The sequence below is a fragment of the Bubalus kerabau genome, chromosome 8, assembly GCF_029407905.1.
Source record: "Bubalus kerabau isolate K-KA32 ecotype Philippines breed swamp buffalo chromosome 8, PCC_UOA_SB_1v2, whole genome shotgun sequence".
Lineage (NCBI taxonomy): Eukaryota > Metazoa > Chordata > Mammalia > Artiodactyla > Bovidae > Bubalus > Bubalus kerabau.
The window spans coordinates 51,942,935-52,003,882 of record NC_073631.1 but is presented as its reverse complement, the minus strand read 5'-3'; the positions used below and the strand labels follow the sequence as shown (position 1 = coordinate 52,003,882).

General features: G+C 40.6%; 1 protein-coding gene across 1 annotated transcript; it reads right to left on the bottom strand.

Annotated features, from left to right (window-relative positions):
- Positions 1 to 495: 495 nt before the first annotated feature.
- On the bottom strand, positions 496 to 28,828 carry DLD (dihydrolipoamide dehydrogenase). Its single transcript, XM_055590270.1, has 14 exons — positions 28,670 to 28,828; positions 26,854 to 26,932; positions 19,210 to 19,289; positions 18,398 to 18,466; positions 17,750 to 17,819; positions 16,280 to 16,380; positions 15,830 to 15,973; positions 15,309 to 15,410; positions 6,013 to 6,203; positions 5,202 to 5,372; positions 4,724 to 4,913; positions 4,154 to 4,291; positions 3,059 to 3,148; positions 496 to 2,971 (listed from the first exon to the last, which is right to left on the bottom strand). The coding sequence occupies exons 1-14, from the start codon at positions 28,706 to 28,708 to the stop codon at positions 2,906 to 2,908; spliced, it is 1,530 nt and encodes a 509-aa protein (XP_055446245.1). The 5' UTR covers positions 28,709 to 28,828; the 3' UTR covers positions 496 to 2,905.
- Positions 28,829 to 60,948: the final 32,120 nt, after the last annotated feature.

The window sequence follows — 60,948 nt, the reverse complement described above, 5'->3', positions numbered from 1 at the left end:
TAACTGAGTCACTTTGCTGTACAGAAGAAATTAGTACAAATTGTAAATCAACTAGACTCCAATAAAATTGTTAAAAACCAGAGGGCTGTCACCTACAACAGGGCTAGGGTTGCTGAGGGGAATGTTTAAACTGAGCCAACATTTAGGGACACTGCTTATGCCAAGTGGGCAGGTCTACAAAAGTACAGAAGGATGCTGTCATTTCTCAGATCTTACATTGTATTTTATTTAATTTCACAATCCGGTAACAATCACTTATTCCACAGGACAAAGAAGATACATGGACCACAACTGTCAAGCCTTTGTCAACTTCATAGCTGAGTTAGCTGGAAACAGGCCAGGCCCTAGTGACTTTTTCACACCTTCTCCTTAGAGCAAGGCTATTCTGTGTTCCACTTAACAACCACCCACACATCTAACACAGCTGCATTTGAAGCTGGGCCCAAACAAAAGTTACGGTTATGTAAACAGCTGTAAATTCAACAATAAGGCAACTTTCTTCTGGTTCCAGGCATTTATTTGTCACTCTTATTTAGGTAGAAATCCTAATAACTAACAAAGTGGTTGTGCCTCCTCATCTACTAGAGCATCTAAATCTTTTTCCCCCTTGATTATAAGTATTTTACTTACAATTAAGTAGAAGTAGAAACCTTCACTACTCCTCATTCCTTTTCAGCCAAACAACTAAAAATCTCACTTTGAAATTACTCTTTTTCATTGAAATTACTAATTTTAATCAGCTCAATGAACTGGACAACTAACAGCCCCATCATCACAAGTCAAGAGAATACTTAGAACTTAGTACATAACAAGTAAACACTTAAAATTTGTTTTATACAGGACTTCATTCCCAGATATATTTTCACTCTCATATTGAATGAGAACCTTTAAAGTTGCATTTAACTATTATTTTGTGTCTCTACTGCTAGTAGTCCATATTAAATTATATTTCACTATTCCTTAATCAGATCTTTCTACCTAGAGTAGAGGATACATTTGAAGTTTAAATAAATTAGCACTTCACAGGATATTGGGATTTCAGATTTTAAAAAGATTCAGTTTATTACCAATAACAGGGAATAGCACATTCAGACCAACACTCCTATAGATTAACTGAAAACACTGAATTTTAAAAAAGTAAAGTTACTGGACAACAATCAGAAGTAGGTGGGGGTGGGATGGGGGAGTACCACTCAAACAACAGCACTGGGTGGAATTCTCATTTTTAATAGCTTTTCACTTGAAGGCAAATCCCAGGAAGTGGCAACTTGAGCAGAAGCCAAGTTTTACTGGTTAAGGAATCAGAGTTTGGGGAAAACAGCAGCAAGTGAAATGAGGGGAAGAACCCCAGAAAAGACAGGTCTAATAAATTCTGCACATTCCTTGTCCGGTCTCTGACTTACCTGTGCACTACACGTGCATGGTACAAACTTCAGCCCAAGTGAAGCTAAAACAGTTGAGTAGAGATTTCAGCTGCATTCCCCTCCATCCCACACACATAAAGACAACAAGAGTTTGGCGTTCAATCAAGTTAACTGCTCACTAAAAAATTCAATATTTTCCAGAGGTAACAGAATCCAGTCTTCAGAATGTATTGATTTATAAGGACTGTAATACAATTCAAGACCACTGGACATGTGAAAAAAAAGGAAAATGTGACCTATATGTAAATAAATTAAAACCTGAAGGTTACTAAACATTTTCCTTTAATCTCTGATCAACTGATATCTTATTCTGCATAGCCTTCTGCTTATAAACTATATTCTCCAAACTTTCCTTAATATATGTTCCTTTAAATTGCCATCAAGTGCACTGCAATTTGACGAATAAATGTGAATGACTTATGCAAAAGTCTCTTTAGTATTTAACACTTATTTGTTTTAAGAAACAGTCATTTTAAATATTTATCAATAAATATTACTCTTTAAAGAAAAAGTCAATTTTACCCAGACAGGATAAACTGGAAATCCACTTAGGAAAAGAAAGACGATTAAAGATTCCCTTAGGTTGCTTCTCCAAAAATAAATGCTAAACGTTTAGTAGGTATTGCTAAAACAGATCAAAGGATGATGACCTTTTAAATACCTTAGTATTGTCCTACAATGTGGAAAGAAAAGATACATCCTGGTCTATAAAAGCAATAATAAAGAGTAACAAAAATATACACTAGAGGTAGTCAAAAAAAACTAGGACCATCTTGACATCCACTCAGAATAACCAGTAAATGAATATTTAAGACATATTTATTTCTGTGTCTTCATTTTCCACTGTAATACATTGCTTCTCCATCTGATACTTGATTTTTGTATATACACTGCCTTACTTTGGTTAACTGTATAACTATACTTTAGACCTCAACAGAACCTTAAAAATCTAAACAAAAATTTTACCTCTAACCACCAAGACATTGGGGATTAAAATATCTGAGATCATCATTTTTTTTTACATCAGTTTATACATGTTTCCAACTTCTTCTAATGACTGTTTCCAATGTGAAAACCAAGTTTCAAATAACCTGATCACCTTGGTTCAAACAGAGCTATTCACATACCATACTCTAGCTGCATCCATGTAAGTAAATCCTGTATCAGAGATAAAAGCTACTTCACATAAATTCAGTGACACTGAACCCTTCATAAACAGCATGAAAATATGGGTGAAGAAAATTTTCCAGGAAGCTACTATAAGTAGCTTTTTTCCTGCAGATATTAATGCAGTGAAACAATATTATATTTATTTAAAATATAGATAAGAGATTATTCAATTCTGTCCAAACCTATTAAATACCTTCCAAAAGTTTCATAATTCAGTCCTAGAAATTTTTGCAGCTGTGAGCATTTCCTGTTCAGAAATGTGCCCTCTACAAAAGTCCCCAGGAAATTGCAGAAAAATATAATCTTCTAATTTAAAAGTTGATTGATTTGCCAAATGATGCAGCCAAGTTTGCTTCTCTAAAAGCTTCTGATAAGGTCTGAAAGGGAAGAAATTTAGAATTAAAAACCAAGTATTTGTGGGTCAGAAGAAAACTTAGGTAGCCATTAATTGTGTGTGTTGTTACCGGATGTGCATGACAGACTCGAGCTATGTCTTCACAGGACGCGCCATATTCCAGTGCAAGTGCAGCTTCATTTACCATTTCACCAGCACCCTTTAAAACAGTAAATCAAGAAGTAATTCTGTTTCTATGGCAAAACAACTACTATCTCATAGGACAGATTAGAATAGTTCTAAACTGCCCCCAGTTGGAAAAATCCTAACAGAAAACAGTAGCACAGAAGAGCTTGGGCTCTGAAGAGAAATGGCCTGCATTCCAATCTTACCACTTACTACCTCAATTACTCACTGACTGTGCTTCATTCCATTTTACTCACCTTAAAAATGGGATGAACAACACCTACTGCACAGAGCCCTGAAAACCCAAGTTAATGCATGTATTTAGGAAAAACTGTTACAGAGTAAGCACTCAAATGTTCTATTATCATCACTGATACATCAGATACCTAGGGGAGGGCATACTTCAAATGCAGTGGTAGGAAAGGCTTCTCTTAGAAGGTAACATTTGAACCAAGCTAAATAAGCCAGTCATACAAAGATCTGGAGAGACAGGATTCTAAACAAACGGTCTATAAGCACAAAGGTTTTAAAATGGGACAAGTTTTGGCCTATTAAGAAATTGTGAGAAGGTGCTCTCACTTTCTGAGATGGCCCATACTCTGTGGAGTATGTTTCTCTCTAAATAAACCAACTTCTTACCTATCAAAAAAATACAAAGAAAAAAAACAGAGAAGGCCCATGAGACAGGGAATTAATGAGCAAAGAGAATGATTGGAAAGAGATGATGTCAGATAGTCAGGACCAAAATTCAGTGGAGCCCTGGGTGTAAGTCTGAAGTGGAAAGGACCACCAGAGAGTTTTAAGCAGGCAAATGGCCTGGTGTGTGTTTTAAAGGGAAAACTTAGTTGCGGCATGGAAAACAGAGGATATGATAGGCAAGACTGTCAGTGCTAGAAACAACGCACAAAGAGGCTATGTTCAAACTTCTGCTAGTAAATAATAACCTCAGAATGTAACCACTAGGTGGTTTTAAATTAATGTACTAAATAGCAATGTTTTCCAGAAATCCTAATGGGATTTCTGGCTTTACAATACTCACTGGTCCTAGAATATGTGCTCCCAATACTCTGTCTGTTGACTTCTGCCCGAGAATCTTCACCATGCCATCTGTGTCAGCGTTTGTCTTAGCTCTGCTGTTAGCAGCAAATGGGAATTTCCCAACTTTGTATTCAATACCCTGTGAGAGACAGAAATTGAGAGCTTACATAAATTCTCAAAAAATTCATTTCCATTTGCTGAAATCATCTACCATTTATCAGAACTAAATCCCAAGAAGGCAGTTCTTCACGAAGCATATAGAAGGAAAGACCAAAAGGTTTATCACAGAAAAATATTTTGGAAACAAACATCAAGTAAATTCAAGTGTCAGCCCACCTGGAAATACTTCAAAGTCAAATGTAAGACCTCTAGAATTACTAATTTTTAAATACAGGCAAGCAAATACTCTCTCCTTTATGATACTAATAAAATAAAAAATTATTCAAACTTACCTATAATGTTCTACATAGTTATTAAAATGCATTAATGCAATAATGACAGGGTTCTTAACCACCATTGTCATTAGGTCAAATCACACGTTAAGAATAAAACCACCCTCATTCAGAATTACCTCTTCTTTCAACTGCTCTTCTGATTTCCCAACCCAAGCAACTTCAGGGTGTGTGTAAATCACCGATGGTACACAGTTGTAGTCAATGTGTACAGCGCCACCAGCCATCCCTTCAACACAGATAATGCCTTCATCCTCTGCTTTGTGAGCCAGCATTGGACCAGCAACCACATCACCAATTGCATAGATACTGCCACAGAGATCAACACAAACAGTGAACTTCTGAAATCACAGACACTCATCTTCTGTTATGCCAGAGTCAAAAACTATGAGTTTCCAGTTAGTAAATGACCAAAAAATAAATCAAATACAGCTCTTCCAAGTTCAAGTTCTACACTTTGCATAATCAAAAATTCAATTAATTATTTTTCTTTTACAGGTTATAATTTTACTATTCTTCCCCAAAGCCAATGCATTTTTAAGGCATGACAAGTGTTTATTTAAAATTATTGAAAATGCAGGTAGGTATGCAACTTACTTTGGAATTTTAGTTTGGAATCTGGTATTCACTGGAATTCTACCTCTAGGATCCAGCTCAATCCCAAGCTCTTCTAGTCCCAAATTCTGAGTAAAGGGTCGTCGGCCGATGCAAACCAGCAGTACATCACAAGTGATAACTTCAGCTTTACCACCAGAAGCAGCCTCAATACTAGGTAGTAAGCAGCATATAATTGTAAAACACATCCACATGAATAGCTGACAGATATTGGAAACTTAAGACCAGACATTACTCAAGTATTAATGACACTTCTGACAGTCTATTTTAATCATAAATAAAACATAAATCAGGGTCAGGCAATGAAAAATGTACATATCCTCTACAGGTCTATCATTTGAACCTCACAACAAAAGGCTGTAATTAACATGGTTTAAGAACATAGATCCAAGCTCAAGTAGTGCTTCTGCCCCCACCAGCTATGAGACATTAGGCAAGTTACTTCAGTGTTGAGTAAGTAGAATACCAGGCACATAGTAAGCAATCTAATCAATAATCTTACTGATTTCCCCATGCATCTGTCTAAAAATAATGATTTTACTGAATGTTGAGAGTTTAAATTGTTCTGAATGTATACTATGAAAAAGTACATAACAAATGAGAACACTGGGTTAGTTTTTCTATCATCAATGCAATCATGAATTTCAGAGGGCTGACTGGATAAGCAATACTGAGCTACACTATACAATAAAGTGGTACTAAGTTATAAAAAATCTGATTCTTAACGCTAAATGTTTTTCTTAAAGAAACACACAGAAGGATACCATATCAAAAACAAACGTAGCATACTTACGAAACATCAATTTTTCCATCTGATTTCTTAGTAGCACCAGTAACTTTTGTGTTTAATTTAAATTTAAATCCTTGTTTTTGAAGGATACGTTGAAAGTTTTTAGATATTTCCATATCAATTCCAACACCACCAACATGACCCAAAAACTCAACTGCTGTCACGTCTGCACCAAGCCTTTGCCAAACTGAGCCCTGCAAACAATAATCATGAAAATAAAGGCTTTGATAGCAAATGTTTAAAAAATCATCTTAAACAGTTTATTGTAAGGTATTTTCCTAGGTTACTATGTTCCTATTAGAAACTCTGAGGTTTAAAATTAACACTGTGACAAACGTGTATAACTTCATACATTTATTCATTCAGCATTTACTGAACACCTACTATACGCTAGGCACCATTTAGATGGTAGGTATACATCAGTGAACAAAACCCTGCCTTCAGAGACCTTAAATTCTGATAGAGAAGACAAATAAGTTGAATTTATGCAGAGGACAGTAAAGTGTAATGAGAAAAATAAAGCTGAAGTACAACCAGGACTACTGCAATGAGAAGGACTGCAATTTTAAATATGTGGTCAAGGGGAAGCCCTCGTGGGGAGCGACAACTGCACAAAGACTTGGAGAAGGAATGAAATATACTGGTAACTGCTTCAGAAACAGGCAAGACTGTGAAAAGGAAGGCTTTGAGGGGAAAGAAGTAACCTCTTTTTGCTAATGACTGATGCTTGCAAAGTATTAATCTAGCTTCATATTTTATCTTCTCAAGATGAACGTTTACTTTTTTCATTCAAATTATAATTTAAACTAAATGCTGGCATTTTATTTTAACATTTTAACAATTATAACTTGTGAATACTTGTATGTCAAATTGGCAATATGAAGATAATTTTACAGCATTAAATAAGCTATGAAAAGCTATGAATATATCCTTTGCAAGAACTTACATTAAAATCACCTAATAATTTAAAATTCATTGTAAGACTTTAGCAACTGAATTAAGTTCATGTATTTATTTTTTATATTTCATGAATTTTTGGGGTGAGAGCTGAGTTAACTAGAGGCAATACAGTGACACTAAAAATTCAATAGCAAACATACACACAAAATAACTCGAAATTATGGACCTAAATGTAAAATCCAAGACTGTAAAACTTTTAGAAGAAAACAGGAGAGAATCATTGTGACACTGAGGAACGCAAAGACTTCTTAGCTATAACACCAAAGTACAATCAATAAGAGAAAAAAAGTAAATTAGACTTCATCAAAATTAAAAACTTCTCTTCACAAGACAGCATTATGAACACAAAAAAGAGAAACCACAGGCTAGGAAGAAATGTTTGCAAAACAACTATTTGATGAATGTTTCCAAAACAACTACTTAATAAAAAAAATATTTGCAAAACTATTTGATAAAGAAATGTTTACAAAAAAACTATTTGATAAAGATTCTATGCAGAACTCTCAAAACTCAGTAACAAAACAAATGGACCCAAGAAAAAAACATACAAAACATTTAAACAAGTACTTCAAGGACATAGAGATGGCAAAAAGCACATAAAAATATGCTTAACACTGCAACACTAGAGAAATGCAAATTAAAACCACAATAAGATACTACTGCACACCCACCAGAAAAGCTCAAATCAAAAAAACCAACAATACCAGCTACTGGTGAGCAAATGGAACTGAAACTTACAGAGCTTGGGGAGGGAGTTATAAAATGATGCAGCCCTTTTGGAGAACAGAGTTCCTTGAAAGGTTAAACACAGAATTACTCCTAGGTATATTACTCAAGAGAAATGAAAACAGACGTCCAAACAAAAACTTGTACAAAAATGTTCATAGTAGCATTATTCATGTTAGTCCTGAAGTGAAAACAACCCAAATGTTCATAACTAAAGAATGGATACAGCACATTTTTAAAATTCACTGAATGGAAAATTATTTGGCCATAAAGTGAAATAAGGTATACCTAAATATTGAGAACATTATGCTAACTGAAATAAGCCAGACACAAAATGCCACATATTGCACGAATTCCATTTATATGAAATGTTCAGAATAGGCAATAGACATAAGAAGCAGATTAGTGTTTTCCAAGGACTGGGAAAATGGAGAAATATAGAATGACTGGCAGCTCAGACGGTAAAGAATCTGTCTGCAGTAAGGGAGACCCAGGTTCAATCCCTGGGTGGGAAGATCCCCTGGAGAAGGGAATGGCAACCCACTCCAGTATACTTGCCTGGAGAATTCCATGGACAGAGAAGCCTGGCAGACTACAGTCCATGGGATCATGGTAAGTCGGAAATGACTAAGCAACTTTCACCTCTTTCTGGAGTGATGAAAATGTTCTGGAATTGAGATACTGATGACAGATGCATAGCTCTGTAAATACACTAAAAATCACTGAACTGTACACTACAGTCATTACATGATATGTAAGGTATAGCTCACTACAAAAAAAGGAATCACTCCTCTGAATCTAAATCAGAATAGTAAGAAACAGTTAAGAGTAGAAATGATAAGCAGCAGCACCATCTTGAGAGAACAGTAAGCAAAGCTAGACAAGTGCCATATTCTTTAGGAAAGCTGATTTCAAAATCCTTAGATAGGAAAACTCCAGTAATATCTACCATTTATTCAGAGCTTATTAAATGCAAGGCACTACGGTGCCTTAAAGGTAATTATTCTTATCCTCGTTTTTATAATGGATCAATTAGTTCAGAGAGGGTAATGAATTTAACAAAGACATAAAGTCATTAAGAGACAAAGCTAAGATTCCATTTTAAATCTGTCTGATTCGAAAGCACTACATTAAACTGTAATGGAAGAAAGAAAATGAACTGTAAAAAATAAGTCATATGAATAATCTTCATGAGAAAATAAAGAGATACGTATGTCGACACAGTAAGTTCTCCATAAACCTAAATTTTTAAAATGACATGTAAAAATTATTTTAATATAGTAACAGACACCAAAAACATTGTGTCAAGATGTTTAAATGACTTGAAGCTTGCAAAAAATCTAATGCAAAAGTGCAGAGATGGAAGAAACAGAGTCATTGCCTTGGGCTATTATTATGCTCATTAAAAGGAAGTAAAGCTATATGATTCCTTTATGTTTGTTTGTTTTATCCATTGGTGACAACAATTTTCAATGTGGCGTGAAGAGAAGAAATAGCATTAAAATAGAAGTGAAGCCCCAAATAAAAACTAATTGTTTTGGATGAATTAATTCCCAAATCAAATAAATTAGACCACAGAGTTTGGGTAACAGTCAGTGAACTTTGGGAACTTAATTAGCTTAAGAGCACTGTCAGAGGTGGGAAAGAATAGATTCTAAAAAAGAACATTCCTGGAGATTAGCTCAAGATGGTGGAGTAGGATATGAGTTCACTCCTTACAAAAACACATCTAACTGCTGAACAACCACTGACAGAAAAAAACAAACTCTGGAACCTTCCAAAATGACACCCTACATCCAAAGATAAAAAAGAAGCCACAAAGAACAGTAGGAGAGGCACAACTGTGATAAAATTAAATCACAAACCAGTTGGGTGGGCCACTCACAAATCTGAGAACAATTATACCATGGAAGTTATCCCACAGGATAACTTCTGAGATACTTCTGAGCCCCATGTAGGCCTTTCCAGCCTGGGGGATGGGAATGGGGAGGAGTTCCCAGAGAATCTGGCTTTGAAGGCCAGTGGGGTTTGATTACGTTACCAGAGTGGAAGGGTGGGCAAGAGGGATAGTTATGAAGTTTGGGACTGATATATACACACTACTGTATTTATAATGGATAGCCAGTGAATAAGTCAGAAAGAGAAAGACCAATACTGTATATGAATGCATACATATGGAATTTAGAAAGACAGTGCCGATGATCCTACATGCAGGGCAGCATAGGAGACACAGATATAAAGAACAGACTTTTTGAACTCAGTGAGAGGTGTCAGTCAGTCAGTTCAGTCACTCAGTCATGTCTGACTCTTTGCGACCCCATGAACTGCAGCACGCCAGGCCTCCCTGTCCATCACCAACTCCCGGAGTTCACCCAAACCCATGTCCATTGTGTCGGTGATGCCATCCAACCGTCTCATCCTCTGTTGTCCCCTTCTCCTCCTACCCCCAATCCCTCCCAGCATCAGGGTCTTTTCAAATGAGTCAGCTCTTCGCATCAGGTGGCCAGAGTACTGGAGTTTCAGCTTCAACATCAGTCCCTCCAATGAACACCCAGGGCTGATGTCCTTTAGGATGGACTCAGTGGATCTCCTTACAGTCCAAGGGACTCTCAAGAGTCTTCTCCAACACCGCAGTTCAAAAGCATCAATTCTTCGGCACTCAGCTTTCTTTACAGTCCAACTCTCACATCCATACATGACCACTGGAAAAACCACAGCCTTGACTAGATGGACCTTTGCTGGCAAAATAATGTCTCTGCTTTTTAACATGCTGTCCAGGTTGGTCATAACTTTCCTTCCAAGGAGCAAGCATCTTTTCATTTCATGGCTGCAGTCACCATCTGCAGTGATTTGGAGCCCCCCAAAATAAAATCTGTCACTGTTTCCACAGTGACACTGTTGTCACTGTTTCCATCTGCCATGAAGTGATGGGACCGGATGCCATGATCTTTGTTTTCTGAATGTTGAGCTTCAAGCCAACTTTTTCACTCTCCTCTTTCACTTTCATCAAGAGGCTCTTTAGTTCCTCTTCACTTTCTGCCATAAGGGTGGTGTCATCTGCAGATGTGAAGTTATTGATATTTCTCCCAGAAATCTTGATTCCAGCTTGTGCTTCTTCCAGCCTAGTGTTTCTCATGATGTACTCTGCATATAAATTAAATAAGCAGGGTGACAATATACAGCCTTGACGGACTCCTTTTCCTATTTGGAACCAGTCTGTTGTTCCATGTCCAGTTCTAACTGTTGCTTCCTGACCTGCATACAGGTTTCTCAAGAGGCAGGTGAGGGTGGGATAATCTGAGAGAATAGCATTGAAATATGTACATTACCATATGTGAAATAGATGACCAGTGCAAGTTCGATGCATGAAGCAGGGCACCAAAAGCCAGTGCTCTGGGACAACCCAGAGGGATAGGGCGGGGCGGAGGGGGGTGCTGGACCAGCACACATACACACCTGTGGCCAATTCATGTTGATGTATAGCAAAAACCATCACAATATTGTAAAGTAATTATCCTCCAATGAAAATAAATTAACTAACTTAAAAAAATGTTTTTAAAGAAAACAAAATAGATAGCCAACAAGGATGGTCTATTATAGCACAGGGAACTCTGCTCAATATTATATAACAACCTAAATGGGAAAAGAACTTGAAAAAGAAAAGATACATGTATATGCAATAACTGAATCACTTTGTTGTACACCTGAAAATAACACAACACTGTTAATCAACTATATCCCAATATAAAAACATTTTTAAACAAAAATAAAAACTGAAAAAGAATAGATTCTGAAATGTGGAACAGAGGTCAATCCCTCTTAAATACTAGAAAGTAGAGATTTTTAAATAGCCAGTTTGACAACCATTAGACACTACCATAAGTGTTTCAAACAGGTCATGTAAGCTACCCAAATTTTATTTCTGAAAGTTCTTCTGGGCTGGTTAATGCAGTATATTTTGGTATCGGAAAGGTAACCAGTTATGTTCATAACTGGTAAAAGGCTGCAGTATCAGGGACCTCCCTGGCAGTCATCCAAGATTCTTGCTCTTCCATGGAAGGGGAAGTAAGTCTGATCCCTGACCAGGTATCTAAAGATCCACATGCTGTGTGGTATGGGGAAAAAAAAAAAAAAAAAATTTTAATTTAAAAGCTTTTTAAAACTAAAAAAAAAAGACTGTAGTATCAGATGGCTTTTAATACTTTGCATTGACAACCTGAATAACACTAGAGAATGCTTGATTAACCAATTTCAGATAAGATCAGATGATGGACCACACGCCTTAGTTAACATACTTCCCCAACTTATGAACAAGACAAAGCAAGAAATAGCAGTTAAGTGTAAAAGTGACAGAATCAAGACAAAGAACTAGGCTGGAATACTGGGTGCAAGTGAACAATATTAAATTAAAAGCAAGGATAAGGTTCAAAGCCCTTTATTTAGGTTTTAAAAAAAATCAGAATTGCTCAAGCAAAAGATGTGAGGTTTTCATCTGACCACAAGCTCAATATGTGCTAAAAACAAATGAACAAATATCAAAAAACTGATCTTCAAGGGTTACACAAAGAAGCATATTATGCATATCGGAAGACTAAAAAACATTCTCTCCAAAACCCAGACTATTTTGCTTAGTTTGGAACATCATTTAAAAATGACAAACTGGACTGGATCAAAAGGATGACAATGAAATAATGGATCTGTTATCTAAAAAACCTAAGTAAGAGTCATTAAGAAAAGCAATGGAGATTTAAATATGACTAAAACTCAGTCTCTGCCTTTCAGGAGCTTATGATCCTATAAAAAAGAAAGACATAAACAAATAAATGCAATATATACTATTATCAGTAGATAATGAAAACATGTAGACACATTACACTAGACTCAAAGAAGGAAGGACTGGAGTTTTCTTAAACAGAAAGTGAACTGAAGTCGCTCAGTCGTGTCTGACTCTTTGCGACCCCGTGGATGGTGGAGCCTGTCCATAGGATTTTCCAGGCAAGAATACTGGAGTGGGCTGCCATTTCCTTCTCCAGGAGATCTTCCCAACCCAGGGATAGAACCCGGGTCTCCTGCATTGCAGACAGACGCGTTATCATCTGAGCCACCAGGGAAGCCCCCAGAAGTCTCCACTAAAAAGGTAACTTCCAAGCTGACATTTGAAAAATATTTATTATACCAACAAAAGTTTATTAAGCAACAATAACAAACGCTAATATATGAGTACGTATTATATATCAGCCACTATGCTAGATGCTAAAGACACACATTAAATGAAACAGCCGGCACCTCTAGCCTCATGGAGCTTATGATTTAATGAAAGAGAGACAAGTGAACAAATAGTATCAAGAAAGTAAGATAAATGCTAAAACAAGGACAGGGTGCAATGGAACACTTAGCAAGAGTACCTAAGGACATCCACGGTAGGCAGGGAAGGGCTCATAAAGCACGGAAACTCACAGAGGGATGAAATGTTCCAAACAGGAGGAAGGCCTGATTCAAGATAAAATACAAAATGCAGCTTGTTCGGGAACTGCTATTTCAATATATCCTGAACATAGTTTGAGAGGGAGAGGGCTTAGAAATGAAGCTGGAGACTTGAGCCAGCACCAAACAATATTTAAGAGTTTGTACTTATCCTAACAGAGGATATATTCATGAGTTACCTAACAGGTAGTATCACATTAGAACCCACGGAGAGGTCACTTACAGTTCCCGAACGTCTTATTTAGGCCTCTACATAGATGGCAGTACCACTCACTGAGGTGGGAAATGTTAGAAAATCAACAGGTTTTGTTCTGTATTTTGGTAAGTGAAGGAGGGAAAGACAGGTCAAGTTACACATTCACTGAGTGCCTGTGAGACCTACAAATAAAGATACTGTAAGCATTCACATACAAAAGCTCAGAGGTAAGGAGAAAGGATTAACTGTACATATATTTATGAGTCTTCAGGTAACTGGTTAAGAGTGAACAGAATATTCTCTGAAAAGACAAAAAGAATCTAGGAGAGAACCTTGAGACAGAATCTAGAGTAACAGTAACAATTAAAGTGAAGGCTGAGAACAGGAACAAAGAAAAGTCAGCCCAAAGGGTAGATGGAAAATCCAGAGTGCTATTTGCAGAGAGGGTAAGGGAAAAGTTTCAAAGGCAAGAAAATCAACAATGCTGTTTGCTACCAAAAAAAGCAGTGAAGAAAATAGTCTACTGGATTGAGCAGTAAAGCCATACATGCCCCATCAAGAGCACTCTGATGGCACAAGAAGCCACGGATGAAGAGGTAAGTGAGAGCTGATGAAACACAGTGTGGGCATCTCTTCCAAGGAGTCTGGCTGTGGAGAGAAGGTGAGAGGGGAATCAGGAACTTAAGGAGGACACAGGATCAAAAAAGGCTTATGTTTGTGTACGAAGTCCGTATCTTTAAGTACAAAGGCATCTTAGCATGTGTGAATGCACATCGGTACCCTCAGAGAAGCAGGTTTAAATGTAAATGAGAAGGAAGCGAAAATAGGAGAGAGGCGGAAGACTAAAAAAAATACAAAAATAAAAATCACAAAACAAAGTCTCCAAGAAAGCAGGAGACAGTGCACTCCCAAGCACAGGTGAAAGGCTGAGTCTCAGGGCAGAAAGCACGCACACAGACACAGCAAACAAGGCAAGAGAACAGTGTAACGGCGGGCAAAAAGACTTCCAAATCCAGCCATCGGGTTGAGGGTGTATGTCTTTCTCCTGGTGTAGTCAATATCCTGGGTATAACATAAAAAAGGAAGTTGAATCCAACCAGGACCAGAGTTTTGCCAAGCAGATATGACAGAACAGAGAGGTAAGGGACTCAAGAACACCTGTAAGGAAGTTGTTAGTGACGCACTATGGAATCTAAGCTGCTTGGAAAGCAGTCAAGATGGGATAAGGGCACAGAGCAAAGACACAGAGGAACCCAGGGACTAGAAAACATGATAAACTCAGCTATTCTTCAGCTAGATAGGCTCTCTGAGGAAGAGGAAAGGAGTTTATGGTCAGAGAATAAAATGTCTGGATTTGTGATTTTAGAAGGACAGGTAAAATGGCCCTGGGAAAAGACTCCTAAAACAGAGGGAAGAGGTCACTGGACAGAAATAAAAGTTGCCAGATGGACAAGAATGGAGAACAAGATAAGCAAAAGGTATGAGACAGCATATTATTCAGAGAACGTCAAGTAATTTGCCATTTCTAAAACTTGAGTTAGAGGGATCACAATGAGGACGGAGATGCAAGAAAGAACCACATCATATAAGTCATGTCTTTATCTGAAATGCAATTCACTCAGAATGAGAGCTGTCTGCTGAAGGGCTGGAAGATTTAAATATCTGAAGGGCTGGTAGATCTTTAAAAATCAGTCCAATTCTAGGGAATACAAAAGCTGGGAAGATACAGGGAAGGAGATTTCAAAACAAAACAAAACAGAATGTTCTAATGAGTAATGATTACTTAAACAGATTATCTTGAAAACTATTACTAGATAGTATTTAAACAAAACTCAACGCTAATCTGCCTGTGATGTTATACAAACAATCAGAGGAACTCTAAGTCCTTTCCAACTCCACAGAAGTAATAAGGGACAGAAAAAACATCACTCACCAATTCTACACCTATTACTCCTGCACCAATGACAACCAATTTTTCTGGAACTTTTTTTAAAGACAAAGCACCTGTAGATGACACTATTGTATCTTCATCAATCTGTTAATAAAAAAAAAGAGACAGACAATCAAAATTACTTGAAAAAACCTACTGATTTATAATCTGTGATCTTATTTAGTATAATCACTAAAAATATTAAGTCATTTATTTGCTTTGAGCTATTTATGACTTTTATCCAGACTTAATTTTATCAAAACCCATTAAAAATGGCTCACTTAAAAGTTTATCATGTAGCATCTCAAAATAGAATGGTCAACGTTAACCTCATATTGAATTCAAATATATCATAATATAAAGTGTTCCATTTCTGGTCAAGATCACTGCAGAATAAAGACAGGCAAATTCCCAAAGCTGAATGACTGTCGACATATAGTACTTCAGTCTCTCATTTGAAGTTCATAAAGAACATAAAATATACTTAGGCAGAAAAGTTGTGCAGTTGTAAAACATGTAAATACCGTAATTCCAGGAAAAGGAGTGACTTCTGAACCTGTGGCTATAAGAATGTTCTTTGTATCAATAACTTGAGTGCTGCCATCGGCTTTTGTGGCGGTGACCTGATTTTTCCCAGTTATCTTTCCATATCCATTTACATGAACAACCTTTATAAAATAATATTTAAAAATTCACAAAGTTTAAAAATAATTTTTTGGGTAAACAAACATGATTTGTAAGAAAAAACTATTAAATAAGTTATCCAATACAAAACACCTCCTTAGTTGGTAACACTACAAATGGCGCCGCAAAAATTTTGTTACATGCATCGGGGAAATCTATTTTAGGCTAACATACTGTTTTAAATTAAACATCCTCCTGCAGCCAATTTCTAACAGCATCACTGTCAGCATAAAGCAATGTTTATCATATATATAAAATAATGCAAAAATCTGAACATAAAACGCACTAACCTTATTCTGTTTGAATAAGTGGGCAATTCCACCTGTTAAAGCTTTTACTGCATTACTCTTCTGCTCCATCATCTTCTCTAAATTCAAACGAACTTCAGACACTGTAATTTGTTAAATAAATCTTTAGTCCATAGCTAAATTCCTGAAGCAATGTGATATTTTTCACTAATCAAGGTCTGAAAAATTGCAGCCTAATGCATACAGAACTGTATAAAAGGCTGTATTAAAATTTTTTAATCTAATAACTGATACAATAATCATAGCTGACAAAAGGCCAAAAGCATCCTATGACAATAACAGAACACATCACACTATGTAAAAAGTCCACCTTCAGGAAAGATTAAGTCCAAAATAAACTATTACACCCCACTCTGACAATAGTCTTTAAACACCTTATGACAATTATAAGTGTGGAAGAGATTTAAGTAAAAATAACAAAATAAAACATCACTGGAAATTTTAAACCAAAGACAATGCTAAATTTCATGAAACAAAAGCTAGTAAAAAATCACATCTGAAAACTTCAAATATAGTTTAATATAAAAGAGTTTAATCAACTAGATTTTACTTACTCATTTAATTCACAAGAAAACTCTGAAGCAACAATATAATAAAGAAACTCAAATTCCAAAAGAACTTCAGAAGCAAGAAGAGTATGTCAGAAATTAGCTCAGGCAACCAATACATATATTAGAGATGAGGAAACAAAGGCCCTAAGAGATGTGATCTACTTAAGGTCACAGTGCTAGAACATGAAGCTTTGCCTACAATGCACATCTCTGATTAACCCCGACTCTTCTTCCCTTAGTAGGTATGGAAAGTAAACTTTGATTCTACTTTTCATCTAGTTTAAAATATTTGCTTTAATGTGTGTACATCACTCCTATACCTATCTGCCTACACTACAGCCCAAGCTTTCAGAAACCTACTACTACAAACAAATAAAAATCAAATTAGCCTCCCCCAGCACAAGGTGTGTTTTGACCTTTCCTAGGACTATTCTCCTGGATGTATCTGTAAACAACAATAATTGGAGAAAAAGGACAAAATGAAAACAGTCCAAAAAGAATGACAGGAGATAGGACATACCAAATTAAAACATTATGAAATGTCCATTTCCACTATGCCACCTCCTTCCCCCTCTCCTTGCATCTTTTCACTACCAATGACTTTAGTAGACCTTCCTTCCTTCACCACTATTTGCCCATTGCACTAAGGAATCCAGCGCCTGCCTAGTGATCTCTTAGTGATCTCTAAGTTTTAAGGAAACAAAAACTGAGTCTTCATACACACACACTCTGTCTCACACACACACAGGTTAGCAAAGGAACAGAAGATGTCATAGTAGAAACATCATTAAGATCTGTCTTACTCTTCCCTCACTAACCATATATTACACTGTCATCAGACACAAGTCCTTAACCAGAAGAGCCAAGTGATGATATTGCTAAATATGAAAGGTATACATACTTTCAATTCCCCTAGATGCAAAATCTTTTCCATGGGCCAAATGGTAAAAGTGAGAGTTATTCAATAAAGCCTAAAGGAAAAAAAAAAGGCTAAATTATCAAATTTCACAAACTATATACATGCAAAAACCACTTACAAAATGACATTCTTTACATGAAATAGCATATAGGACTACACCAATTCAGTTTCTGTTCTTACATATTTAATGTAAGAAAAACAGTAACAACTTAAACGTTCAACAAAAAAGAATGAAAAAACTACTTTACTTTCTTTAAAAGCAAAGGATTACGTATACAACTTCAGAATGTCAGGTTAAAAAGGCAGTTATTTTTCATACATAAAGGGCTTAAAAGAAGAATTTACTGCCTATTAATTGTTTCCCTGGAGAGGAAAGCCAAAAAAATGGAATCAGATCCTGTCATCAGAGCCTAGCTCAAAGGCTAGGCATTCTGAGACAAGGAAGTTATTTCAGGAATGTATGGCAGACTGACAACAGTAACCTAAATTTTAACAAAGAAAAAAATGTGTTTTTATCATCTCTGGGTTATTTTTTAATAACTGTATTAGTTTAACATTCTAATCTCAATATATCCTTCCAGTTGGTGGCTAGTGGAAAAAATTTCTACACTGTACAAAACATATGCTCACCTTAGAAGGAATACAACCAACATTCAAGCATGTTCCACCGAGTGTTTCATTTTTCTCAACACAGACTGTCTATAAGCAAAGAAAACATTATTTATTGCACATAACCTGCAATGTTTCAGTTCACTAAAATTCCAAATGTATGTCTTAATTCTTCTACAAAACATGCTACTGAAAGTGTTTGTGAGAATGAAATATATAGACTCTTTTAAAATTTATTATCTGCATAATACTAACCCAAAAGTGAATCATTCTGAAAGATATTTGTTTAAAAACCAAATCATGTTTTTATTTAGCTCTACTACTCTATCTTCCAAAGTGTGTGTGTGTGCAGGCCAAGTCACTTCGGTAATATCGAACTCTGTGGGACCCTACAGACTGTAGCCTGTCAGGCTCCTCTGTCCATGGGATTCTCCAGGCAAGAATACTGGAGCAGCTGCCATGCCTTCCTCCAGGGGATCCTCCCAACCCAGGGATCGAACCTGCATCTCTTAAGTCTTCTGCACTGGCACACAGGTTCTTTACCACTAGCGCCACTTGGAATTCCCAAAGTGTGACTAGAAGCCAAAACGAAAACAAAAAATATGGGGTGGGGGGTTGTGCGCAGTAGAGAGGGGATAATGACTTCACTTTCCATTTCACAAAAATACTACAACTGAATAAATCCTCTCTGTTCATTAGTCTCAGACCTAAATATAATTTATAAAATTAGCAAATTATTTATCATTATTAATTACCTGCAAAGTATTTTGTGAATGTGCTCAACCTTTCTCAAATGAAAGGAAATCAATGCCTAATCTGAGCTTAAACCTTACCTTGAAGCCTAACTGGGCAGCTTTAATAGCAGCAACATATCCTCCAGGACCAGAGCCAATTACTGTCACATCAGCATCGACTACAAACAAAGCAAATTGATACAAAACAATAAATTGCTTATTACTGATCAAAAGCATTACAGTAAAAAAAAAAAATCTTGCATTTTATACTCCCAAAAAGTGCAAATAACCTGCATTTTCTACATAATACTCTTCATTCCGAGGTACCCGACATTCTCTGACATAACTGAAAATGACACAGATTTTTAAATTTTGTGTTCTATGTATTCATTATGGCATATCAAAATATAACTGAGTTCTGTACCCACTGTATCCACTGACTTTGCTAAATTCCATAGTTTTATTGAATGATAATGGACAGAGATTTAGTGACATAGCTGTATAAAGGAAAGAGCCTGAGCTTTGCAATCTGTCATACCTGGCTTCAAATCTTAACTCTTATCATTTATTAGCTGTGTTACTAAGTGACTTCATTTTTCTGTCATATAGGAACAATAATACTGCCATAAATGACTGATGTTTGGATTAAATAAAATAATTTCGTATAATACCTTAGTTCTTTCAATAAATTCAAAACCGATTATATCCTTTTCAGGTACTTAACTTCTAAAATAACAGGGGGAAAATTCTGCTTCCCTATAATACTTGGCAAATACGTTCTGAACTATTTGAATAATGATAAATTTTGTACAGTTTAATAGGCTAAACAGAACACTCAATGAACTATTCTGGACATTTATCATATAAAAATAAGAAACTGAAAATTAACTTTGATCAGTAGTCTCAGGAGTATAATAATTATGAAACAAATGTAAAAATAAGTTCCGATTATTCCCAGTCTTCTCAATGCAACATCAAATCAAGCAACAATAACCATTAAGAGTTAGAGACAGTCTCCCTTCTCCCCCATCCACTGTCCTTACAATCTCAGTGACTCTAAAACTTAGTAGTTTTAACACACTTTCACATATGTTTTTCTCGGAACTTCCTAGGAGAAAGGTAAGGATGGCATATCTCTCTCTCTCTCTCTCTCTCTCTCTCTCTCTCTCTCTCTCTCACACACACACACACACACACAAAACACTAGGTTAAAAAAGAAAAAACCCACTAGTTTCAGACAGGTCAATTAAACTTGCCCAAGGCCATCTAGCAGCCATGTGACAGAGACAAAATTAGGCTTTTTGTCTCTCCTTCCAGTGGTCTATTATTTAATATTACTCTGTTCCTTAATTTCAACTACTTCAAGAGCAATAATCAAGCTGCATAATTACTAGCTATCTAATCTTAGGTGAGTAATTTAATCTGCTTCACCTTCAGTTTTCTCATCTGCAAAATAAAAGTGAAGTCGCTCAGTCGTGTCTGACTCTTTGCGACCCCATGGACTGTAGCCCACCAGGCTCCTCTGTCCATGGGATTTTCCAGGCAAGAATACTGGAGTGGGTTGCCATTTCCTTCTCCAGGGGATCTTTCCGACCCAGGGATCAAATCCCGCATTGCAGGCAGAGGCTTTAACCTCTGAGCCACCAGGGAAGTCCTCTGCAAAATAAGGAGTACACAAAAAAATATCTACCTCACAAGGCTATAATATAGAATAAATAACATGTGCAAATAGCTTAGCACAGTACCCAAATGTATATAGTATTTGCTATATAATAGCTATATTCTGATCTACAAAGACAACAATTTTAATTTCTTATCATCCCCTTCCCCACAAAACACATACCCCCTAAGGGATGGGAGTAGAGTATCCTTTAAAAGACTTTTGCTGGCCTCAACAGAATCACAGAAGCTATGTTGGAGGACAAGTAATAGGTTATCCAACCCAGTTATCCACAAAATCTAAGACTCACCCTATACTGAATAAATTAAAGCACTGATTATCCTTGGTAATAATTTGGGTTACTCATACATGAAAAAAATATAGCTAGACTAACACACGATAAAAAGTATTGTATCAATTCTCCTGATCCATTTGTGCTTTTTAGCCATACTGCTTAGTTCACTCATTCATGTTCAGAATTAAGTATATAATAAAATATATTTTGATTTTCAAATAGAAATGTCTATAAAATACATTTCTATTTTCAAATCTTGAACCAAATGAGGACCTAACCAACATCCCTTAGTTTGGGTCTAATTTTTAATTTCACAGTAATCTAAATACAAGCTAAAAAACTTATTTCTTGCCTAAATTTTTAACATATTTTAAATTATAATATACAGGTTTATTGAATAAACTTAAATACAAAAAAGTCAAAAACATGTGTTTTATTTCCCAATTTACTATGTGATCTTAGGTCTTTTTCAAAGCTACAGAAAATACCAAGAAACAGTTCAGCTTGCACTGAAGATACTGGATGTTCCATTCCATGAGAATCCCACTAACATGCTAGGAAGCACAAAGATGAAGGGAAAGAAGAAAAGTCTTCATTTAAAGATCTGTCAGCTGAAGTATAGGAGGGCATTCAGTTCAGTCGCTCAGTTGTGTCCCATTCTTTGTGACCCCATGGACTGTAGCACGTCATCATATGGGTATGATTCAGGGCAAAGTTTTAAAAATAAGCCATTATTTAGGGAAAGTATACCAATGTCTGCAATTTACTTTGAAATGCATCAGAAAAGTAAGATGAATGGATATGTATATGACTGGACAGACACATGTGATAATGTAAGTACAGAAAAATGTGAAGAATCCATGGGTATTAACTGTAAAATTTTTCCAACTTTTCTAAATATTTGCAATTTTTCAAAATAAAATACTGGAAAAACAATCCAGCCAGCATTCACTTTTAGCAAAGGCTGCTTGCAAGTGAAGGGTTATAACACATGATTCTGACTCACCATGTCCTTGTCAAAAAGTATTTCTCAATTTGGCTCCTATACATAGTTTTAAAAATTAGGATATGGCAAAGTAGTTAAACAAAATACATTAATTTAGAGAACATTTGACAGAAAATTTTAAAACTAGCATCAGCCTTTAAAAGTGAAAAAGAAAAACAGAAAAGGAAATGCAAATTGATAGCCTAAGAGAAAGATGACTAAGCCAAAACAGCAAAGGACAGCTGGATAGTAATCTGCATTTCAGGTGGCAGTGAAATACCAAGAGGAAGCTATCAGACTGATACTTAAAAAAAAAAAAAAAAAAAATACTGGGTACAATAAGAGGTGACCAACTTAGTCAATACCATGAAATGAATGGAAAGAAAAAGCAGGGAAAAGTGCTCTAAAAGTTACAAAATATTGCTTATTACACCATTAGGAAGAAACTAAGGATACCATATAATCAAGGCTATCACTAAAATAAAGGTGTCAGGCTACAAACCAATTATAATCATCAACAAACACAACATGTGTATTAAAAAGTCAGTCTGCAATATTATTTACCACTTGGATAATTTACTACATGCCAGGCAGTGAGCTAAATGCTTCTGACTGTCTTATTTAAGACTAAGGACATCTGTTACATAACTATTACTGCCATTTAACAGGGAGAAGATAAGGCTGAGGGGAATTAAATAACCTGCATAAGGTTACACAACTAGTAAGTGATCCAGCCAGCATTTACGCTAAGTTGTTTAGATTCTGAAGACTATGCTCCTGTACCATTATGCCTTCCAAACCACTCAGATGGTCCCATCATCTCCAGGGCAATCAGGAATTCCAAGCAAAATGACAAAAAATTCTTCATTATCAGAATGAAATAAAATTTCATGAATGCCTACCCTATGAGGAAATCATCACTATCTTCAGAAATCTCACAGTATAGTTAGGGAAAACAGGTACATATCAAAACGTAGAGAAATCAATTGTAGAAAACAATTAATAATTGTTTTCTAAGGAACAAGAACAAATATTATAAGGCAGTAATCATTAATTGCCAAATTCACTAAATGAATATGAGAGCTACATGATAAGGTTTATCATGTTTTGTTGTGTATTGGGGGGAGAGAGACTTTTTTTTTAATGTATTTATTTTTTAATTTTGGCCACACCCCACAGCATGTGGGACCTCAGCTCCCGGACCAGGGACTGAACCTGTGTCACCTGCATTGGAAGATGGAATCTTACCCACTGGACCTCTGGGGAAGTCCCATGTTTTAAAATTATCAGTAGCCTTAATCTTCAGCCTATTTCCATAGTCACATTCTATACCTTAATCACCCAAAACTGCTTGGATTCAAAGAAACTCTTGAATTTTAATACTTTACTTTCTGATCATAATCCTACAACCTCCTAGTTCATGAGGAAAGAGAAACACAGTAAAAGAAGAAAGAATGGGGAAGTAAAACAAATCTGAGTTCAAATATAAGCTCTACCATCCCTTAAATTCTTGGGAAAATTATTTCATCTCCCTGGGCTTTGATGCAATATAGCCATAATAGTGACAGTAATACCTACATGCCGGGGTTGAAAGGCCAGAGGTAAGATATGTCAAGACCCTGGGAGGATGCCAGGTACCTACTGGGCACTCAACACATGTTTCGTCTCTCCTTAGATCCATCTCCCATCTTTGGTCTTGCAGCCTCCAGTCGATTCCCACCCTCCACAATACCCTATACAACTACCTCGGTATTACATCCTGACAAAACCCAACTCAGATCTTATTCTTTTGCTTCTCATTGGTTTCCCTATTTCTTGTTAGATAAAGTTCAAGTTCCTAAGTACACATCCAAATCTCTTCAATAACTTTCTCCAGCCTCATCTCCCATCACATTCTGCTCATCCACCAGTATCATGTGGTTTAAGCTTCAGCAATAATGAATTACTGGTAGCTTGCACCCAAACCTGTGTTGGTCTACCCACATACATTCTGCTCCACCTACCTAGAAAATAAATGCTGAGAGCATACCTTTCACATTACAGACACTATTCTAAGCTATTGAGCTACCAATAAATGGCAGAGCCCTGGTTCTTACAGTCTAATGAGAGAGAAAGAAAAAGTATAAAAACTCCGAATGTGCAACCAGAATGAGCTCTAAAAACAAATCTGATTATATCATGCTCCTGCTTAGAACACTTCAGTGACCTCCAACTGCCCTTAAAATAGTGTCTTTTGTAACCTGGAAACATCAACTCTCAACTATCAACATATTCAGCCACACTGGCCCTTTCAATCTCCTCAAATGCACTACACTCCTTCTCATGTCAAAATATCCCTACATGCCATTTCTTCTACCTGGAACACCTCCTTCCACACATGCTCCCACAACGCTTTTCAGATATCAACATTAATTTCCTTAGGAAAATAATTGTGACCAGTCTCAATCCATATATAGCTATCATATATAGCTATATGCTCCATCAATGGAGTCTTCATCATAACTATAATAATTTGTTCAGTGTTTATCTTCCCCCTGCAAACTATAAAGCTACATCTTGTCTGTCTTATCCTCTAGTGTATCCCAGCAACTAGTATAATAACCAGGACACAGTAGACACTTTGTTGAAATAATGAGTAAATGAACAGATGAATGTAACAAATGTGACTAAGTGCTATAAGTATCTGTCATGAAATGGGTCATATCAATAACAACACAACCTGATGAACTTGGCCCAGATTCAGAAATCACCCAGATGCTGTAACAGGGACTGTACCATAATAAGCTCAAACTTCTCAAGCTGGTCAACCAATACTCATCTAAGGAGACAGGTCAAACAGATCAGTGATTAAGAGTGTGTAAGTTCTAGAGTCAGAAGAATTTCCCCAGCTACACAGCTGGTACATGACAGATTTCCTAGCTCAGCTCTCTAAACTCAGGTCCTCAATTTCATAAATGGAGAAATCAGCAGTACATAACTGGTGGGGCAGCCACAAGGATTAAAGACTGTGCTTGAGACAGAGTAAGCACTTAATGCATCAGCTAATATCACTGTTGTTGCATCAGTTAGTATCACTGTTGTTTCTGGACACTTACTATGTACCAGGCACCATACTGGATGCTTGTGATAGAACATAACTAAAACAGACATGATCCCAGGGTTTATTCAGTAAATAAGAACTGAGTACCAACTGGTCTATTTTCGGTGATAAGCAGTCACATTCAGTCCTTGCCCTAAAGAAGTGTACACTCTTGAAGAAAGGTTAGTCATTAAATAAATAACTCAGACAAATATAAATACGTACATAAAATACTTGTTACTGCATCCAACCAAATACTTTACACACAGTATCTACACGAGTACTAAAGGATTTATAATCTACTCAACATGAATGCTCAGTTATGCCTGCAACATTACAATCTAAATTCCTGCTCAGGGACAGCCTAGCAGATAGAAGGTACTAAATGAATCTTTGTTGAATATGTAACACCAAAGGTGCAGAGTAAGCCATAAAAAGTCTTTATTTGCATGCTTTGGAAACAAAAATCTCCTGCTGAATTAAGAATTTCCATTTAACAAAAGAAACAAAGAGTGTATACCAACTATACCTCAGTGAAACTGAAAGAGAAAGGGGATATAAAGGGTTGAACTTTCTCCTCCACCAAATTTGTATTTTTTAAAGGATTTTTTTGACCTGTTCAAAGCAAGGGTAAATCACCCACTGTTGGTCATTACTGACCAGAATCCTCCTCCTACCCTCTCTCCTAAGAATAAAATATACCAAATGACAGTAGTCTGACAACAGTTTAAGGATACAGGAAAAAATTATTTCACAGAATGCAGGAAGACCAATGGTCACAGTTACCCCCAGGTAAGCTTTAAGACATCAACATACAACTTTACTTATGATTATACAAGAAATTTCAAAAAATGTCAAAACATGATTTCAAATAATCAATAGTCTTGGTACTGGGAAGCCAAAGTATCTTCTTATAAATCCAAGAACTTCCTGTTTTAAATACCTTTTTTTTAAGTACATATCCTTTATAGAAACTTCAAAAATACAGAAAAGTGTAAAAGAAGAAAGTATTCATAATCCATAGCTTCCTTTCAGGCTACATTTTTCTAAGCTTTAAAATGTGCTTTTGATAAGCCCATTAAGATTTCCATTCAGCACAGAAAGAGATGTCTCCTCATTCTAAACAGTGTTAAGCAACTAACACACTCAGTCTTACCAGAGGACAGAACTACCTTTTTATTTTCTTGGCGCAGTATGTGGGCTCTTAGCTCCCAGCCCAGAGGCTGGACCCAGGCACCCTGCAGTAATGTCCATAACTTTAAAACGGAAACCCCCTAGCCACACTAACCTTCTTGCTATTCCTTAAACCACACAACTCAATTCCTACCTCAGACCCTTCTCATTGCTGGTTCCCTCTGCCTGAAATAACCTTCTCACACCCTCACTTTACTCAGGCCCTTGCATAGAAAAGGCCTGATACACTATCTAAAATAGTCTCCTTACCCCCAATTACCAGACTTCATTTTCAATCACTTCCCAAATTATTTCCCTGTTTCTTGTATACTGTTTGTATTTTACCATCAGACTTCAAGTTCTGTAAGAGCAAGGCTTTTTCTTGTTCACCACCTGGAACACATTACGTGTTCAACAAAGCATTTAAATGAACAAACATTTGAACAAATGAATTCTATAGCTAATTACTATTAGTTACTCTTAACATTCACTTGCTTTTACATTTAAATATAAAGGAAATATGAGCAAAACCTGTCTTACTAAGTACTTACTTGGTTGATCTGCATAAGTTCTTAGTGGCACTACAGAAACTCCTTGCAGACCATGAGATATTCGACTGAAATGGCCTCTCTGAAAAAAAGAAAGAAAATGATCCTATTATGTAAAATATGAATTCAAAACTACTAGAGCTCCATGAAGTCAATAACGAGTCAAATGTATCGAGCAATGATTGCTAATGTATCTTCCACTGACACAGGGAGGTTACACAACAATTTCTGCTCTTTGTAAAAACAATCAGCTTGCCACACTTTTTTTTATAAATGTTCAACATATCATTTCATTTTTTTACCTAACTAAAACATGTTATTAAATGGTGCTTACGTTTTATTATATTTTCAGAAGGCATGGCTAATTTTTGGCGCCAGAGATCATTTTAATGGCATTAACTAAATGTTTAATGGAGAAGGCAATGGCACCCCACTCCAGTACTCTTGCCTGGAAAATCCATGGACAGAGGAGCCTGGTAGGCTGCAGTCCATGGGGTCACTAAGAGTCGGACACGACTGAGCGACTTCACTTTCACTCTTCTCTTTCATGCACTGGAGCAGGAAATGGCAACCCACTCCACTGTTCTTGCCTGGAGAATCCCAGGGACGGCGGAGCCTGGTGGGCTGCCGTCTATGAGGTCGCAGAGAGTCGGACACGACTGAAGCGACTTAGCATAGCAAAGCGTTTAAAGTTCCAGCTTAAGTACTTGAATAATCTACATTATGAAAATCCTTTTACATGTAATTATTGTTTCCTAAAATCAAAACTACCATGTACAATCTATGGAGATGTACCTGAACCATACAAAAGGAACAGAAAATTAGACAAGATACCTTAGGAAAATGCACCATGTACTCAGACCCAAGAGCTACTCGTGTTACAAACTGCATCATAATCTCACAACAATCTCTAAACATGGATGGCTACTATTTTTCTAAGAACAGTGAGGCACAAAGGAACAATTGCAAATAGCTCCTATCAAAGTAGGCAGTGAAAAATCCTACACGTTGATCTAGGAACGCTGTTTACTTCAAGGCAAGGCTTGCACCTGAGGTGAGGACAGCGGACCAAAGAACAGCAGATTAGAGACCAGGGCTGAGTTTCAGTCCCAGCTCTCTCACTAAACGTAAGACATCTAGCTTGTTACATTAACTTCGCGAAACATAGGCTACTCATCCTGAAACAAAGGAGTCTAACTTCTCTATTATTTTTAAGGTCTCCGTCAATACTGTATTCAGTCACAAACCCAAATATATACAATTTGGCTGTATTCGGTACATTGATGTAAAGGGAAGGCTATCTTGATAACCTGCTACAATTAAAAATACAAGCTCTAAGAGGGAGGTCAATGCACGCTTGCTTAAAGCTGCAAACACTAAAGGGACCTTTGAGGAATTCCTGGGGCCAAGAGTTAGGGCTCAGTCTGAGTCTTTCAAGCGGTGGCCCAAGCCTGTCTACTGCAAAAGGCCCCTAGGGCCGGAATTAGAACTACGAAAAAGTCAACCATAACGTGCAAGGGTGACTCCTACTTTCTCCGCCAGGGTGGAAGGGCCTATGCGGGACTCCCAGGCTCCAGGCCCAGGCTTGGGAGGGGACTGTGTGTGATTGTTGGCCGTCACACAACCGGCGGAGCTCTCCACGGCCCAGGCTTCTGCCTCCAAGCCGCCGCCCCAGCTGAGCGGGTTCAGGGGTGGAGTCGCAGGTGGTCCCGGCCTGGCCGCCGGTCTCTCCCACACCCACACTTAGGCCGCGTCCCGGATCCCGTCAGTGGGCCTCTCTGGGCCTGATTCAGCACGATCCCACCCAGTGGGCCCTCACCTTGACCAAGGAACAGTACACACGACTCCAACTCTGCATCTTGCCGCTACACTTTCCTTCCTGCCAAGGCTTTCACCTCCGCTAAGCGTCTCCGCCGCCTCCCCAAGGTCTCCCCGCCCTGCGCATGCACGAGCGCGGCCTACGTCATCGGTCGGGCGCCGCACGATTGGCCCGCGTGGTGCGCGCCTGTCACGCCCGGCGTCGTATACTGTCGTAAAGAGCGTAATGTTCTGTGGCGCCGGGGAATGCGCGACATTTTACGTGTATGGAAGTGTGCGGATTTGCAGTCTGATCTAGTACTTGAAAGGCAGAACAAATAAACAAAACTGTTGTTTCCTTAAAGCATGCTACGGAAAGTATCACTTCATGGGAAATAGATGGGGAAACAGTGTCAGACTTTATTTTTGAGGGCTCCAGAATCACTGCAGATGGTGATTGCAGCCATGAAATTAAAAGACGCTTACTCCTTGGAAGGAAAGTTATGACCAATCTAGATAGCATATTGAAAAGCAGAGACATCACTTTGCCAACAAAGGTCCGTCTAGTCAAGTCTATGGTTTTTCCAGTGGTCATGTATGGATGTGAGAGTTGGACTGTGAAGAAAGCTGAGCGCCGAAGAATTGATGCTTTTGAATTGCGGTGTTGGAGAAGACTCTTGAGAGTCCCTTGGACTGCAAGGAGATCCAATCAGTCCATCCTAAAGGAGATCAGTCCTGAGTGTTCATTGGAAGGACTGATGCTGAAGCTGAAACTCCAATACTTTGGCCACCTCATGCGAAGAGTTGACTCACTGGAAAAGACCCTGATGCTGGGAGGGATTGGGGGCAGGAGAAGAAGGGGATGACAGAGGATGAGATGGCTGAATGGCATCACCGACTCGATGGACATGAGTTTGAGTGAACTCCGGGAGTTGGTGATGGACAGGGAGGCCTGGCGTGCTGCGGTTCATGGGGTCGCAAAGAATTGGACACGACTGAGCTACTGAACTGAACTGAACTGAACTGAACCAGTTCTTGACTGTGCTAGGCTGAGGAATCTCAGCACTTTCTGGGCATTATCTCACTTTTTCCTTAAACTATATGAAGGATTCCAAGTATTTACACTTCTTGGATGAGGTCAAATACCACCTCCAAAGTCTTACCAACGACAGATAACTGGAGCCCTAAGGTTAAATCCTTTAGGCTTATTTACTGCTTTATACTCTTTCCATCAGCTCAAAAACCATATTAGTGATGGGATCACAGACTTTGGTATCACCAGCATCCTGCTCTAAGTAACTAAGCTAACTGGCAATATGTAGAAAACACATTATCTTCTGTCTCCTCAGCTAGTTAACACACCTCCCTGTTAGAGTAAATTAGAATGTGTGGGGTGATGGGTGAAATTATAGGTTTTTATAAGAGATACTGAAAAACAATGTCTTCAAAATTGAGCAGAGAGACTCCCCCTCCCCCCCCAGTCTGTGTGCTTGTGCTTAGCCACTCAGTCATGTCCGACTCTTTGCAACCTGGTGGACTGTAGCACTCCAGGCTTCTCTGTCCATGGGGATTCTCCAGGCAAGAATACTAGTGTGGGTTGGTATGCCCTTCTCCAGGCAAGAATACTAGTGTGGGTTGGTATGCCCTTCTCCAGGGGATTTTCCCAACCCAGGGATCGAACCCAGGTCTTCTCCTGCATTGCTAGCGGTTTCTTTACCATCTGAGCCATCAGGGAGGCCCTCCCCTGCACTCTAGTGGTTAAGAATCTGCCTTCCAATGCCAGGGATGTAGGTCTGATCCCTGATGGGGAACTAGGCTACCATATGCCAGAGCTGTGGGGCCAAAAAAACCACAAAAATTGAGCATAGAGGTACAAAGTCTGATCTTTGCTTTGTAATAACTTTTTAGCATCAGATCAGATCAGATCAGTCACTCAGTCGTGTCCGACTCTTTGCGAGCCCATGAATCGCAGCACACCAGGCCTCCCTGTCCCTCACCAACTCCCGGAGTTCACTGAGACTCATGTCCATTGAGTCAGTGATGCCATCCAGCCATCTCATCCTCTGTCATCCCCTTCTCCTCTTGCCCCCAATCCCTCCCAGCATCAGGGTCTTTTCCAATGAGTCAACTCTTCGCATGAGGTGGCCAAAGTACTGGAGTTTCAGCTTTAGCATCATTCCTTCCAAAGAAATCCCAGGGCTGATCTCCTTCAGAATGGACTGGTTGGATCTCCTTGCAGTCCAAGGGACTCTCAAGAGTCTTCTCCAACACCACAGTTCAAAAGCATCAAGTCTTCGGCACTCAGCCTTCTTCACAGTTCAACTCTCACATCCATACATGACCACAGGAAAAACCATAGCCTTGACTAGACGAACCTTTGTTGGCAAAGTGATGTCTCTGCTTTTCAATATGCTATCTAGGTTGGTCATAACTTTCCTTCCAAGGAGTAAGCGTCTTTTAATTTCATGGCTGCAGTCACCATCTGCAGTGATTTTGGAGCCCCCCAAAATAAAGTCTGACACTGTTTCCACTGTTTCCCCATCTATTTCCCATGAAGTGGTGGGACCGGATGCCATGATCTTTGTTTTCTGAATGTTGAGCTTTAAGCCAACTTTTTCACTCTCCACTTTCACTTTCATCAAGAGGCTTTTTAGTTCCTCTTCACTTTCTGCCATAAGGGTGGTGTCATCTGCATATCTGAGGTTATTGATATTTCTCCCAGAAATCTTGATTCCAGCTTGTGTTTCTTCCAGTCCAGCATTTTTCATGATGTACTCTGCATATAAGTTAAATAAACAGGGTGACAATATACAGCCTTGATGTACTCCTTTTCCTATTTGGAACCAGTCTCTTGTTCCATGGATATAACTTAATTCTACATTTCTTGAGTTTACTACCTAGGCACTGTGGATTTAAATACTACTTAGAAATTACCGAGAATTCCCTGGCAGTCCAGTGGTTAAGACTCCACACTCTAACTGCCAAGGGTCAGGGTTTGATCCTTGGGCAGGGAACTAAGATCCCATAAGCCTTGTGGCACAGCCAGAAAAAGAAAAAGAAATTACTCCTTGCCTAGCTAAGCTATTTTGGGAGAGAAGATACGAATGATATTTAGTGTTTGTTTTTAGAGACTGCCACTTCGCATTCAATGGTCATTTTCCTGTTCTTTCTTCTGTACTTGAGCATTTTGGCCATCTTAACCATTTTCATGCATTTAGCACCCATCTACATACACTGAAGGAACCCACTTAGCAACTAAACAACAATGTACACTGATAACTCCTAGATCCTTAGCTCCTGTCTCTACATCTCTCCTGGTCTCCAATTCCATATTCTCAACTCTCTACTGAACATGTCCAAGTGGGTGATTCTGCCAGCACTACAGTTTCAATTATCTAGTATCTAAAATATTAAATACATATTAGCTTCCTTGGAGAAGGCAATGGCACCCCACTCCAGTACTCTTGCCTGGAAAATCCCATGGACAGAGGAGCCTGGTGGGCTGCAGTCCATGGGGTCGCTAAGAGTCGGACACGACTGAGAGACTTCCCTTTCACTTTTCACTTTCATGCATTGAAGCAGGAAATGGCAACCCACTCCAGTGTTCTTGCCTGGAGAATCCCAGGGACGGGGGAGCCTGGTGGGCTGCCATCTATGGGGTCACACAGAGTCGGACACGACTGAAGTGACTTAGCAGCAGCTTCCTTATCGGAGAAGGCAATGGCACCCCACTCCAGTACTCTTGCCTGGAAAATTCTATGGGCGGAGGAGCTGGTAGGCTGCAGTCCATGGGGTCACAAAGAGTTGGACACAACTGAGCAACTGAACTGATGTCTGCTTTATCCTCTTATCTGTCAATGGACATTATGTTTTGGCTATTTTAAGTAATGCTGCTATGAACATTGGAGTGCATGTATCTTTTAGAACTATACTTTTGTATGTATGTAAATCCTGAAGTAGAATTGCTGGACCATATGGTAATTTTATTTTTAGTTGAGAAAGTGACTTTCGATGGAAGACTCAGAGGAGGCAAGGGTGTGAGTTTGACTAATTGTGGTTGGGGTGAAAAAGTATGAAGAGAGGGCCCAGCCTGAGCTGGCCTGTTGTCACACATTCTTCACTGCTTGCAGGAAATGCCTTATTTCCTCAGTTAAATAGCTTTTGAGATCACAGAGATTTGCTGACAACATTTTTGCATTCCTTTCAATATCCTGCACAATGTTTCAACAAAGACCATTTGGTAACTGTTGATTTATTGATTCTGCACATCAGTGATCTGTATCTTTGTATTTAGAGTCATTTTGAAGCAGAGGATGGTATATCCTGTCATCTCTACCCGAACACATACATTTCTTTTCTGGAGTTTCCTTCTTTTTCAAAAGGTATCTCAGAGTGAATGATAACTGTGGAGACAAGGGAGGAGCAGTCAAGAAACAATAGTGAAGCCTGGGGGCAGGGTCCTGGTTCCCCCAGAGAAGGCAATGGCAACCCACTCCAGTACTCTTGCCTGGAAAATCCCATGGACGGAGGGGCCTGGTGGGCTGCAGTCCATGGGGTCGCTAGGAGTCAGACACGACTGAGTGACTTCCCTTTCACTTTTCACTTTCATGCATTGGAGAAGGAAATGGCAACCCACTCCAGTGTTCTTGCCTGGAGAATCCCAGGGATGGGGGAGCCTGGTGGGCTGCCGTCTCTGGGGTCGCACAGAGTCGGACACGACTGAAGCGACTTAGCAGCAGCAGTCTTTAGTCATTAAGTCCTGTCAGACTCTTTGTCTGTAGTCCTCCAAGCGCCTCTGTCCTGGGAATTTCCCAGGCAAGAATACTGATGTGGGTTGCTATTTCCTTCTCCAGAGAATCTTCCTGACCCAGGGCTTGAACCTGAATTTCCTGCATTGGCAAGCACATTCTTAACCACTGAGCCACCAGGGAAGCCCCCCACCCCCACCTCAAGCGATACACAAAACATTATTTTTAAGCTCTTCTGCAGATACTCAAACCCCTACTGGATAAAAGAAGGTAACTGTATGCTGCCCAGAAGTACGTCAACCCCAGACCAAAGGTCTACATGCTGATGATGCAGCCTCCCAAGTATCTCACCACTAACCAGTCAGAAGAATGTCCAGGAGCTCTGTGAACCATTACCATTAAACTCTTCACTACCCACTTCAGATGGGACACACACTTCTGAGGGCATTGTCCTGCTGTGGCCCCCTTGCCTGGCAAAGCAATAAACCTATTCTTTGCTACTTCCCCCAAACTCTGTCTCTGAGATTCAATTCAATACTGTGCACAGAGGCCAAATTTTGGCTACAGTAAATCCACAAAATACTCAGGCGAAAGGGCTCTATGGGCAGTTTGGTGGTTTAGTTGATAAGTTGTGTCCAACTCTTGCGATCCCGTGGACTGTGGCCTGTCAGGCTCCTCTGTCCATGGGATTCTCCAGGCAAGAATACTGGAGTGGGTTGCCATTTCTTTCTCCAGGGGAACTTCCCAACCCAGGAATCAAACCCGGGTCTCTTGCATTGCAGGCAGATGATTTACCAACTGAGCTATGAGGGAAGCATCGTGTTCTAACAGATGGAGACATTCAACCCCAGCAAACAATCGAGGCCAGCCAACACCAGAGATGAGGTGTTCCCTGCAAGAGAATGAGGTGGTACAAAGAAAGAGCCAAGGAACCCCCTTCCTTCCTGGTTAGTGTTGTGTGCATGAACAGATGTAGCACAGAATTGTGTGAAGGGTAGGAACTCACTGTGGTTTACTAGTGATTGATTGCTTGACCTTAGGTATAGTATTTAAGCTCTCTGAGCTAGTTTCCTTTACTTAAAAAAAACAAACAAACAAACTGGGTTTATGATACCTTTCTTGTAATATTATAAGATTCCTAGGTTCATTTAAGGTGTGTGGTGCACCTCAACTTTCTGGATTGAAAGTAACCTCTGCAAAATAATCTCTGGTTCACTTTTGGGAAAAAGAAATTATTGGCAGGTTATCTGATAGTGAAATAACCAATGTGGTTTTGAGAAGCCAACAAGAAGCTAGGTGGCCCCAGCTGAGATTTTCCAAGGAAGGGTCTGAATGGTGCACGCCACTGTCACCCCTGGCCACTGACACAGGAGGCGCAGCTGCTGCCAGTGGAATGGCTTCTAAGCTGTCAGTTTCTTTGTGCCACCCCTTTTGATGGTGGTCCGGTGGGAGCAACTGCTTGGCTTAAGTTCTGTGCCCATTCTACCCGCAGGGCTCAGAAGAGCCAGGGCTGGCCACGTGGGCTTCCTAGCGCCATGTGATCTCACGCTGTGATAGATCCCTCAAACATGAAATGAGTGTTCCACTAGACAACAGTCCCCAGAGTAACAAACTTCTGTTACAGATGTGACTGTTCTGTGGTTCTCTGGAAGCAAACTCTTTGCAACTCAGTGGAAGAGCTTTATATCTGGAAAGGAGCTTGTAGCCCCTCATTTGAAAATCTAGACAACCAAGGTCCCAAGACATGACTTAGGCTAGATTACACAGAAACAGAAGAGCATTCAGGTTTAGAACTTTGGTCCCCTGATTGTTATTCCAGTTCTCCTCACCACATTCTTTCCCATGTGTAAAATGTGTATGGTGATAATGCTTACTGCCTGGAGCACTCCTTCAAATGGTTTGGATTTTAGGTCAAGCATCACTTTTTAAAAAAAATTCGAGTATAGTTGCTTTACAATTGTGCTTTACTTTCTGCTGTACAATGAAGTGGGTTAGCTATATGTATACATGTATTCCCTTCCTTTAAAACCTCCCTCCCATCCCACCCCCTGTCCCACTCATCTAGGTCATCACAGAGTACTGAGCTGAGATTCCTGTGCTAAACAACAGGTTCCCACTTGCTATCTGTTTTACACATGTAGTATGTTAGGGTTAGTCGGCTTCCCTGGTGGCTCAGAGGTTAATGCATCTGCCTCCAATGCGGGAGACCCGGGTTCGATCCCTGGGTCGGCAAGATCCCCTGGAAAAGGAAATGGTAACCCACTCCAGTATTCTTGCCTGGAGAATCCCATGGACGGAGAAGCCTGATAGGCTATAGTCCATGGGGTCGCAAAGAGTCGGACATGACTGAGTGACTTCACTTCAGACTCTGAGACTTTGCATGTCCAAGTCACTACAACACCATGGACTTCAGCCTGCCAGGCTCCTCTGTCCATGAAATTCTCCAGGCAAGAATACTGGAGTGGGTAGCCATTCCCTTCTTCAGGGAATCTTCCTGACCCAGGGATTAAACCTGGGTCTCCCACTTTGTAGGCAGATTCTTTGCTGCCTAAGCCACCAGGGAAGCCTGTATATACATCAGTCCTAACTTCCCAATTTGTCCCACCCTCCCCTTCCCGTGCTGCGTTCCTGTGTCTGTTCTCTACATTTGTGTCTCTATTCCTGCTCTAAAAATAGGTTCATTTGTACTATTCTTCTAGATTCCACATTTATGCATTAATATACGATATTTGTTTTCCTTAGGGGAGCCGTCTGTCTCCAGTTTCTCCCCAGAGCTGTACTTCCTTTTATTTCTGTACTGGTTTCACTAAACACCCCACTATCTAAGGTAAAATTTTGGAGTCTGTGTTGGTGTTCCCTTCACTCTTATTCTCACATTTAGAGTTGATAGAACTTGGTGATTATAGCCAACCTTGTTAGTGTCTCACCTGTATACTTTTAGTATTCACTTTTTCTTTTCATTCTCACACAAAGCTGCCTTTTTAGAAGCACCAGGGATGTTTTGCCTGAGAGATTTCTGTTAGTGCTCACACAGCCCACTTACAGGGCAGGCCAGATGTGCCACGTAGTTAAAAATCCCTGGGAGCAGTCCTCAACCAAAGCCTGATGGAAGTTGATGGATATATTTTGGGTAGAACAACTCTGAAGTGTGTTCTATGCCGCTCTCCAGAGGTCTCCAATGTGTCTGAGACCCAACTGCCCACATGTGTAATCTACTCATTGTTGTTGTTTAGTCACTCAGTCGTATCATCCTCTTTGCCACCCCATAGACTGCAGCATGCCAAGCTTCCCTGTCCTTTCCTATCTCCTGGAGTTTGCTCAAATTCATGTCCATTGAGTGGGTGATGCCATCCAACAATCTCATTAATGTAACTGAAATCACTTCCATCTCTTTTCCATCCCCTACTGATGTTTTCTTGGATAATCTCTTCAACACACTTGCTGTACTCAAATGCTTATCTCCAGGTCTGCTTCTAGCTGTAGTCAACTACAACAGTGACTAATTAGATATTGGGATAAAGGGAAGAGTTGAGAATGGCTATAATATTTTTCATTATGGATGATTGGAGGTATAATGAATCATAAGGAAGCTGCTGCTGCTGCTAAGTCACTTCAGTTGTGTCAGCTCTTCGTATCAGGTGGCCAAAGTATTGGAGTTTCAGCTTCAACATCAGTCCTTCAAATGAATATTCAGGACTGCTTTCCTTTAGGATGGACTGGTTGGATATCCTTGCAGTCCAAGGGACTCTCAAGAGTCTTCTCCAACAACACAGTTCAAAAGCATCAATTCTTCGGCGCTCAGGCGAGGCATGGGTCGGTGGTGGCCTGCTGAAGGGTTGGGGGCACTGAGTGTAGCCTGTGCCCCATACCATTGCGTGCATGGTATGTTTTGAAGGAAGTCACCATTATCTTCATTACCTCCACCATAGTTCAGCCCCAGGTAAATAGCAGGGAGGGAACACAGCTCCACCCACCAACAGAAAAAATTGGATTAAAGATTTACTGAGCATGGCCCCCCCATCAGAACAAGACCCCTTTGTCAGTCTCTCCCATCAGGAAGCTTCCATAAGCCTCTTATCCTTCTCCATCAGAGGGCAGACAGACTGAAAACCACAGTTACAGAAAACTAACAAATCTAACCACATGGACCACAACCTTGTCTAACTCAATGAAACTATGAGTCGTGCTGTGTAGGGCCACCCAAGACGGACAGGTCATGGTGAAGAGTTCTGACAAAATGTGGTCCACTGGAGAAGGGAATGGCAAACTTCTTCGGTATTATTGCCTTGAGAACCCCATGAACAGCATGAAAAGAAGATATAATGAAATATTCAGTTCAGTTCAGTTCAGTAGCTCAGTCGTATCCAACTCTTTGCGACCCCATGAATTGCAGCACGCCAGGCCTCCCTGTCCATCACCAACTCCCGGAGTTCACACAGACTCACGTCCATCGAGTCAGTGATGCCATCCAGCCATCTCACCCTCTGTCGTCCCCTTCTCCTCCTGCCCCCAATCCCTCCCAGCATCAGAGTCTTTTCCAATGAGTCAACTCTTCGCATGAGGTGGCCAAAGTACTGGAGTTTCAGCTTTAGCATCATTCCTTCCGAAGAAATCCCAGGGCTGATCTCCTTCAGAATGGACTGGTTGGGTCTCCTTGCAGTCCAAGGGACTCTCAAGAGTCTTCTCCAACACCACACTTCAAAAGCATCAATTCTTCAGCACTCAGCCTTCTTCACAGTCCAACTCTCACATCCATACATGACCATGGGAAAAACCATAGCCTTGACTAGACAGACCTTTGTTGGCCAAGTAATGTCTCTGCTTTTCAATATGCTATCTAGGTTGGTCATAACTTTCCTTCCAAGGAGTAAGTGCCTTTTAATTTCATGGCTGCAGTCACCATCTGTAGTGATTTTGGAGCCCAAAAAAATAAAGTCTGACACTGTTTCCACTGTTTCCCCATCTATTTTCCATGAAGTGATGGGACCAGATGCCATGATCTTCGTTTTCTGAATGTTGAGCTTTAAGCCAACTTTTTCACTCTCCTCTTTCACCTTCATCAAGAGGCTTTTTAGTTCCTCTTCACTTTCTGCCATAAGGGTGGTGTCATCTGCATATCTGAGGTTATTGATATTTCTTCCGGCAATCTTGATTCCAGCTTGTGCTTCTTCCAGCCCAGGGTTTCTCAAGATGTACTCTGCATATAAATTAAATAAGCAGGGTCACAATATACAGACTTGACATACTCCTTTTCCTATTTGGAACCAGTCTGTTGTTCCATGTCCAGTTCTAACTGTTGCTTCCTGACCTGCATACAGATTTCTCAAGAGACAGGTCAGGTGGTCTGGTATTCCCATCTCTTTCAGAATTTTTCCCAGTTTATTGTGATCCACACAGTCAAAGGCTTTGGCACAGTCAATAAAGCAGAAATATATGTTTTTCTGGAACTTACTTGCTTTTTCCATGATCCAGTGGATGTTGGCAATTTGGTCTCTGGTTCCTCTGCCTTTTCTAAAACCAGCTTGAACATCTGAAAGTTCATGGTTCACATATTGCTGAAGCCTGGCTTGGAGAATTTTGAGCATTACTTTACTAGCGTGTGAGATGAGTGCAATTGTGCTGTAGTTTGAGCATTCTTTGCCATTGCCTTTCTTTGGGATTGGAATGAAAACTGACCTTTTCCAGTCCTGTGGCCACTGCTGAGTTTTCCAAATTTGCTGGCATATTGAGTGCAGCACTTTCACAGCATCATCTTTCAGGATTTGAAATAGCTCAACTGGAATTCCATCACCTTCACTAGCTTTGTTCATAGTGATGCTTTCTAAGGCCCACCTGACTTCACATTCCAGGATGTCTGGCTCTAGGTCACTGATCACACCATCGTGATTATCTGGGTCATGAAGATCCTTTTTGGACAGTTCTTCTGTGTATTCTTGCCACCTCTTCTTAATATCTTCTGCTTCTGTTAGGTCCATACCATTTCTGTCCTTTATTGAGCCCATCTTTGCATGAAATGTTCCCTTGGTATCTCTAATTTTCTTTAAGAGATCTCTAGTCTTTCCCATTCTGTTGTTTTCCTCTATTTCTTTGCATTTATCACTGAGGAAGGCTTTCTTATCTCTTCTTGCTATTCTTTGGAACTCTGCATTCAGATGCTTATATCTTTCCTTTTCTCCTTTGCTTTTCACTTCTCTTCTTTTCACAGCTATTTGTAAGGCCTCCCCAGACAGCCATTTTGCTTTTTTGCATTTCTGTTCCATGGGGATGGTCTTGATCCCTGTCTCCTGTACAATGTCATGAACCTCCATCCATAGTTTATCAGGCAGTCTATCTATCAGATCTAGGCCCTTAAATCTATTTCTCATGTCCACTGTATAATCATAAGGGATTTGATTTAGGTCATACCTGAATGGTATAGTGTTTTTCCCTACTTTCTTCAATTTCAGTCTGAATTTGGCAATAAGGAGTTCATGGTCTGAGCCACAGTCAGCTCCTGGTCTTGTTTTTGTTGACTGTATAGAGCTTCTCCACCTTTGGCTGCAAAGAATATAATCAATCAGATTTCGGTGTTGACCATCTGGTGATGTCCATGTATAGAGTCTTCTCTTGTGTTGTTGGAAGAGGGTGTTTGCTATGACCAGTGCATTTTCTTAGCAAAACTGTATTAGTCTTTGCCCTGCTTCATTCCGTATTCCAAGGCCAAATTTGATTACTCATCCATAAAAAAGAATGAGATGATACCATTTGCAGCAATATCAACTACAAATTGGGCTTCCCTGATAGCTCAGTTGGTAAAGAAACCACCTGCGTTGCTGGAGACTTGGGTTGGGAAGATCCCCTGGAGAAGGGAAAGGCTACCCACTCCAGTATTCTGGCCTGGAAAATTCCATGGGCTGTATAGTCCATAGGGTAGCAAAGAGTCAGACATGACTGAGTGACTTGCACTTCACTTCACTTCAACTACAAATTGGGATTTGCCAAGAGCATTGCCAATAACTGAACAACAAGGGCATTTGCCATCTCCCTTTGCAGGCACTGGGCTTCCCTGGTAGCTCAGTTGGTAAAGAATCTGCCTGCAATGTGGGATACCTGGGTTCCATCCCTGGGTTGGGGAGATCCCCTGGAGAAGGTAACAGCTACCCACTCTAGTATTTTGGCCTAGAGAATTCCATAAACTGTATAGAGAATTGCAGGGAGCTGAAGCTTCAACACTTTGGCCACCTGATGTGAAGAATTGACTCATTGGAAAAGACCCTGATGCTGGGGAAGATTGAAGGCAGGAGGAGAAGGGGACGACAGAGGATAAGATGGTTGGATGTCATCACCGACTCAATGGACATGAGTTTGAGCAAGCTCTGGGAGATGGTGATAGACAGATAAGCCTGGTGTGCTGCGGTCCACAGGGTCACAAAGAGTCAGACAGGACTGAGTGACTGAACTGAACTGATCTTCCATAGGGTCGCAGAGTCAGACACTGACTAAGCGACTTTTACTTCACTTCACTTCACTTCTACAGAGATTGAACCCTGTGCTGCTGCAGCTGTTGACTTTCAACATTCCCTAAGGGAATTCAAGGTGGAGTGAGGCACGCTGTGCTCCAGGGAATCTAGTGTAGCAGGTCTTTAGATAGGTATTTTCAGGAACAGAGTTCATGATCCCAATCCCTGTATCTCTTCATATCTAAAAAAGCACTAAATCCCTTCATGATGACATCAGCTCATGGTCAGGGAAGCCTGGAGTGCTGTAGTCTGTGGGGGTCACAAAGAGTTGGACACAAGTAAGTGACTCAACAACAACAAGCTTTAATATATAGAATGGATATACAACAAGGTACTGCCGCATAGCAGTGCATGCATGCTAAATTGCTTCAGTCGTGTCCGACTCTGAAACCCAGTGAACTTTAGCCCGCCAGGCTCCTCTTTCCATGGGGATTTTCCAGGCAAGAATACTGGAGTGCGCTGCCAGGCCTTCCCCTAGGGGATCTTCCTGACCCAGGGACTGAACCTGCATCTCCTGCATTGCAGGCAGATTCTTTACCACTGAGCCAGTGAGGAAGGACAGGGAGCTTTATTCAATATCCTAGGATGAACCAAAATGGAAAAGAATATTCTAAAAAAGAATGTACATATATACGTGTGTGTGTGAATAATTTTGCTGTACAGCAGAAGTTAACAACATTGTAAATTAACTAAATTTCAATTAAAAAAAAAAAAGTCATGTTCTCAGTGAAGGTTGTCCTGACCCTAATAAACACCATCCAGGCCCTTCATTCTCATTCTCCCTGATTCCATGTTATTTTTGTCCACAGCACTTACCATCTTCTAACATGTGCTATAATTCCTCTGTTGTGTTTATTTTATAAAGTTCTCTGCTGCTGGAATCTAAGCTCCATGAGGGCTGATTTCTGCTTTGTTCACTGATGGTTCCCAAAAGCCTAGAAGAGTGCCTTGCACATAATAGACACTCCAAAAAGAAAAAACAAAACAGAAAACTGTTGAATCTGAGAAATGGAATATTTCCTGCCATATCAAGAAACAGTGATGTCATAGTCATCCGTGACTACAGCCCTTTGGTGTGAGCCATGAGCCCTGAGGGTTCACAGGAAGGCAAATACCTGACATTTAGCAACCATCAGACTACAGCTACTCCCTACAGTGAGCCCCGAGGAAGCTCAGGATTTGAAAAACACAGACACAGTCCCCAGATGGCTGAGGTGCGTATCCAAGGAATGATTTCAGTGAGCCCAGACTCTTGCATCTTCCCACAGGTAGAAAAGGGCTAGCTAAATTCCTTAACTTGGGTCATCTGGTTTTCTTTAATTAACAACAATCTTTCAATGTTTAGACTGCCTGCCCTTTGTTGCAAAACTTCTATATAATCTGGCTCCTCCTCTTGCCTCCTCCAGAGCAGTTCTCTCAAGGTTACTTGAGATGCTATCTCCCAAGCTTGAAGTCTCAAAAATATCTGCCTAATAAAATGTAACCCTTAATTTTTAGGTTGCTTGCACTTTTTTCAATGGACAAATCTACGAAAGTAGACAGAAAAGATAGTAAATGCTGTGGGAATATTAATGGGGAGAGGTTATAATGAACTGGGGACCTGAGGGAAATCTTTATGCAAAAAAAACCACAATTATTTACATTAGTGTTTTCCCTGTGCTTCCCATCAGAGGGTTCAGTTTTGGGGAACTAAGATCCCACAAATCACACAACACGGTCAAAACAAAAATAATAATAAATTGATCTTTGACAAGTGGATAGGATTTTAACAGAGAAAAGTTAAAAAAAGAAAAAGGAAATGTAATTTCTGGGTCATGAAGACTTCTAGGCAAAGAGGATTAAAGGACAAAAAAGCATAATAGTTCACAGTTTGCTAGAGGGAAAAATGTATAGACTTTGTAGTCACCAACTCTCCTTTGGCAATTCATTTGTTCAAGTCCTTGGAGAAACTGGCTAATCTCTTTAAATCTTTTCCTCATTTGTAAAGTGAAGAGAATGATACTATCACTGAAGACTATGTAAAGGATTTTTAAAAACCTAAATAATGCACCTGGCACATAGTAATTCCTTAGAAAAACAAATTATTACACTCCTATAACACACTGACATTTACCAAACATACAGTTGAATTCACTTTCACAATAATACAATTTGAGTCACTTGACCTGGTCTCTACAGGTATGCCATTGAATCTTCCATAAAATGTGTTAGGGTGGTGCTCAAGCGTGTGGTGGAGAAGGGCATGGCAACCCACTCCAGTATTCTTGCCTGGAGAATCCCATGGACAGAGGAACCTAGTGGGCTACAGTCCATGAGGTTGCAAAGAGTCAGACATGACTGAGCACCTGAGCACAAGCAGTGTGGAAAATTCCCTCTCTCAGGCACACACTAGCCATGGTCTACAGAGCAACCCTGTATTAGAATCATCAGTTTGGATGATAAAAAAAGAAATTCCTGCTCAGTGAAATGCAATTATTTGCCTCAGTGAGCAAATATATGAATTGAAAATGGCACCATGCGTACACAGGACTTCTAATTCCAAGTCTATTACTCTTTTCAATAAATTCTCTATTTCTAACCATTTTTATGGATTTGAGCCACACAATTATATTGCTGATCCATTCAATCAATGACAAACCTGCGATGTTTCTGAAATCTGTTGTTGCAGAGACTTCATTTGATACTTCTGTCTCTCATGGAGAAACTAAGGTAAGAAGAACTGAATTGCTGGAGTGTACCTCTCCAGGCCACTTTCTGCAGCTTATTGAAGATGTTCTCTACATGGTTTTTTCCTTGACGAAGTTGAACCTCTGCTGGTGGAAACAGTACTTAAGGGAAACTGAGCTGGAAATACCCTTTACTTGATTTCACTCCACACATTTATGTAATGATGTTTCCAGTTTTAAAAAAAATTATACTAGCCATTGAGAAATTGATAGAAAAGAAGTTAAATGACCGAAAACACTTAAAGATATGTGAATAAATACACAATGAGGTGAAAGGGTTGTTGCCATATCCAGGGATTAACAGAGCAAGAAATACTGTGGGAGAAAATAGTGGAAGAGCACTAGGAAATCACTTCAGCAGAGAACACCTGGAGCTACTTCTGAGACTGACAGGCTATGAAGAGGGACAGCTGAATACACAAACTTGATAAAATGGGCTTAGATGAAGAGTTGGGGGAGGGGTGATTACTGGAGAGATACAGTGATACCTAGATTAAGCATTTACTCTGAGTAACTGTGCTAAAGAATATAATCATTATCTTTGCAAAATGGGCAGTTCTTTGTTACTGTCTATAGGCTAAGAAAGATATGGTGTTTTTTTTTTAATTTAACAGAATCAACAAAAAAAGATACTCAAAAGATACTCCAGAATTCATGTTTCTGCATCTCTTAAAGAACTGCCAATTTCTATCGGCTGAAGGTATTATACTTTATTTTTTTCTGCAAAATGAATCTTAGCTGTTAGACTGAAACATGTTTGCATCTAAGATATTTTAAACAAAAATATTTATCTTTTAATATTTTTCTTCAAATGAAGAATATCTGTTTTCTGGAGGTATGCACTGTAGATCCTTTAGGAATCTTTCCTTTTTTTTTTTTTTTCAGATTCATCTTTTAAAATATAATTTAAAAACCAACAAGAATAAACCAATAACAAATCTCTCCTAAATAAGCCAAACTTCTATTCCCTCATACTAGCTAATTGTCACACGAGTGTATGTTCCTCGGTTCTTTGTCTCGTCACAACAAAGATTTGGAGCAACGGACATTAAAGCCCTCGGTGCGTCACAGCTCTTGGGTCTTGGACAAACTGTGCTACAGCTCTTAGGCAAATCAGTGTTACAGCTCTATTTTATTTAGAAGATAGCAGGAGAGAGAGAGAGAGAGAGAGAGAGAGAGAGAGAGAGAGTGAGAGAGAGAGAGTGAGAGCACGCATGCACGCGGGAGAGAGAGTCCAAGAGAAAGTGCTTTGACTCCTCCTTTTATATGTTTTTTCCTCCACCTGGGCCTGCCCTATGCAAATTGGGCTTAGCCAGGAGTGCTGTTTGTTCTGCCTGAAGTCTTCACTCTGGTCCTCGGACCTTCTTTTGACCTTCCTTGTCTTTTAGCCACCACCATTTTGGACTCCTTTTCCCTATTCTACCTACCTAACATAATGATGAATGCAAAAAGTATGTTTAATCCACATGCTAACCAAAATTCACTACCCTGTAGGGAGAGCCTTCCCAGGAGAAGTGATTTATCCAAAGTATGAAGAGTTAAGGGGAAAAAAGATACTTGCCCTTAGGTGTTTCTTCCGGCACAATCAGCTCTCACTGACGAGCCACAAACAGGACTTTCACTAGGCCTGACTTTCACAAGCCAGGACTTTTACTAGGCTCTGGTGCCACAACACCCAGAGGATGGTGGGAAAGAAGAAATCCTGCCACCTTGTGACCATTTATTTTTCATAACAAGAACTGTTAAACCTATCAATGTGGGAATTTATAACTTACAAGGCCTGCAAGGCTGTAAATGACTCCTGCCCTGAAAAATTGGCCTGAAGTCCCTTATCAAAGAAGAGTGCGAAACAGGGCAGGGTTTCAAGAAGCACATTTTAATATGTATATTTAATTCACACTGTAATTTAGAAAGGAAGACAAAAGCAGACAAAAGCTTATAAATAGATCCTCTTTAGATATAATGTGAGAGTACCTGAAGAACAATTGACAAAGGTCCATAGTATTGTATAGGAGGCAGCGAACAAAACCATCACAAAGAAAAAGAAATGCAAGAAGGCCAAGCGGTTGTCTGAGGAGGCCTTACAAATAGTGGAGGAAAGAAGAGAAGTGAGAAGCAAGGCAGAAAGGGAAAGGCATGCCTCATTAAAGGCAGAGTTTCAGAGACTAGCAAGGAGAAGAGTCTTTGTTCAGTGAAAAATGCAACCAAATAGAGGAAAACAACAGAAAGGATAAGACTACAGATCTCTTCAAGAAAACTGGAAATATCAAAGGAATGTTTCATCCAGAGATGGGCACAATAAAGACAGAAATGGTAAAGACCTAATAGAAGCAGAGGAGATCAAGAAGAGCTGGAAAGAAAACACGGAAGAATGATACAAAAAAGATATTAATGACCCAGATAACCACAGTGGCGCAGTCTCTCACTCAGAGCCAGACAGTCTGGGGCGTGAGGTCAAGTGGGCCTTAGGAAGCACCGCTGTTGGTAAAGCTAGTGGAGGTGATGGGAATTCCAGCAGAGCTATTTAAAATCCTAAAAGATGATGCAGTTAAACTCCTGCACTTAATACGTCAGCAAATCTGAAAGACCCAGCAGTAGCCATAGGACTGGAAAAGGTCAATCTTCATCCCGATTCCCAGGAAGGGCAGTACTAGAGAATGTTCAAGCCACCAGACAATTGCACTTATCTCCCATGCTAGTAAGGTTATACTCAAAATCCTGTAGGTGGGCTTCAGTATTACATGAACTGAGAATTTCCAGATGTTCAAGCTGGGTTTAGAAAAGACAAGAGGAACCAGAGATCAAATTGCCAACATTCATTGGATCAATAGAAAGCAAGGGAATTCCAGAAAAACATCTACCTCTGTTTCATTGACTATGCCAAAGCCTTTGACCCTGTGGATCACAACAAACTGTGGAAAACTCTTAAAGAGATGGGAATACCAGACCATCTTACCTGTCTCCTGAGACACTTGTATGTGGGTCAAGAAGCAACAGTTAGAACCCTGTATGGAACAACGGACTGGTTCAAGATCAAGAAAGAAGTATGAAAAGGCTGTTTACTGTCTCCCTGTTTATTTAACGTCTATGCAGAGCACATTATGTGAAATGCCAGGCTGGATGAGTTACAAGCTGGAATCAAGATTGCCAGAAGAAATATCACCAACCTTATAAATGCAGATGATACCACTCTAATGGCAGAATGGGAGGAGGAACTAAAGAGCCTTCTTGAAGAGGGTGAAGGAGGACAGAGAAAAAGCCAGGCAAAAACTCAGTATTAAAAAACTAAGACCGTGGCATCTGGTCCCATCACTTCATGGCAAATAGAAGGGGAAAAGGTGAAAGCAGTGACAGATTTCCTCTGTCATTCTAAAAGGACTCTGTGGGCTCTAAAGTCACTGCGGGTGGTCGGAAGAAGACTGCAGACACGAAATTAGATGATTGCTTCTTGGCAGGAAACTTACGACAAACCTAGACAGTGTGTTAAAAGGCGAGGACACCACTTTGCCAATAAAGGTCCCTTTAGTCAAGGCTGTGGTCCTTCCAGAAGTCATATACAAATGTGAGAGCTAGACAATGAAGAAGGCAGAGCATCAAAGAATTAATGCTTTTGAACTGTGGTGCTGGCGAAGACTCTTGAGAGTCCCTTGGACTGCAAGGAGGTCAAGCCAGTCCATCCTAAACGAAAACAACCCTGAATAATCATTGGAATTAAATTGAAGAAAGTAGGGGAAATCATTAGACCATTCAGGCATGACCTAAATCAAATCCCTTATGATTATACAGTGGAAGTAACAAAGCAGATTCAAGGGATTAGATTCAAAGGATTACATAGAGTGCCTGAAGAACTATAGATGGAGGTTCATGACGTTGTACAGGAGGCAATGATCAAGACTGTCCCCAAGAAAAAGAAATGCAAAAAGGCAAAATGGTTATCTGAGGAGGCCTTACAAATAGCTAAGAAAAGAAGAGAAGCAAAAGGCAAAGGAGAAAAGGAAAGATATACCCATCTGAATGCAGAGTTTCAAAGAATAGCAAGGAGAGATAAGAAAGCCTTCCTCAGTGATCAATGCAAAGAAATAGCAGAAAACAATAGAATGAGAAAGACTAGAGATCTCTTCAAGAAAGTTAGAGATACCAAGGGAACATTTCATGCACAGATTGGCACAATAAAGGACAGAAATGGTATGGACCTAATGAAGCAGGAGATATTAAGAAGAGATGGCAAGAATACAAAGAACTATACAAAAAAGATCACCATGACTCAGATAACCATGATGGTGTGATCACTCATCTAGAGCCAGACATCCTGGAATGTGAAGTCAAGTGGGCCTTAGGAAACATTACTATGAACAAAGCTAGTGGAGGTGATGGAATTCCAGTTGAGCTATTTCAAATCCTGAAAGATGATGGTGTGAAAGTGCTGCACTCAATAAGCCAGCAAATTTGGAAAACTCAGCAGTGGCCACAGGACTGGAAAAGGCCAGTTTTCATTCCAATCCCAAAGAAAGGCGATGCCAAAGCATATCCAAACTACTGCACAATTGCACTCATCTCACATGCAAGCAAAGTAATGCTCAAAAATCTCCAAGCCAGGCTTCAACAGTACACGAACCATAATGTTCCAGGTGTTCAAGCTGGATTTAGAAAAGGCAGAGGAACCAGAGGTCAAATTGCAAACATCCACTGGATTATCAAAAAATCAAGAGAATTCTAGAAAAACACCTATTTCTGCTTCATTGACTACACCAAAGCCTTTGACTGTGTAGATCACAACAGACTGTGTGAAACTCTTCAAGAGATGGGAATACCAGACCACTTGACCTGCCTTCTGAGAAATCTGTATGCAGATGAAGAAGCAACAGTTAGAATCAAACATGGAACAACAGACTGGTTCCAAATTGGGAAAGGAGTACATCAAGGCTGTATATTGTCACCCTGCTTATTTAACTTATATGCAGAGTACATCATGAGAAACTCTGGGCTGGAAGAAGCACAAGCTGGAATCAAGATTGCCGGGAGAAATATCAATAACCTCAGATATGCAGATGATACCACCCTTATGGCAGAAAGCAAAGAAGAACTAAAGAGCCTCTTGATGAAAGCGAAAGAGGAGAGTGAAAAAGTTGACTGAAAACTCAACATTCAGAAAACTAAGATCATAGCATCTGGTCCCATCACTTCATGGCAAATAGATGGGGAAACAATGGAAACAGTGACAGACTTTATTTTTGGGCTCCAAAATCACTGCAGATGGTGACTGCAGCCATGAAATTAAAAGACACTCGCACCTTGGAAGAAAAGCCAAGACCAACCAAGTTAGCATATTAAAAAGCAGAGACATTACTTTGCCAACAAGGGTCCATCTAGTCAAGGCTATGGTTTTTCCAGTGGTCATGTATGGATATGATAGTTGGACTATAAAGACAGCTGAGCACCAAAGAATTGATGCTTTTGAACTGTGGTGTTGGAGAAGACTCTTGAGAGTCACTTGGGCAGCAAGGATATCCAACCAGTCCATCCTAAAGGAAATGAGTCCTGAATATTCTTTGGAATGACTGATGTTGAAGTTGAAACTCCAATACTTTGGCCACCTGATTTGAAGAACTGACTCACTGGAAAAGACCCTGAGGCTGGGAAAGATTGAGGGCGGGAGGAGAAGGGGATGACAGAGAATGAGATGTTTGGATGGCATCACTGACTCAATGGACATGAGTTTGAGCAAGGTCTGGGAGCTGGTGATGGACAGGGAAGCCTGGCATGCTGCAGTCCATGGGGTTGCAAAGAGTCAGACACAACTGAGTGACTGAACTGAACCTTTGGAAAGACAGATGCCGAAGCTCCAATATTTTGGCCACCTGATGTGAATAGCTGACACACTGGGAAAGACCCTGATGCTGGGAAATTGAAAGCAGGAGGAGAGAGCTACAGAAAATGAGATGGTTGGAGACATCACAAATTCAACGGACAGGAAATGGGGAAATTTCAAAAGGTGGTGAGGGACAGGACGGCTGGTGTGCTGTAGTTCAAGGAATCACCAAGAGTCAGACACAACTAGGCGACGTTTGTTTGCTGTTTCTCGTGTTTCCTGAGGTTGGCTTGTTTTCGTGTGAAGTTCTCTCTCACCACTGCATTTACTGGTATTTTGGGTGGTTCTGTTTTTATTGTCATTTGTGGCCATGCAAACTTTGATTTACTTCTTGATTTCCTCAGTAATCTGCTCCTTGTAAACTGGAACAGCTTTCAAGAGCCAGAGGGTTGCTCAGTCTCCCAGGGGTGCCGTTCCTTCTGCCAACTTCCTCCTAAAGCCTGGCCTCACTAACAGAGTACAGAACCCAGAGCAGGGCAAAATTCAGGGTAGCGGGTTGTGAGAAGCCAGGTTGGAGAAGGTTGAAGGTTACTGGGGAACACGACTTTAACCAAGGCCCTTGTGTTCTGAGGGGCACAGGTGGGAAGGAGCAAGTGCTGCCTCCTTGTGGACATTTGTAGTAACTACAACCTGAAAACACCCACTCAGGAAATTTCCAACTCTTAAGTCCTGTGGGGCTGTAAAGGACTCCTGCACAGCAGAATTGGCCTGGGTTTGTTAACAGAATAACATTTCCAAGTAGGGCAGGCTTTCGAGAACCCAATCTTCAAAGTTCAATTTAACAGACTCTCTAACACCGTTCCCCCCCCAGAAAACCAGCACTTAAAATGATGCTCAACATGACTTTTTATTAGATGAACTGAAATCAAAATTACTAGAAGGCAATACTTCGCAGTTGACCTGATGGTCATCATCCATAGTTTGCAAAACATGAAAGACAGAGAGAGCATGGAGAAAACCAAAACCTCCTTTGCCTCTGTTGAGAATGCAAATTAGTCACAGGCAATGTGGATAACAGCATAGAGGTTTCTCAAAATCCGAAGGACACAGACAGCTGCCCAGCAGGGAATCATGCCTTTTAAACTGCAATGCGAGAAAACAACAGTTGAGAAAGACACGGGCACCAGACGGTTCACTGCAGCACCGCTTACAATAGCCACAACAAGTAAGCAACCGTGATGTCTATCCATGGATGAATGGACGGAGAAGATGCGCTACAACAGATACAAGGGAATGTTTCTCAGCCTTTACGAAAAAAGAATAAATGCCACTTGCAGCACCACTGATGGATCTAGAGACTGAGGGAGAAAAGTCAGACAGAGAAAGCAAAATATCCTGGGACACCACTTATAAGTGCAATCTAAGAAAGAATCTTAGCAATGAACACTCTGAGCAAACACTATAGACTCACAGAATTACAGAATGCACTTGTGCTTGCCCAGGGGAATGCTGGGGAGAAAAGACAGCTATGGAGCTGGGAATCGACAAGCCCACACAGCTGTATTTAAGATGAGTGACCAACAAGGCCCTAGTGTATAGCAAGGGGAACTCTGTTCTATGTTAGGTAGCGACCTGCATGGGAGGCAAGTCTGGGGGAGAATAGATATGTGTATACAAATGGCTGAGTCCCTTTGCTGTCCCGAGATTCTATCATGACATTTTAATTGGGTCTCTTCCCATATAAAATAGGAATTGAAACAAAAACGAAAACACTACACCTACCCGAATATCACCACCCAGCCGACAGAATGGGCATCATCAGCAAAGTCGGCAAACAGGAAAGCTGAAGGCCTTCAGAAAAGGGAGCTTCCAATGTCTACCCTGCTGCTGCTGCTGCTGCTGCTAAGTCGCTTCAGTCATGTCTGACTCTGTGCGACCTCATAGACGGCAGCCCATTAAGCTCCCCCGTCCCTGGGATTCTCCAGGCAAGAACACTGGAGTGGGTTGCCATTTCCTTCTCCAATGCATGAAAGTGAAAAGTGAAAGGGAAGTCGCTCAGTCATGTCTGACTCTTAGCAACCCATGGACTGCAGCCCACCAGGCTCCTCCATCCATGGGATTTTCCAGGCAAGAGTACTGGAGTGGGGTGCCATTGCCTTCTCCGAATGTCTACCCTGGGAAGGTATTAATAAAACTGGTTCCCAGCCACTGTCTTTAAAAGCCTTGAGGTTCTTCCACACCTAAAGAAAGATGGACTATGAGAGGGCACTCCCACCCTCAGCGTCTTTCGTGTACAAACCTCTACTTGAAAAGGACAGGCACACCCCAGCCTTTACTGCAGCTCTACTTCCAAGAACCAAGACAGGGAAGCAGCTGGACATCCATCCACGGCTCAGGGCACAAAGAGGAGCGGATACTTACATTCAAGGGAATGTCACTCAGCCCAGAAAAGAAGGAAAGAATGCTATTTGTAGCAACATGGACCCAGCAAGGACCCTAGGAAGCCAAGTAAGTCAGACAGAGGAAGATGAATCTCATCTGGGATCTTTTAGAGGAGGAATCTCAAAATGGACACACAGGACGTCAGTTTCAAAACACACACAGCTTAGAGGCTTGACAACCCACTTGGTGTTCCCGAAAGGGACATATCAGGGAGAGGAATTTAATAAGACCTTGAGATGATCATAGACACATAAATATAAACATAAACTATACATCCTGAACAATGACCTACAGAATAGCACAGGAAACCCAACTGAACATCCTCATACTAACCTAGACATGCAAGTTGTCTGCAGAAGACTAGATACACACCCAGGGATACCTGAATCAATCTGTTGTTTCTTTAAAACTCACACCACCTGGGAAATCCATGATATTAGAAAATACACACTATCTTACAGATTAAATGGAAGGCCAATGTTATTCATCTCAAGCCTTGGTGCCTGAGCTGCCTTTGGTCCCAGGGCTGCAGCATCCTGGGGCTGAAGGTGCTGAGAAGGATGTACCAGCTAATGAGCCCCAGCTGGACCTGTCGTGTTTGTCTCTATTGGATAAAACGACGATTTCCCAACTGGGGCCAGCCCTGGAGAACTAAAACCATCTCTAGTGTATTCTAGATGGATGCTGGTCCCTGGGAACTGGAAGAGCCTTCCAAAGTCAGGGCGTCTCTCAGTTTCTGAGGGGTGGGGTTCTTTCTGCCAACTTCCTTCTAAAGATTGGCCTCGCTTAGAGAACACAACACTCAAAGCCGGACAAAATACAGGTTTGGGCTTTGTGAGAAGCGGGTAGGGGAGGTTGAAGGTTAATAGGACACATGACTTTTGCTAAGGCCCTGGTGCCCTCAGGAGGCAGGCAGGAGGCCTCCTGAGAAATCTGTATGCGTATCAAGAAGCAACAGTTAGAACTGGACATGAAACAATAGACTGGTTCCAAATCGGGAAAGGAGTGCATCAAGGCTGTATATTGTCACCCTGCTTATTTAACTTATATGCAGAGTACATCATAAGAAATGCTGGACTGGATGAAACACAAGCTGGAATCAAGATTGCCGGGAGAAATATCAATAACCTCAGATATGCAGATGACACTGCCCTTCCGGCAGAAAGTGAAAAATTAAAGAGCCTCTTGATGAAAGTGAAAGAGTTGAGTGAAAAAGTTGGCTTAAAACTCAACATTCAGAAAACTAAGATCATGTCATCTGGTCCCATCATTTCATGGCAAAAAATGGGGAAACAGTGGAAAGAGTGACAGACTTTATTTTGGGGGGATCCAAAATCACTGCAGATGGTGACTGCAGGCATGGAATTAAAAGATGCTTGCTCCTTGGGAGAAAAGTTATGACCAATCTAGACAGCATATTAAAAAGCAGAGACATTCCTTTGCCGACAAAGGTCCATATAGCCAAAGCTATGGTTTTTCCAGTAGTCATGTATGGTTGTGAGAGTTGGACTATAAAGAAAGCTGAGTGCCGAAGAATTAATGATTTTAAACTGTGGTGTTGGAGAAGACTCTCAAGAGTCCCTTGGCCTGCAAGGAGATCCAACCAGTCCATCCTAAAAGAGATCAGTCCTGAATATTCATTGGAAGGACTGATGCTGAAGCTGAAACTCCAATACTTTGGCTATCTGATGCGAAGAATTGACTCATTTGAAAAGACCCTTTAATGCTAGGAAAGATTGAAGGCAGGAGGAGAAGGGGACGACAGAGGATGAGATGGTTGGATGGCATCTCCGACTCAATGGATATGAGTTTGAATAAAGTCCAGGAGTTGGTGATAGACAGGGAAGCCTGGTGTGCTGCAGTCTGTGGGGTCACAGAGTCAGACACGACTGAGCATCTGAACTGAACTGAACTGAACTGGGGCCCTCTGAGCACAGCTGGGAATGAGAAAGTGCTGCCGCTTTGTGGACATCCTTGGTACCTACAACTTAAAATCCCCTGTGGAATTGAACTTCAATTCAACTTCCTTTACAGTCTGTGGTGCTGTAAAGGACTCCTGCACTGCAGAAATGACATGGGTTTGGTAACAGAATAACATTTCCAAGGAGGGCAGGCTTTCGAGAACCCAATCTCCCAAGCTCAATTTTATAAACTGTTTAACACCACTCCCCGTTAAACAAACAAAAGAAGCAGGCGTATAAAAAGATGCTCATCGTGGCTCTCTATTAGAGGAACTGAAATGAAAACCACTAGGAGCTAATACTTATCAGCAGACCTGATGGTCATCATCCAAATGTCTGCAAACCATGAAAGCCAGCGAAAACCAGAACCTCCATTCCTCTGTTGGGAATGCAAATCAGTCCCAGGCATCCTGGAGAACACAGAGGGTCCTTAAAATCTGAAAGACGCAGAGAGTTACCCAGCAGGCAGTCACGCCTTTCAGCTACATCGGAAAACCACAGTTGAGAAAGATACAGACACCCAACCGATCACTGCAGCACGGCTTACAATAGCCACGACATGCAAGCAACCATGATGTCTATCCCCAGATGAATGGACTGAGAAGATGTGGTCCATAAACACTGGGAAACGCTCCTCAGCCATTACAAAGAATAAATGCCACTCGCAGCACCACTGATGGATCTAGAGATTATCTGAGTGAGAAAAGTCAGACAGAGAAAGCAAAATATCCTGGGACATCACTTATAAGTGTAATCGACAAAAGAATCTTAGCAATGAACACACTGAGAAAACACTCACAGGCTCACAGACTTACAGATTGCACTAGTGCCTGCCATGGGGGAATATCTGGTGGAAGGGAAACTATGGAGCAGGTGACTGACAGTCCCCGCAGCTATATTTAAAACTGATCACCAAGGCCCTAGTGCATAGCTAGGGGAACTCTGCTCTGTGTTCTGTGGTGACCTGAACGGGACAGGCAAGAGTGGGGAGGATAGATATGTGTATACCAATGGCTGAGTCCCTTTGCTGTCCTTGAGATTCTATCACAACATTTTAATTGGGTCTCTTCCCACACAAAATAAGAATTGAAACAAAAACAAAATCACTGCAACTGAGTATCACCACCCGGCAGACAGAATGGTCATCATCAACAAGTCAGCAAGCCAGGAATGCTGGAGAGGGCCTTCAGAAAACAGAACCTTCCAGTGCCTTACCCTGGGAGTGTACTAGGAAACGGGTTACCTACCACTGTAAATAAAAGCTTATATGTTCCCTCCACACTTAAAGAAAAATTGGCTACGTCGGGCACTCCTACCCTTGGCCTATTTCCAGAGAAACCTCTACTTGAAAAATACACACACACCCCAATGTTCATTGCAGCACAGCTTACAGGAACCAAGACATAGAATCAAAAACCACATCCATCAACAGAGCAATGCACAAAAATGAGGTGATATTTATATACAAGTGAATGAAAAGAAGAGAAGCAAAAAGCAAAGGAGAAAAGGGAAGATATTCCCATTTGAATGCAGAGTTCCAAAGAATAGCAAGGAGAAATAAGAAAGCCTTCCTCAGCAATCAATGCAAAGAAATAGAGGAAAACAACAGAATGGGAAAGACTATTCCTTAAAAAAAAAATTAGAGATACCAAGGGAACATTTCATGCAAAGATGGGCTCGATAAAGGACAGAAATGGTATGGACCTAACAGAAGCAGAAAATATTAAGAAGAGGTGGCAAGAATACACAGAAGAACTGTACAAAAAAGAGCTTCACAACCCAGATAATCATGATGGTGTGATCACTCACCTAGAGCCAGACATCCTGGAATGTGAAGTCAAGTGGGCCTTAGAAAGCATCACTATGAACAAAGCTAGTGGAGGTGATGGAATTCCAGTTGAGCTCTTTCAAATCCTGAAAGATGCTACTGCTAAAGTGCTGCACTCAATATGCCAGCAAATTTGGAAAACTCAGCAGTGGCCACAGGACTGGAAAAGGTCAGTTTTCATTCCAATCCCAAAGAAAGGCAATGCCAAAGAATGCTCAGACTACTGCACAATTGCACTCATCTCACACGCTAGTAAAGTAATGCTCAAAATTCTCCAAGCCAGGCTTCAGCAATATGTGAACTGTGAAATTCCAGATGTTCAAGCTGGTTTTAGAAAAGGCAGAGGAACCAAGATCAAATTGCCAACATCCGCTGGATCATCAAAAAAGCGAGAGAATTCCAGAAAAACATCTATTTCTGCTTTATTGACTATGCCAAAGTCTTTGACTGTGTGGATCACAATAAACTGTGGAAAATTCTGAAAGAGATGGGAATACCATACCACCTGACCTGCCTCTTGAGAAATATGTATGCAGGTCAGGAAACAACAGTTAGAATTGGACATGGAACAACAGACTGGTTCCAATAGGAAAAGGAGTACATCAAGGCTGTATATTGTCACCCTGCTTATTTAACTTATATGCAGAGTACATCATGAGAAACGCTGGGCTGGAAGAAACACAAGCTGGAATCAAGATTGCAGGGAGAAATATCAATAACCTCAGATATGCAGATGATACCACCTTTATGGCAGAAAGTGAAGAAGAACTAAAGAGCCTCTTGATGAAAGTGAAAGAGGAGAGTGAAAAAGTGGCTTAAAGCTCAACATTCAGAAAACTAAGATCATAGCATCTGGTCCCATCACTTCATGGGAAATAGATGGGGAAAGAGTGGAAACAGTGTCAGACTTTACTTTTTTGGGCTCCAAAATCACTGCAGATGGTGACTGCAGCCATGAAATTAAAAGACGCTTACTCCTTGGAAGGAAGTTATGACCAACTTAGATAGCATATTAAAAAGCAGAGATATTACTTTGCCAACAAAGGTCCGTCTAGTCAAGGCTGTGGTTTTTCCTGTGGTCATGTATGGATGTGAGAGTTGGACTGTGAAGAAAGCTGAGCGCCGAAGACTTGATGCTTTTGAACTGTGGTGTTAGAGAAGACTCTTGAGAGTCCCTTGAACTGCAAGGAGATCCAACCAGTCCGTCCTAAAGGAGATCAGTCCTGGGTGTTCATTGGAAGGACTGATGCTGAAGCTGAAACTCCAATACTTTGGCCACCTTATGTGAAGAGTTGACTCATTGGAAAAGACCCTGATGCTGGGAGGGATTGGGGGCAGGAGGAGAAGGGGACGACAGAGGATGAGATGGCTGGATGGCATCACCGACTCGATGGACATGATTTTGGGTGAACTCCGGGAGTTGGTGATGGACAGGGAGGCCTGGCGCGCTGCAATTCTGGGGGTCGCAAAGAGTTGGACATGACTGAGTGACTGAACTGAACTGAACTGAATGTTACTCAGCCACAGAATAGAAGGAAAGAATGCTATCTGTAGCAACATGGGAGGACCCAGGAAGGATCCCAGTAAGCCAAGTAAATCAAAGAGGAAGATGAATCTCATATGGTATCCTATATAGGAGGAATCTCTTAACTGATACTCATGAAGTCATCTTGAATACAGACACTGACTTAGAGACTTTGCCAACCCACTTTGTATTCCACAAGTGGAAATATCATTGAGCAGAATGAAACAGGAGTTTGGAATTATCATAGACACATTCAAATATAGATATAAAAATAGATCCTCAACAGGACTTACAGAATAGCACAGGGAACCCTACTGAACACTCTTGTAATAACCTAGACGTGACAATCGTCTGCCAAAGACTAGATACACTTTCATGTTTCCCTGAATAAAGTTGCTGTTTCCTTACAACACAAACAATATGGGAAATCAACTACATTCTAACACAAAACACAGACTATACTGCAAGTCAAATGAAAGGCCTTCTGTATTGACCTCAGGCCTCAGGGACCCGGGCTGCAGTCCCATCCCTGGAGCCCGAGCAGCCTTTCGTCCCAGGGCTGCATCATCCTGGCACTGAGGGAGCTGAGAATGATGTGCCAGCCAGTGAGCCCCAGCTGGACCTGTTGTGTGTGTCCCTTCCGGATAAAACCAGTTTCCAGATGGGGCCGGCCCTGCAGAGCTAAACCATCTTTAGTACATTCAAAGTATGGTGGTCCCTGGGAACTGGAAGAGCCTCCCAGAGTCAGAGGGTCTCCATGTCTCCCCGTGGTGGGTTTCCTTCTGCCAGCTTCCTCCTAAAGAGTCACCTCACTTACACAATACAGCACCCAGAGCAGGGCAAAATCCAGGGCTTGGGATTTCTGGGGAGTGGGAACAGGGGAGGGTGAAGGTGACGGGGACCACGACTCTCACTAAGGCCTTGGTGTCTCCCCCGCCCTCCCCACCCCCACCCCGTCACAACCGGGAATAATAAGTGTTGCACGACTCTCACTAAGGCCCTGGTGTCCCCCCTGCCCCCCAAAGAGTAGCCTCTCCAGAGGCCCTCAGTTCACCCACTGCCGCTCAACTGTGTCGCAGGGGGTTGAGGAGGCAAGAAACGAGAGATTGTAAAGGAATTAAGATTTTGTTAGGCATATGTCCCTCCAGCCATAGGAGCAAGGACCTACATAGGGGGTCCTTAAAATCCTACAGATAGAGGGAGCTGCTGATCCGGCAATCCTGCCATTTAAGCTTCAACAGGAGGAAACAACAGCTGAGAAAGACGCAGGTACCCAGCAGTCCACTGCAGCGCTGCTTACGATAGCCGTGACACGCAAGCAACCGTGATGCCCATTGACCTAGAATGGACTGAGAAGATGGGGTACATATAAACAAGGGAACATTCCTCAGCCCTCACAAACTAAGAATAAATGCCATTTGCAGCACACGGATTGAGGTAGATAGACGTCATAATGAGAGAAGCCAGACAGAAAGGTAAATATCCTGTGACAGTTTTAATTTCAGTCTAGAAAAGAATTTTAGAAATGAGCACATTGAGCAAACACTAACAGACTCACCGAATTCCAGATTGAACTTCCCGTTGCCACAGGGAATAATAGGTGGAAGGGATAGTTAGAGAGCTGGCGATTGACAAGTCCACTCAGGTTTATTTAAAACGAATGACCAACCAGGTCCTAGTTATTGCACGGGAAACTCTGGCTCGATGTTATATGGCAGCGTGGATGAGTAGGGAGTTTGGGGGAGAATGGATACGTGCATATAGATGGCTGAGTTCCTTTTTGTTTACCTGACTCTGTCAAAACATGTTAATTGGCTCTCTTCCAATATAAAAGAAAAAGAAAAAAATATGCTACAACTAAATATCACCTTCCTGCCACCAGAATGGTCATCATCAACAATTCAGCAAGTCAGAAAAGGTGGAGAAGACTCAGAGAAAAAGAAACCCTTCTATCCCTTCTCTAAGAATGTGTATTGGTTAACAGCCACGCTTAAGAACACTATGGAAGTCTGTTAATAACCTAAAGAAAGAGATTGCCTATGATCAGACACTCCCACCCTTGGGCCTATTTCCTGAGAAAACTCCACTTCAAAAAGACATGTGCAGCTGATGTTAATTTCAGCACTGCTTGTAAGACCCAAGACATGGAAGGAACCATAATGTCCATTGACAGAAAATGGACAAAGATGATGTTGTACTCATATACAAGGGAATTTTACTCGGCCATAAAAAAAAGGAAATAATGTCATCTGCAGCAACATAGATGGACTTAGCCAGGATCATAGGAAGCAAGCAGTCATAGGAAAGCAAATATCCTCTGCTGTCACTTATCAAATGATGCCATAAATTGATACACATGAACTCATTTAGGAATCAGAACAGACTCAAATCGTTAGAGAACTCACTGTGTGTTTCCCCATAAAACATGGGGAAAAGGAATCAATCAGAAGGTTGGGATTAATATATCCACACTGATTTTACAAAATCAGATCATCAGTAAGGACCTACTCTATAGCCCAGGGAAACCCCACTAGACACTCTGTACTATCTAGAGGGGCATAGCTCCCAAAAAAGACAAGATAAACATCTGTGCCTACCCAAATCACTGACTGCAGAAACACATCCTTTTAAGTCAGCTATGGTGGAGAGTTCTGATGAAACGTGGTCCACTGGAGAAGGGAATGACAAACTACTTCAGTATTCTTGACTAGCGAAACCCACGAACACTATGAAAAGGCAAAAAGATATGACACCGAAAGATAAACTCCCCATGTCAGTAGATGCCCAACATGCTACTGGAGAAGAGTGGAGAAATGACTCCAGAAACAATGAAGAGATGGAACCAAAGCAAAAACAACACCCAGTTGTGGGTGTGACTGGTGATGGAAATAAAGTCTGATGCTGTAAAGAGCAATATTGCATAGGAACCTGGAATGTTAGGTCCATGAATCAAGGTAAATTGGAAGTGGTCAAACAGGAGATGGCAAGAGTTTAGATGGCAACTAAAATGGAATGGAATGGGCACATTTACTTCAGATGACTGAAGTCTATCTACTACTTTGGGTAAGAATCCCTTAGGAGAAACGGAGTAGCCCTCATAGTCAACAAAAGAGTCCAAAATGCAGTACTTGGGTACAATCTCAAAAGTGAAGACTTGTCATCATGAACAACAATGTTTATAGAGGACTTCCTGTATGTCAGTCACTGTGCCAAACATTTTACAAAGAGTACGCAATTTCCTCTTCATCATGACACACTGTAGGAGCTAGTATTATCCTACATTTTACAGTTGAAGGAACTAAGGCTTAGACATGGCAAGAGATGTGTTCTGCCCATTGGCTTTAGAAGATATACAGGAAAGAACAGCAAGAGAAACAACGTACAGAAACAGAAAGCAGGACCGATTACAATTGATAAAGATAGATAAGGATATAAAGGAGGGGAAAACATGTGTGCTGTAGCAAATGAAAAACCATCTTAGTAAACACAGGTCTGAGAATCCATCATACAAACTATTAAGACTTTCCACGCTCTGGTGCAAATGGATGTTCCAAAGTCATTTCAAGATGCACAATTTGTATGGAAATACAAAAAACCTCAAATAGCCAAAGCAATCTTGAGAAAGAAGAATGGAACTGGAGGAATCAACCTGCCTGACTTCAGGCTCTACTACAAAGCCACAGTCATCAAGACAGTATGGTACTGGCACAAAGACAGAAATATAGATCAATGGAACAAAATAGAAAGCCCAGAGATAAATCCA

Excerpts from the sequence above, each read along its gene's own strand:
- DLD (XM_055590270.1), bottom strand. The coding sequence starts at position 28,708 with ATGCAGAGTTGGAGTCGTGTGTACTGTTCCTTGGTCAAG. Across the intron at positions 17,820-18,397 it reads TTGGTTGTATTCCTTCTAAG|GCTTTATTGAATAACTCTCA; the intron begins GTGAGCATATGT and ends TTTTTCCTTTAG. Across the intron at positions 5,373-6,012 it reads GATGGAAAAATTGATGTTTC|TATTGAGGCTGCTTCTGGTG; the intron begins GTAAGTATGCTA and ends CTTACTACCTAG.